This window comes from Diadema antillarum, unplaced genomic scaffold (genome assembly GCF_040938485.1).
Source record: "Diadema antillarum isolate AM-2024a unplaced genomic scaffold, OU_Dant_1.0 seq00001558_RagTag, whole genome shotgun sequence".
NCBI classification, from domain to species: domain Eukaryota; kingdom Metazoa; phylum Echinodermata; class Echinoidea; order Diadematoida; family Diadematidae; genus Diadema; species Diadema antillarum.
The window spans coordinates 977309-1045371 of NW_027272284.1; the positions used below are offsets into that span (position 1 = coordinate 977309).

Here is a 68063-nt window from a genome sequence, read left to right on the forward strand (position 1 = left end):
ATGAAGGTAAATTGGATTTAGCTTTTACCTTACCTGTTATACTTACAATTGTATTATGAAATAGGTCTATAGTGACAGTAAACTTAAAGCAGGTTATTTGCTGCGTGACATCATTTCACACCTTTTCTTCTTTGAATTATTTCCACTTTGTAATAAACAAGGAAGAGGAGAATGAAGAAAGAAAAATCCTTTTATTTGTTAAAATGACTGAAACCTGTGTTAAAGCTGACTTTAAAGTTTAATACATTTTGTTTTTGTATGTGTGTGAAAATTCTCCAAGCATAATACGCATAATATGAAGTTTTTTTTTCTTTTTCCCTTTTCATTTCCATTTTCTAGTCAAGACAAAGTAATACATACAGTACGCATTTATTCATAATATCTATTCCACAATGTATGTCCATGTTGACATCAAGTTCTTTATTTTTCGTGTGGAATGCTGATTCTCATGTATGACCTTCAGATCAAACCCAGTATTGAAAAAAAAAATAATCAGATGATAAGGAAGAAAGGGAATAGGAAAACGATCTACATAAACCCCATTTGTTTGTTTGTGTAATGGATAAAGTTGATTACAAATTAAGATATATATGTATTTGTTGTACGAGCCCCCCTTTTCCAGTACCAACCAGGTTTAAATACATGTTTGTATTTGTAATACATGTAGTTTCTCGGTAATCAGAATTATCATTTTATGTTTTGTTTTTGGTAACAGTTCCAGGGAAAGTTAACTCATATAATCATTTTTATATATGATTATACTTAACAAAGATAAAATGTTTGTTAGTATAATGTAATACGATAAGATTGATTTAAAGCTCTGCTACACGAAGCTGTCTCAGTAATTTGTCTTATGTTGTGTTTGTTACTTATATGCATCCGTTTAACACTAAAGAAGTAATGATTGACAAAATTTGTTACATTTCTGGAATGTTGTTATTATGAACTTTGCGGTAGCTGGAGGGGGGGGGGGGGAGGGACACGGATCACCTGTTTTGGGACACCGTCGCCCAGCAACCTTCGTTGCTGTACTACTTGGGCTTGTTTATAGGTGCTGTTTATACTCATGGATAGTTATGGCAATTTGTTGTATCATATCAGGTGATGTTGGCCCCTTGACTGCCGTTGGTCGTCTTAATGTATTAGTTATTTAAAATTCAAAGCCATAACATATTTAAAATAACTGGAGATTGGGAGGCGTTCTGTTGTCAGAACGTTATTTTTATGCAAGAGTGTAATGACGTAATAATTGTGCAAACATTTTTCCCAGGTGACAACACGCCTTTATTTTTTCATCTATTCTCGGCTTTGCTTTTGCCTTCTTATGCACACACACACACCTGTAGACACATGTATACCCACGAATGTTATAAGTTAATTGCATAGCCGTTTTGTTCAGTTCGTCAAGATTTGTTGTCTAGATTCTCTTTTCATTCCCCTCTCACTCACTTTTTTCTTTCTCTCTCTCTCTCTCTCTCTCCCTCCCTCCCTCGCTCTTTTATCTAGGGTACTCACTCAGTGAGACAGATTGGGCTATCTATTATTTTATGTATTTACACATTGTGTACTCGTATTTTGGGCAATTTTGTTTGTACACTGTATTTGCATATCAGTTTGATGAAAATTTTAACAACAATGGAATTGCATTTTTGTGTGTATGTGTTTTTGCATTACTTTGATATAATTGTTCGTACTGATTATAAATCCCAATGGTATAAGAATTAGTTATTTTGGATAGGCGATCCGACTACCAAAAAAACCCACAACAATAACTGGTTCCTTATTTTGTCATTAAGTGGTCGAGAAGTTTAATATGCTCGTGGACGCTGCCTAGTACTTTGCCTACTCTGCCTAGTCTTTGTTTGTTAAATAAGTTCATGTTAGGTATTGTATACGAGCCCATGGCCTTGTGTACCATCCGCAACGATGTTGATTCTGTGTCATCTGTGTTCATGTTCGTTTCCTTGTTTTGTCTGTGTTTCATGTTTCTCTGTACGCATTTCGGTTTCCTTTCGTCTTTTAGGTCTGCATACCCCCACGTAGCTGCTGAGTTAGGACCAGGCGGGAGGCCAGTTATTAATTCCCGAATGTTTTATATTCTAACCCATGGCTGACACAATAAACTTTGCTTTTAATTCTTTGAATAATGATGAATTCTATAACACAGTAAGGCACTCTGAATCTGATCATGCAAATATGATCTCCAGTTTATATGAAGATTACATATCCGATAAATACAATACCTCAGCACAAGAATTTGAATATAGATTTGACTCAAATGATCCAGTCCAGAGTCCATCGTGTGTTTATTTGACCGAAAATCAGTATAAAAATCGGATCACGAATACAGTTGATGAAACATTTTTGTTAGCTCACTTTAACATACGCAGTATCAATAAAAATTTTGATAAGTTGCGCTTACTCTTAGAAAACCCAGATCATAAATCTTGCTCCATCATAGGGCTAACAGAAACATGGTTGAACTCTAATATCAGTCATTTATTTTCTTTACCCGGATTCGAATTTGTATTTAGAAATAGAAATGAGAGAGTTGGTGGAGGAGTTGGTTTGTACATCTCGAAAAAATTTAAATATATTATACATGAGGAGATTAGTGTTATGAGCGATGTTCTCGAATCCCTTTTTATTGAATTGATAAATCCACATGGAAAAAACATTATGATTGGTGTAATTTACAGGCCCCCTCGGTCAAATTTGAATGATTTTTTGACAGTTTTGCAGGATTTAGTACAAAATCCCATGATATCTATTAAAGATACATTTCTGATGGGTGATTTTAATATCGATCTCATGAAATGTAACTCCCAAAACAGTTCAAAAGAATTTATAGAAACATTAATGTCTGCTTCGTTTTTACCATTAATTTCCAAGCCTACCCGTGTCACCAGCCAATCGGCTACCCTCATAGACAACATTTTTTGTAATGTTCTTCCACTTCCTGAGTCTGGTATCGTCCTCTCAGACATCACTGACCATTTTCCTATATTTGCTCAGGTTCCAATTAAACTGAATAAACAAAATAATTATTATAAGCGTCGTAAGATTACTGCAGATAATCTTACAAGTCTCCAAAACAGTTTAAAAGAACTCGATTGGTCTTCTGTATACAACACTACCGATGTCAATTTGTCTTATGATTATTTCATATCTACTCTTACCTCCGAAATCGATAACCATATTCCCCTGCGTAACATAAAAAATAGATATAAGCAAATTCCAAGACTCCCGTGGATAACCCAGTCTATATTACGATCTATAAATAGGAAAAATAATTTGTTTTATAAATATAGATGTAATCCCACTGAAAAAAATAAGAAAAAATATGTTTCATACAAAAACACACTCACCAAATTATTGCGTACGCAGAAGAAACTTTTTTATGTTAATCAGATAAGCAAATATAAAAATGACATTAAAAACACATGGAAAACATTAAAGAATGCTATGAATACACCTAACAATTCATCTAATATTTCTGAAGTTCGGTGGGGCAATGCCTCCAGCAACACTCCCGCTGGCATGGCTGAAATTTTTAATGACTTCTTTTCTTCAACTGGAAAAAATCTTTCTCAAAATATTCCTCTTTCTAGTAAATCTTTTAGTGATTTTTTAGATACACCTAACTCTAAAACTATATTTTTTGACCCAACATATAAAGAAGAAATAATAAAGATTGTTGCCAATTTGAAAGAAGGTAAAAGTCCTGGCCATGACGGAATTGACAACCATTTGATAAAAAACATAATTCCTCAAATAGTGGATCTCTTAGTACATATTATCAACTCATCGCTTGCAACTGGCCATGTGCCAAATAGCATGAAAATTGCGAAAGTAATTCCTATTTATAAGAAAGGGGAGAAGGATGATGTCAATAACTATAGACCCATATCTTTATTATCTTCTATTTCTAAGATTCTTGAAAGAATAGTCTACATCAGGACAGTACGTTTTCTTAAAACCTGCGACATATTTTCAAACTTTCAATTTGGATTCAGGGAAAATCACAGCACAACACACGCACTACTTGCCCTCATCGACAAAGTCACACACGCACTCGACACACTTTCACACACAATAGGTATCTTCTTGGACTTCTCCAAGGCCTTTGACACGATTAACCACGGAATACTTCTCGCCAAACTGTCTCATTATGGAATACGTGGAAAGGCCTTGGAGTGGTTCACGAGTTACCTATCAGAAAGATCCCAATTTGTACATGTCAACGGCTTTGACTCTCAAAGTAAAACAATTGCATGTGGTGTTCCACAAGGGAGTTTATTAGGCCCATTGTTATTCATTATTTATATTAATGATTTTCATAGATCCTCGGAGAAACTATCATTCATATTATTCGCGGATGACTCTAATCTTTTTTTTTCCCACCCTGACCCAAATATCTTAATAAGAACAGTCAATGAAGAATTGATAAAGGTTATACAATGGATATACGCAAACAAATTGTCATTAAATATTCAAAAAACAAAAGTTATGCTTTTTAGTAATTCTTTAGATAGCCTCCCAGGCAATATAACATTTGATACTACTCCCTTAGAAGAGGTTTCTTCTTTTAAATTTCTTGGTGTTTGCGTTGATAACAAGCTTTCATGGAGGAATCATATTGATAACATATGTAAAATTATTTCACGTAACATTGGCGTAATGAATAGATTGAAATATTATCTTCCTTCATCTGCATTATTAACTCTTTATTCTAGTTTGATACTCCCTTATTTAAACTACGGGATTCTTGCTTGGGGTAATACATATCAGATGTTACTTGATAAACTTCTTTTATTGCAAAAGAAAGCGCTTAGAATTGTTTTTAATTTACATACCCGAGAACATACAGATGCTTTGTTTTCTGACCATAAAATATTAAAAGTAAATGATTTGTATGTGTTTCAACTTGGTCAGTTTATGTTTAATTACAATAGTACCTTTTTACCTAAAATATTCCACGATTTATTTCATCGAAACAGTCATGTTCATAACTATCCCACGCGACGATCCGACGAATTCCATCTTCCGTTAATGAGAACCGCACATGCCCAAAATACATTTCTTTATACCGGACCCAGACTTTGGAATAATTTAGATAATAGTTTAAAAGATTCCCCCAAATTTGTCACATTTAAATATAAACTCAGAAAACATTTACTTTCTACTTATAATCTTAGATAATTTAAATTGCTATAATTTATGTTTGAGCTTTCACCTGTCCTGATGTCGCAGCACTTGGCGTGTTCTGTGTGCAGACCTCTCTTCTTTCTTCTCTCCTTTTCCTTTCCCGTCTATTGTTCTTCGTAGACTTGTATATTGTTACCGTCTTCTCTCCTCTCGGTACTGTCTCGCGTCCAACAGTGTATATGCGTGTGGGTAATTGAATGTGTGTACGAATGTATTGTCCTTGTCACATTTCCCCGGTACACGTGGTTCAATGAACAGTGTCCGGGCACTATAGCATTGGTATTCTATATTTTTTTCCCGACCTGTGTATCTCAAAATAACTACATGTATATTGTTATAGAATAGTATATCATTCACTCATTATTTATCTAGCGATCCACGTCCGACAAGCTTTGCTTTTTAGTGGATCACTATTTTCCATGATCGAATTTATTTTCCGCTCGCCCACGTAGTATTTGTGCAGTGTTCCTCTTTATTATTGTACATATATGTTGTTCTATAATTTGTCTCGTATATTACATGAATCTTTTGCAAGCGTTTGAACAATATCATTTAATGACATGTATACATTGTACTATGTTTTTGATTTTCGTTGATTGGAAATAAACTATGATTGAATTGAATTGAATTGAATTGAATTAGTAGGAAGTCCTGTCTCAAAATACCTTTCTGGCAACTACAGTGGAAACTCGATATAACGAGATGGTCGGGACCGAGTCATTTTCCTCGTTATAGCCGATATCTCGTTATATCAGTAGGCATAAAAGAGGGCATAACATAAAGACATTAATTTGCACATGTGGGACTACCCATCATATTTCAATCAATACTGTGATAACATGATATTGTGTGAGGGAATTACTCACCTTTATGGGTAAGAAGATGTTTTTCACCAAGGAAATCCAATATCAAGAATGTGTTTCTTATTAATGATTGTAGATGTTTGAATTTGTAAATTTATATAGCTTGCGATTGCATCAAGATCGTCTGTGGATTGGTATGTGGTTATCGTATGGGTGTGTGTTGTGTGGAAAGCTTGAATATGGTCTGCACAATGCTGTGTGTGTATATGACACATTCTGTATGCATTATGACTGCGTGTGTGTGAAGATGGGGAATTCCCTACGTAGAAGGCCAATCACAGCATCAGATTGCCTCACACCTGCTAAACGTCATGATGATGTCATGTATACATATGGCCGTCCCACCACATTTTCTGCATGTATCAGTGTGCGCGCACACACACACACACGTACAACATGCAGTGCTAGCTGGAGTGCACTGAAGAAAATGATTATGTGTATACAAGACAGTTTTTGGTGCATCAGGCTTTACAATCTCGGAAGATGATAGCACAGGCGAAGTAAAGCTTTACCGAAGGCATTTTGCTTTACCTCGCTATAGCAGGTTTGATTGACTATGTTTTTCTTTGTTTGGAAGTCACAAAATTTATCTCGTTATAGCAGTTATTTCGTTATAGCCGATCTCGCTATAAGAGTAGCATTTTACATAGACTTGTGTGGAAGGAAATTTGGGACCGGGAAAATTTCCTCGTTATAACCGATATCTCGTTATAGCAGTGTTCGTTATACCGAGTTTCCCCTGTATTTCATGTATGATTTCCCAAAAAATTTCACCTTTTCATTTGATTTGAAGATGTGGGATGAATTGAAAGCAACCCAAAAAGAACAGAAATTCACTAATAAGAAATGGCGAGATTATGTTGCTGATAAGATCATGGAAAGGAACAATATTTGTGTCATAAAATTCAAAGATCATTATGTTTTTAAGGGAAAGATAGGCTTCTCGTGTAGTGGAAAATGCACGTTTACAGATTGTTCATTTTCCTTTTCTGTTAAATGCTTCCAACTTTTGTATGTGTTGTAGAGTGTTGTGGAGAAATAACACATGATATACAGGAAAGAAAGGCAAGAAAAATAACAGGACAAAAGCGGGATCAAATCAGGGAAGAATTCACTTATAAGGAAAATAGCAAAGTTTTGAAGTATTGCCCTTGACCCCTGAGCTTTGACCACATGAACCCCAAATTCCCTAAAGCATGTAGATAACCACTGCCAGTCAGTACATGCATATACTTTGTTCCATGAAGATACCTTGAACAATTTCCAAGATACAGAGAAAAAAGTGCAATTTTAACATTTTACTTGACCTTTTGACCTCATGACCCCAAACTTTCACCAGAGAACCTTAATTGGGTAATACATGTATACAATAAGTTTCAAGAAAATATCTTCAGGCATTGCATAGATATGGTGAAAAAAGTGAAATTTTAAGTATTTGACCTTGACCTTTTGACCTTTGACCTTGTGCACCCAAAAGTTGATAGGCACAACTTCACCTCCTAATACACATACATGCCATGTTTCATTAGGATACCTCAAAAGGTTTTGATAGTTACCCTGTCCACAAAATTCATTACGGACGGACGGAAGGACGGACGGACGGACGGACGGACAACCCGAAAACATAATGCCTCCGGCACCACTTCGTGGCGGAGGCATAAAAACAATATTTAAATTTCATTCTCCCAGTAAACGTCAGTAATGAAATACCAATCAGGCCTTGCATTTTTTCTTGTATTTCTGGTCACCCTTATCCAAGCATCCCTCCATCTGGGATTAGAGCCCATCCACTTCTCAAGTTCTAAATAAATCCCTCTTGCAGGTGAATTAGCTATTTTCTGAACACTTACCCTACCTCTGTCTAACAAGTCATAAGCCCGAGCTTCATTCATGTGAATTTCCTTATAGTACGAAGATGCTAAATCTCTAAAAACTGAATCAACTCTGACTATTTGTCCCAATGCTGAATAATCCATATCTAACACATATTTAATGATTATATCACACATCTCTGGTGGGAGAACACATGTATATGTATCATCATGATCATCATCATTAGATGAACAGTCCTCATGATCACTTACATGTACACCAAAAGAGAGATTTTGACTGCATTCAATAACTTCTTCAATAGCTGCCACATTAAAATCTGAATAATTTGCAGTAAAATGATTACCATATATACTGAACTCTGCATGTTCCTGGTTTGAAATCATGCCTGACTGCTTATGTTGCAGCTGGCATGAGTTAAGCACAGATTTTTCAGAAGCCTGAATGCTGCAATAATCATGATCACACCTAACTGTCTCAATGTGAGCCAACCTAAAGTTATTATCATTGTTTACTGAGTGATCATCAGACCTGTGGTAAGAGCGGCCATATGGCCTAGAGCTGCTGTTGTTGTGGTCACTGGGTCTGTGGACAATCTCACTGTTTGTGTCATCAGGCCCGTGGTCAAAGTAGTCATCAGGGTCGTCACTGTGGTCATGTTGGTCCGAGAGGTTTGCATGAAAACCAAGAATAGATTTTGTTATTAATTCATAAGCCATGCACTTGCGGAAGTTCTGTAGGAAACCAAGTGTATTTGGAAATTTGAATTTGCACTGTAACAGAATGCATTTAGAGTACAGAGCAACAAAAACTCCACAATTGAAACCATCTTTCTGCCTAGGAAACTCAGCTTGAGAAGTTGGGGAGGAAATAGTCCAAAAGAAATCATGAAATGATTCAGATGTGTGTATTGCAGCCAGCTGGATTGACAAATAACCAACAGCTTTTTATGCCTCTGCAACGAAGTGGCCGGAGGCATTATGTTTTCGGGTCGTCCGTCCGTCCGTCCGTCCGTCCGTCCGTCCCGTTTTGTTTTTGTCGATATCTCAAGAACCGTGCAGTGGTTTTACATCAAACTTGGTATGAGGGTATATCCTTGGGGGATAATACTTTGTGTGGATTTTAGGGTCACAGGGTCAAAGGTCAAAGGTCACAGGATATTTTGTGGAAAAAAAAAATTGAAATTTCATGTTTTTCTCCATATCTCACAAATGGTTCAAGGTATCTTCATGGAACTTAGTATATATGCTTGTACCGATGGGCAGGGATTATCTAGGGAAATTGGGGGTCATGGGTCAAAGGTCAGGGGGGTCAAAGGTCAAGGTCAACTCCTCAAAATATCACTACTTTCCTTATATTTATGCAATGAATGAAGGTTTTTTTTTTAACTTGATGTATACATGTATTACCCAATATATATTCTGTAGGAAGTTTCTTGCCAAAAGGTCAAAGGTCAAAGGTCAAGTGAAAGTGCTGAATTGCACTTTTTCCTCCATATATCAAAAGTAACTCAAGGTATCATCATGAAACTTACATATCTATACATGTTCAACCTAACAGTGATTCTCTTTGGAGCTGTGAGGTCAAAGGTCAAAGGCCAGGTTTAGATAATGCTATTTTCCCATTTGATACTGAAATTATACTTTTTCTCAATACCTTGAAAAATAACTCAATGCTTAAACTTATAAAAGGGTCAAAAGTCAAGTAAAAATCATCAGTTCCCCAAATACCTGCACTCTGACATTTTAATCATTCATCCAATTGAACCTAGTTCTAGGAAAGTGAACATTCAGCACATTTGTGTCAAACCTGTCATTTTAATATTTTGCCAATTGTTTGAAACTGTCATCACACGTTGTCAAGACATTGTACTATAGACCTATTAGGAGAACCATGCATTATGGCGGAGGCATATCAGTCGCCGTAGCGATATATCTAGTTTTATTATGCCATCATACCTGTCAAGAGACTGGCCTAATGAATCAAAGAAAAGAATATGGTGGCCCTTAAGGAGAGCAACAAGAAGAACCCAGTGTTTCCCTTCAAAATCATTAATTGGCATGATCACTGTGTGGCTTTTTGATATCTGCTCCCTCTGTTTCTTCTTCCGTAAGGTTTCCCTAACTAGACTTTCAACTTCCTGGTCTACATTTCTTATTGTAAAGGAATTTAAGTATGTAAATCCTTTCTTGTCAAGGAACAGTAGTGTGATATATGAATTTATGACCTCATCATTTAACCATTCATCCTTAAGCAACCTCCCCAAAGACTCTGTTGATAGCTTTTCACTTCCAATCATTACATCACCTTTGTGACTTTCCAAAACGTCTATCATTGTCTGTGTAGTTTCATATGTATGTGTCAGAAAATCTTTATTTCCAGGGTATGCTTTGTCCACATTTTCTATTTCAAGATACTGCTTTTCTATTGTGCTGAGATACGTTGGATCTTCTATTCTATCATACAGACCAATTACATGTTGACATTTTTTACAAACTTCTTGTATGACTGAGAAAGCTTCTTCAGTCTCTGTTTTGCCTATCACTTTATCCCATGTACCACTGTTATTGCACCTATAGAACTGAACTGAATTTTCCCACTGTGCTATCAATGTATGTAACCTGTAGCTTACTTGTTTATATTTCCCAAGGATTTCATTTTGTTTCACTGATATTACTTCCTCTAGCTCTGGATTTCCACCATGTAAGATCATAGTTGGTGGAAACTGAACAGGGTAAGACGGGTCTGACTGTTTCAGAGAACATCTGCATCTCTCACATGTCCCTTCTGAATGTAACGCCAGAGACTGCGTCAAAGCAAGTGTTGTGAAATTAATTGCTTCACTTGTAATTTCACTAGAAATTTTCCATTGAGGTATCCCTGAACATTTACTACATTTAAAGAATGTAGCCAAACCTACGCTAAATAAGTGTCCCACACCAGATTTCACAATTTTTTCAACTACTTTTGCAATATCATAAGAAGGGTTTTCCAGAACTTGAATAAAATGCGTGTACGACACATCATCATCCCTCCATATGCTACTTGTTGATTGGTGGTATACTTTTCGGACATGACTTTCTTACCCCCTTCTGTTGGTTTGATCATTGACATTAATGTACAGAATTGTTCTCTGTTCAAAATAACATCAGCCTGTGTCAATCTGATATATGCAACAATGTATGATTCCCCACTAGTGTCCCCAATTAGACGTTTAATTATGTGTCTATCATCTGCAAAGATCATGCCACTCGATGTAAAGATTGTTGCTGTGTAGTGTCCCCTGTCAGTATCATGACCATGGTGGTGTACAATACCATGCAGGTTATATTTTACAGACTGAATGGTAATGGCCTGAGGTATGTCAATGGGAGTCATTATTTTCACGCTTTGCTGATTAATTTGGCTGCAGACTTCCAATATGGAGCAGTAAGAGTCTGGGAAATGAAACAATATCCCTGTGTTCTTCAATTGTTTTGTGTTCACTGTTATTGCAGACTTTCCTACAACACCCATCCTTTGTTTTTGGTTCCATATACTCCAAGATAAGTTCAGACAAGCTGACCTTACTTCCATTATGTGAGACTGTCAATGTAAGGAAATTGTGCTTTTCATTTTCTGGTTTTGATTCCAGACATTCTGTGCAAGTTTGTTTACACGCCAACGTGATTCGTAAATCTATCATGTTAGTGTAAAGGTACGTTTGTGCTACTTTTGTTAAATATTCATGTGCATCTACACACTGACCCGACGACACCCCCATAGCTTTCTGTGCTGCGGTGAGAGATGGAATGATATGTTGTCTTTCAAGATGAGTAATGGTCTTGTTTGAATGAATAAGTGAAAAAAGTTTGTGGATAGTGTCTACAAAGTTTCCATCTTCATCCCTATCAAAAATCACATACTGACTGGTACTGGTGTTTTTGCTAAAGATTGATTGTAGAGATGGGAGTGTAACAATCAGCTGGTTCACTGAATTAAACTAACAATTGTTATCAAAATTGTCCATTGGAAGAATTCTGGTATGATCTGATGAGAAGCTTTGCTCCAGTGATCTTTTCCCCCCAAAAGAGAATGGCTTCTTAGGAGCCTCTTGATAGGACAATTTTGTGTGCTTGGGTTTTCTTTTCTTGTCCCATTTCTCTGCTACAGGTTTGGTAGCTGTAAAAACATCCTTCTTGAAATAGTTCACAAATTGGCGTTCAATACCAGGTATGTCACTCATAAATGCATTAAAAAATTCATCTGTCCTCATTTTTTTCCGCCTATGAAGTTGGATATTTTTCAATACAAACATCCTATGTTCTGAAATGCCATTTGTTTTGTCTTGGTGTGAAATTATACTTAAAGATTGAACAGATGACTTGTGGCGTGTCAAATCTCCTAACATCAACATTGACCAAAGGGGAGTTGATGAAAGGTAGAGACTTTTGATTTTCTGCCAAAATTCAGGGCCATACAAGTCGTTTTCTTCAACTGATGAAGAGTTTTGTATTTCTTTCAGCACATCCATAATGAAAGGTTCAAAGAAGGTCATGAAAGAAGACTTTGTTTTAGCCAAATTCTCCTCTTCATTTAACATAGTAATTTCATCTTTTTCTTCTGTGGTCTCAGTTGAGGAGAATTCTGTTTCTTCAACATCAGCATATACCTCTTCCTTGTTTAGAGTGGTAATTTTCCGATCAAGATCTGCAATCGCTTTGTGAACAAGGTATGTTTTTTTCTCGGACATAGTGACAATGATAATATTTCTCAAAACTGATGTGAACTCAGCCCAGGACTGTGCATTCAAAAGCATGCTAAACATGAACATCCCTTTCTGTATTCTTCTTGTATAAAATTCTTTGCACAGCTTCTTGACATCTTTCATTATGTGTGCTGTGCAGTGATGTATTACTGTCTTATCAAGATCTCTTTGGCAGCCTCTCCCTGTTACAATTTTGTAGCATCTATCAAGATATTCTTTGTAGCTTTCCCTATTGAAAACAATGATGGCTGCTAGAACAAACACCCATGCCCTATCAGAATTGAATAGCTTAGGGACACACAGATTGTTATTTCCCCCGCATAATTTCCCTTCATGAAAGCGCAAGATATTGAGAAAGTTGATGATTGTTGGTAAACTGTGGTCACTTGAGATCATCATAGCTACTGGAAGAGGTGAACAGCCAGGAGTAGGGTTTCCTATTGTTAATTCATAATAAAGTATTCTTTTAGAAGTCAATGATGACTTCATGAATGCCCCAGATGCATCTATGTGCACTGTCTGTTTTGGACTCAGAGAATGGAAAGATTTGACCCCACCCACCGAAAATCCTATGGCATATAAAGGCTTCATGGAAAAATGTCTAATGAATTGGCTTCCAAAATCATCTTTGGGAGCCACACAGTATCCCTCCATCCCACACATTGCTGCCCAACTGTCTAATTCCTTAGCATGCCTACGTAAAGGATTATTTGCCTCACTAGATATTTTCTGGAGTACACTGCGTGTTGCTCCAATGCCTGACCTATTACCTGCCATAAAAGTTTCTGGGTCTTGGCTTCCTAACCCACTACAAAACTTCTTACTTGGTTTTATTCTAAATGCAATGCCAGCAGGATTATTTTTTTAAAAACTTGATGTACGAATGTGTAACCCACTAGAGATTCTCTGGGATTTTCTTTTTTTTTTGCCAATAAGGTCAAAGGTCAAAAGGTCAAAGATCAAGTGAAAGTGCTGAACTTACTTCTTTCTCCATATCTCGGAAGTGGCTCAAGTTATGTTTAAACTTAGTACATATTTATGTATGTTCTGCCTGACATTGATTCTCTTATAAATCAAAGGCCAGATGAAAATGATAACAATTTACTGTTCAATACAGAAATTGCACTTTTTCTCCATACAATTTATCCCTTGACAATTACTCAAGTGCATAAACTTATGAAAGTGTCAAAGTCGAAGTTAAAGTTCTTAAATCCCCAAACACATGCTCTCCTATTCATCCAAATTAAACATAGGTCAAGGAAGGTGAACATTCGATACATTTGTGACAAACATGTCATTTTTGTCAATTTTATGAAAATGTGATCACACATTGTCCACATGTACTATAGACCTATTAGGAGAATCATGCATTATGGCGGAGGCATACCAGTCGCCATAGCGACATTTCTAGTTTCTTAGATAATTTTCTTTTTTTTTCGCACCTGCGGCGTAGAGCCGTGAAATTGCAACTGCATACAAGTACTAGTGGTATACTACTACAGGTGGTGCTAAAATTACTACTGCTACTACTATTACTGCCACTACCACGACGACGACTACTACTACTACTGCTGCTACTACTACTACTACTGCTGCTACTATATACTACTACTATACTACTACTACTACACTACTACTACTATATTTTTTTTATACTACAACTACTACAGCTACTAACTACTACTAACTGTTACCGCTACTACTACTACTACTACTACTATATTTTCGGTTTACATCCCTTCAATAGTGAGTATTCAAATTTTTAATCAGAGAGAAAAGTAAATAGTGAAATTTTCAAATTTAGATATTTTTAATTTTCCATTGAATTTATGTAGAATTTTTGAGTTTTTAGCTCAGAACCCGAAGGCTCAAGTGACCCATTGCTGTCTGTTTCTGTCTGTCTTCCGTAAATTTCTAGATTTTCATCTTCTCCAAAATGTGTGATTTGGTTTCAACCCACCTGGCACGACTCCTCCAAATGTGTAGGGCATCAAAAGTTGTTCAAATGGTACTTGTGAACCCAATGGGGAGACAAGGGGGGGGGGGGGGGCCAAGTCCCGGGCAAAACAGTGTAAATTGCAAACATCTGTTTTTCCAGATCTAGAAGTAGAATGGTCAAGCTGCACTGTATGTAGATACCTTCATAAGTGAAGAATAAAAGTTGTTCATGATAGATCCTTCAATGGTCCCCTTGGGCCCCTGTGAGAGGTGACCAATTGGGGGTGGGGCACCCTTGTGAGGGTCCCAAATCGGCAAAACTCTAATTTCAAACACCTCATTCTCCAGATTCAGAAGTAGAACAGCCAAGATATATTGTATGCAGATAACTTGAATTTAAAGTTGAATATAAGTTGTTCATAACAGTAGGTTGGGATGGTCCCCTTGGGTTCCTGTGGGGGAGGAGATAACAATAGGGGCTGTGTAGAATTAGATCCAGTAGGATTTCACATTTCTCATCAAGGACTCAAGTTGTTTTAAAACTTAGAAAATCATAGAGACCTTGCAGTATGATGTTAAATTATCCTTCAGCTCAGGTGAGTGTTAAAGGTAGGGAATCCCATTTGTATGCCTTAAATGAAGAGTTTTATAAATACAGCGGTATGTTGAAGAGAGTATCATTTTAGAAACTCCCATAAAGTATTGAAAGTGGAAGGTAACATTTAGTACATTTTTATTGACCGTTAGATTTTGAATTGAATTTTTTTCGGGGCTCACCGTAAATTCCAGTACATTACTAGGCTACCTTTGCAGAGCCATGCACTGCATGTGTGTCCATCATGTATATTTTATGAAGAAAGTTCATCAAAACTCACAAACATTTCTATATACATTCTTGCCACACACTCTATATGTTATTACACCAGCTCTCATCAAAACTTACAAACATTTCTATATACATTCTTGCCACACACTCTATATGTTATTACATCAGCTCTTATACTTTTAGATTTTTGTTTATAGATAAAAAATACAGAAGACTGCAACAAAAAGGTTTAAGTGTGGCTGACACACAGAACTACTGAGTAGTTGAGTTTTGTGCATTATTCAAATTGGAGATAACTGTTGACTTCCAAATTTCTCAGCAGTGGCCTAAACAAGTCCCCTGAGGTTCATATTTAATGTTTTCCTGCATTTTGGGAGGTCTGTAAAAGGTATCCCCTACCTTTAAAGTGGAAAGAAACTCGGACATTGATGTGCTTTCAGTAAATAAAGCGGAACGAGAAAGACAAAACGGTGAACGTTTGGGCTGAATCGGATAAGCGGTTCAAAATTTACTATTTTTTGAAGTTAAAGTAACTCCTTATAATGTAGATCCTTGAGTTGGCAGCACAGAGAGCATCTGTGATGTCAGTGAAGAAAACTCTCCATTGGTTTTGTACACCGTCTTTTTAGGGTTAAGGTAAATGATAATAATTATTGAGATGTAGATGTGCAAGACATGTTTTTCGTGATTGTCGGACCATGCATTGCCATGTTAACCACAACTTTAACAAAACCTTGTTCAGCAAAGTACTTCCACAGTATTTAAGCAATTTGAAATTTGGTATCTATGATAATAGGTGAAGTTATGCAAGACACTATTTTTGTGTATTCCCCACAAAGCGTTGCCACGGTAACGGCATGTTTTCTTGAAAATCTTGTGGAGTGAATTCCACAATTTTGAAGCAATTGAAAGTAAACTTGGGAGGCATGGTAACCACAATTTTACCAAAATTCTATGGATCAAATAACTCCCACAGCATTTAAGCAATTAATTTATTTCAAGCATGTATACCTTGTTATAGATTTTACAAAAATGGAAATTCATTGTGCTTGCTGTACGTATTACTGTATCAATTTAAGGAATGGTTCAGTAGCGGTTCCAAAATGTAAATTTTCTCCAAACCTCATTTAACAGTATATTTTATGATAAATCGAACAAACATGACATTTCAAATTATTTGGTACCTTAATTTTTCCTTCTCAACGATGTATGGGCTAAAGTTGTAAAAAATAAGATTATAATCGATTACTTATAATCGATTCAATGACCATCTATTACAAGGTATATGAAAGATGTGCTGTTAATTGGCATAACATATTTTGAAACATAGTTGATATTGAAATCAGTTGAGAAAAATAAAATACGCAGAAATCTGGCTGATTTTCTTTACAATGGTTCTTTTGAATTTGATTAAAAAAACGCCTGCCGCAGAATTTTTAATTGGATTTATATTTATTGATATTTCAGCTATTTCTGAACGGATTTTTCTCAAACAAAGCTCAATTTTATTCATTTATTGTCATTTTGCATCAATAGTCATAGTTGTTTCCACGCCAACTGCTGAAATAATTTTCTATCTGAAGCGCCCTCTCACCCAATACTGCACTTAATTCCCCTTTAAGTCAAAGCAAATGTGAATACTTGACCACAACTGGAATCAAGGGTTCCAATGCCATTATTATGTAATTGCTCTGGTACTGGGCCTGATACACTATAACTAATGAGTAATCGCTGTTTTACTGGATTTTTTTTTTTTTTTACTGAACTTATCTACTGCCTTGGTAAAATATGACATGCATTAGATTGTAGACAGGGCTCGACACTAACGGTTGCCCGGTGGCCCGGGGCCACCACAAATGAAAGTCGGGCCACCAAATTTCAGAAAAGGGCAAATTTGGTGGCCCACCTCAGGCCACCAAAATTTTTTGAAAAGTGTGTCAATTAATTCGTAACTTTTTGCGCCGAAAATGCATAAATGCATGCAGTGAGTGTGCGACTTATTTTAAAAAAAAATGGACTTTTATCAATGTTTTTTTTTTTGGGCCACCAAAAATTTGAAATTGATGATTTTGGTGGCCCCATCAGGACACCGAAAAATAAAGTTAGTGTCGAGCCCTGTTGTAGAGATAAGCAATGGGATCATCCTGTCTTTAAAGGAAAAGGAAAATGGCCTTGTTGTATGCATGTTGGACATCTTTTTATACCCCCGCCAAACATAGTTTGAAAGGGGTATATAGGAATCAGCATTATGTTGGTTGGTCGGGTGGTCGGTCGGTCAGTTGCAAAATCTTGCGTCGCGAACTCCTTCTACAGTTTTGAAGTAATCTCAATGAAACTTAGGGTAAATGATGGCATTGATGAGGTGTAGATGTGGAAAACATGTTTTTTGTGTTTGTCAGACAAAGTGTTGCCATGGTAACCACAATTTTACAAAAATCTTGCAGATCAAATAACTTTCACAGCTTTTGAGCAATTAAGGTCAAATTTAGTATGCATGATGATTTGTAAGTGTAGTTATGCAAGACACCAATGTGTTAGTATAAGAAAAGGCATTAATTGCCATGGTAATCACTCATTTTTGTATCAAACTGAAGAATGTAAGCTATGAAGGTCAAATTTGGTGTGTATGATGGTTTATAGGTGTAGTTATACAAAATGTCCATTGTGTTTGTATCGCACAAGGCGTTGCCATGGTAACCACATGTTTTCTTAAAAGTCTTGTGGAGTGCACTGCTTCGATCCACAATTTTGAAGAAATTGAAATCAAATTTGGTAGGCATAATATAGCGTTGATATATAGATGTGGATAACACATTTCTATGCTTCTCAGATAAAGCATTGCCATGGTAACCACAATTTTATCAAAACCTTGTGGATCAAATAACTTTCACAGCATTCAAGCAATTTAGGTCAAATTTAGTACATATGATCTATAGACCTGTGTAGTTATGGAAGACACCAATGTGTTAGCATAAGAAAATAGCATTGCCATGGCAATTTTTATCTTCTCACAAACTCAGCTATGGTGCACACTTCATAATTGCACAGTTATAACAAGTGTGGTGCAATAAAGAGAATTAAGGGCTATTTAATGAAAGCAATTTCCTAAGGGAAATGTGATACGTCAAAGTTTGATTGCAGGACTTATTTTGAGGAGATATATACAGGGTTGCCCAAAAAGAACGGAACACCTAAGATCTTTAATTTTAGCTATATTGTTGGTAATATGTCACTATTTTGCATACTATTGGAAAGGCCATTCCTTTTTCCATGTAATGACACCAAGTTCTCTAATTTTGGTTAATGCATTATGATTTTAGAACCATGATTTTAGAACCATTTTTGTCAACCCTTGCAATTTTCAAAATGTGATCATTTTGCACTCTCAGAGATACCGAAACGAGCGATAGAATTCGGCTTGCCATAGAACCATTAGCGTGCACAATGTGCGAAATGTGGGGCGGACAGTGTTATTGTCGTCAGGTCGTCTCATTCACATTCTACACATTGTGAACGTAACTGGTTCTACGGCAAGCCGAATTCTCCCTGGTTTCGGTATCTCTGAGAGTGCAAAATGATCACCTTTTGAAAATTGCAAGAGTTGACAAAAACGGTCCTAAAATCGTAACGCATCCACCAAAATTAAAGAACTTGGTGTCATTGTATTGGAAAAAGAATGGCCTTTCCAGTAGCATGCAAAAGAATGACATATTTTCAAAAATATTGCTGAAATTAAAGATCTTAGGCGTTCCGTTCTTTCTGGGCCAACCTGTATAATATATAAGCAAAAGTGCTATGTCGAGTAAATAAATAAAAAAAAATTAAGGAAATGCAGTTAACTTTTAAATAAAATGGAGAATAGCTCTGTCCCATGCATCATTAAATGATACCCAAACTTGATGGGAATCTCACTTATATCATGGGATGCAAAGTTGTAGAAATTCAATTCAGTTCAACTTTATTCCATTTTTCAACTAAACACAAATGGTACCTGTGTTGCCTCCATGTGGGGGTACGGCTGGGGGCAAAATTTAAAAATTGTGAATTTAAAGTGCTCACCTTCTTCAAGATCCCAAAGTATGAAAGAATAGTTACATGAAATGTATTGTTCAAAGTATGGTGTAGGTATACACTAGTATCTTCACCTGTGAGGAATGAAAGCTTTACATGACAAGTCCAAGAGTTCTCCCTGTATTGTCTGTCCATGATCAGACATGCTTTTCATGTTTGATTCAGAAACTGATTTTATCATTCTCAATCTTTTGTGACACCATGGGCACTGACGAAGTGTGTGACTTTGGCCTTTCAAGTTGGTTTTGTTTAGAGCTATATATGCTCCCTTTTATCCTTTATTCACAATCTAACAGCATTTCCTAAATTTGTATGTCAAATGCTACATCTCTGCAGTACGGTCTTGTCCTTATAATGTATAAAAAAGTGTTCAATTGTTATCGTGTAGAGGTTGACAAACACCTCCAATCCCAGATTATGGGGAGAACTCCATACTTATTTACCCCAACAGTCAAGATGATATGTACATGTAATAAAATCACATCACCCCAAAACTTGAAGAGTGAAACTGCCTTCCAAAGAAACAATGTTGTTGAACTTGTGTAAAATGAAGTTGTATTAAATTAGACTGTGCATTGCAATAAATGAATAAATATTATATTCATAATTATATCAATATATCTCTGTGTGATATGTGTGTCTAAATTAAAGTTGGTATGGGTATTTCTTACTCAAAACTCTTATTCTGAATCAATTGCAATCTCGCCATTATGAAAAGAATAGCTTTGTGCACGTGCATGAGGATGCTGTGTGTAGTTGGAGCTGGTTACAAATTTTTACCAAATACAGTCAGTGTGTATGAGATTGATTTTTTTCATTCTTGTGATTTGTATGTATAATAAGTGGTTAAGGGGGTTGTACCTCGGTTTCTGCCTTAACTTGGAGTACATGTATTTACTCAGAAATATCAAGTTCACCAGGGTCATAAAGCAGCTAGGGTTGATTCAAGTAGGTGCAAAAATAAGATTAAAATCAGCTTCATGTCAATTAAAACATTTCAAATTGACCTAGAAGACTTGAAAGTTTAAAAAAAAAATTATAATAGATAGCAACATACAAAATTAGAATACATGGTGAGCAAAGCCCACCCAAATCGTTTGAACACTTTATTTCACGTGGAATTTCAGTGGTATGACATCAGATTATTTACGGTAGGTCTAGATGATGGCTGATACACTTACATGAATTTCATTACATATATCATGTTATCACTATACAAGGATCTCGCAAACAAGTTCATGTAACCAGTACAAGAAGTCACTGATTATACAGTGAACTCATTTTTTTTTTTCATTAAAATGTAAATGCTAATTAATGTAACTTTGTAAGTATTTTAACCCCAAAATTGACACTTGAATTAGAGCCTATAGAATTTAAATAAAAAGAATTACATTTTAAAAAACAGAAACATGTCTAAAAAATCAAATATAACAGTCAGATTTCTGCTAACAGTAGAAAATTGTGTGAATGTACTAATTTTGTAATGGAAAAAAAAATCAGTAGAAACCACTTAATTATCTTACTCCATCTTTACAGGCAATTATGCATTTAATTGGAAGAGAGTCTATCCAAAACTCTCACTAGTGGAGAGTTTTAATATCTCTCTAGTCTGAGCTATCTACAGTTCTGTAAGAGCTCTGCAATGGACGCCCTCTTATGACAGGTATTGCACATTAATCTAATTTACCTGTCCATCACTAATTCTTGTCAAATTGGCAACGCAGTAAATTGACTCCGTACACGCGTAGCTAATTTCATCACAATTTTTCGGCCCGGCTAGGATCAACGCAGTCAGGATTCATATTTGATTTTCGAACATCACTTTGACCGATGCCCAGAAATCTATATCTGGTAAGCAAGTATCGTTATATCGGTCTTTTTCAAGTTTTTGTTTATTTTAGAGATGAGTTCACATTGTGGCTTCAGGGAGGTGGTAACTGCGACAGCCGCCACACGCAGTGTGGCGGCTGCGCCGTGCTCCCATTTCAGATCTTCATGTTGAACAAACGGGTGCCTTTGCGGCGCTATATTTCCTTAAATTTTCAACAGAAACTACTAGGAATACTTACATGGGTCGATGAAACCTAAATGACTATCATCGGCGACTGTTTGAGGCATTCCATTGCTTGTGATGCACAAAATGATGTCTTATAAGAAGCTCACCGATGTTCACAGAATTCACAATCACTCGCACAAGCACACAGAATAGGGGAGCTCTCACAGCGAAACTGGGGGGAAGCCGCCAGGACCGCGCCTGGCGGCGCGGTCTCCGGGGCTAGGGAGGTGGAAGACAGTCCCCCACTTCATTTGGCATGCTTTGTTTGGGCGTGGTGTAGCCCCGGAGACCGCGCCGGAGACTGCGGAGACTGCGGAGACCCCGGAGACTGCGACAGCCGCCACACCTGCGTGTGGCGGCTGTCGCAGTTAGGCGTGGTGTTGACACTTGTTGTGTATTCTACTTTGATGACACTCGATGTTCATATATTTTGAGTATCATCTCAAACGCAAACAGACAAACCACGAGACAATATAGTAAATGCAGAGAAATGTCTCTCATGGGATCCTAGCGCATCTATTTGGGCTGTTTAAGGTGATTGTGACTTGAAGCAATTATTTGATTCAGAGATAAACTGTAGCAAAACTGAGAAAATTCCAATCCGGGCTATACAAATACGCAGTGTTATTAATATACATAAGGTTATATTGGATGCACATTGTTAGGTTTATTTATGGACTGCTTCGTTTTCTGCTTTGTTTCCCTGTAGAACCCAATCATTTTAAGTTTTCTATTCTTCTGAGCACTTAGGAATCAGACAGCGTTTCGAGGTTTCATGTTTTTATAACGTGGAATTTTCATGAATAGCTATATAATATAATAGCTATATAATTCAAAATACATTTATTTACGCCGGACCCAAATTTTGGAATAGCTTGGATAATGATTTAAAAGAATCTGTGAAGTTAATTACATTTAAGTATAAACTTTAAAAAAATATTTGTTTTGTAAATATACCAGTTAATTTTGTTTAATGAAAAAACCTGTCATGTTTCACTTGTCCTTGAGATTTTGTAGTGTGTCCAAAGACCTTTTCCATCCCTCTCCTTTCCCCTCTCCTTTTCCTTCTCTATTCTTCCCTGCTCCTCTTTCCTCGTTCTTCGTTGTCCAGTATCTGTCTGAGTGCATTTCCTCAAGTTCTGTTATTTCTCTGTTTTGTGTTGTTATTGTTGTTATTGTTGTCGTTATGTTTTTTTTTGTTGTTTTTTTTGTGGCCGATTGCATATCTTCCTTTCCGTTCAATTTTCCTGGCATACCTGGCCCCATAGTGTCTGTGCCACAAATGTGATATGTTTGCATTCTAATATTCTAGTAAGTATTGTTCATAGAATCAGCATCATATATCAATGAGTATATGTACAATAGTATATAGAAGAATTTAAAGTGAATATGTTTTATTGGTATAACACATTGGTGCTGTTGTTGTTTTGTCCCAGTGTTCCACGTCTTACAAGCTTGGCCTTTTTAGTGGAACACTGTTTTCCATCATTGTGATTATTTACTATTTTTGTTGCCATGGCAAAGTCCATTGTTTCTTTTTATGATATCATTCGAGCATATACTTTATATTGTATTTGAAAAAAAATCCTTTATCAGACGAGTGTAAGAAAAATGAAAAAATTGTATCACTTTGGATTATGTCAACTTTTTCTTTTCTTTTTGATGATGGAAATAAATACATTGTACACTATTGAATTGAATTGAAAAAAAAAAAAACATCTTATACTGGCCTCCATGTATCCACTAAATATCCACTCTGTAAAGCTCCCTGTTAAAAACAGTGTGGATATTTCATCTATAATAGGGGCTCTACTACTATGTGTGAGAGATAATTAATTGTGTGAATATAGGCCTAATTATTTTGTGTCTGCTGTACACCTGTCTGTTGTGCTTCTAACAGAAATACATGAAGTAACAAGGAAAAGAAAGGATCTGGTTTTGTTGTAGACCCAAAGTGAGAATATCATTTTTGAGAACATATACTGTATCAGGCCAACCTACCTTGTGGAGTTAATGTTCCAGTTATTTATTTTGTGCCTTTTAACATACCTGTTTCTGGACTTGTATAGAAATACTCTGGGTCTAAAAATATAAGTCTAAGTGCATCGAATTTAGAAAGCAGTAAAATGATTTTCCTAGGTGGAAGGCTCGTGAATGGCGTATTACAGGAGGGCTTGACCGAAGGTTTACACTGCTTGCAATTTTGGTGACTTTATAAAGTTTTTTTTTTGTTTAGTTCTGAGATGTGCAATATTGAAATCTTACTTTGATTAACTTTTAGATATATACGTGTTCGAAAATTTAACGCAGTATAAGCTGAATGTTAAATGCATGTCAAAATGGTTCTGTGATTTGTGATTTTTATTGTGTTTGTATGTATATATGCACTATGACATGTGAAGGGCTTAGAATAATATGAATATCCTGCCGGACAATACATAGATTAGAATTGAGATTGAAATTTGGCAGATACAGAGAGTTTGCAAGTGGCACCAGATAAGTGAGATTCCCATCCCAGTTGCATGTAATTAATCAATATCAAATATATATATTTTTTTGCAAGCTGCAAATGGTAAGCCATGTTCTGCTGTACATGTATGTGGCCCTTTCTTTGCATCCACGAATTCTTGTTCATGAGAAATATTCAAAGAAACCTTTTGATAGGGGAGTGTTGTTTACGATTGCCTCTTTATGCTACAGCCGACTAAAGGCTGCCGAGTGTTTAGACTTAAAATAAGCTGCAGGCTAAGGAATGAATACACAGTGTGAGACCATAGTATAAACAGTGAAATGAATCGCAAGCAGACAAGTGACAATACTTACATCACTCAATTATTTGTCATAATTATATATCATGTGACAGATTTTGAAAATTGACCTTGTGCACATGGAATAGGATGGATATTATTCGTGGCAGAACATGTTATCGTTTATTTATTTCTTGTATTTATTGCACAAGACACAACTGGCATTCATGTCGTGTCCAACTTCGCTTTCAAAATAAGCAAGATATTAAATTTTCTCCATATAAAGGATTTATTATCTACTATTTTCATTAAGTGTGTGAGGACATGCTCTTCGATATGCGGGGAGGTTTTGAGATTTAGAAAAAAGAAATAAATGTACTCGAATGTATACTTCTACCCTACAAATCATCAACAACTAAATAACAACTGAAATCAAATCAAATAGATGTTGAAGCGGTAAGAAATTGGTTGCTCAAGAAAAGTTGACATGGACACGAACAGTGTGAAAAGTTGTCGATCGCTGCTATCTATCTATTGAAATATCTTTAAGAATATATGGCAAATTTATGTTGAGTGGTATGAATAATGAAATTACGATTTTTTTTCATGAAACGTACCCTTAATCTCAAATATAATCAATAGACATCAATAAATAAAAAATATGAATATTTGTGTACAATGTATAGGTTCACATGTAATATTTATAGTAGTAATTCCATAAAACGCTTGACTGTTAATTACAACAAACCCAGGGATGCCAAGTTCAAAAAAAAATTATGAGTGAGATTTTCATGACTCGGCATCGTTCGGCATCTCGGCGCGCGAATGTGCGCGCAAGCGAGGGTGTACATAGGAGGGGTGTTTCCCCCCTGTGGCCTCCCACGGTAGGGAGCTTTTTCAATTTTTAGCCCTTAATGGTGCGATCAGGTGCATACTTAAGTGACCATTTTTTACTTATTTTGAAAGACGTAATAAAGGGAAATATACCTTCAACTGCAACTATCACTTAAATCTTTTGAGCTATGCTCCTTATTATAGGCTCAAGTTGCAGACTTCGCCCAATGCGTGAGAAAAATGGGTGCCATGCGTGAGATCGTGAGACAGACCCTAAATGCTTGAGTCTCACGCAGAATGAGTGAGACTTGGTAGCTCTGCAAACCCATTGTAAGGCCTGCCTTTGTATTTTCGCAGGTGTGATAGGAGAATATCAAACCTTTGATCATTTTCTTAACAGAATTTATTATATCCGTCTTAATTCTTTGATGAGCCTCTATTGATTATGAATATGAACAGAAACGAGCTAAAAACGATATAGGGCAAGTCCAAGATAAGGTCCCCTCAGAAGGCAAAATTTCATCTTTGCTCAATATTGACATGTTTGGTATCATTTTAAAGCTTATGAGTTGAAGTTTTGATTTCCATGGAGGAAAAAATTATATTACGTAAATTTATGCAAATTTCAAGGGCTTCATTTGCATAAATGTGAAACACAGCGTTACGTATGGGACATTTATAAAAATTCATATTAATTCAAAGGAAAGCAAATGATATTTGATTAATATGTGGACATAAGAAGTTCATCAAATAGTTTAACTTGATATGAAAATTTAGGGATTATGCAAATGATTATGCAAATTAGCTCGTGTCCTATCATGAGATGTCCCATACGTAACAAATTGAGGTCATTTTTTTAGGTTTTTTCTGAAATTGCTAAGGTTATATTAATGCCCTTTTGGAAAGTTCTAATTTATTGTTTAGAGAAATTAAATACCACAGAAAAAAGAAAAAACAGTAAAAGGAATATTTTTTATAAGGCATTGAAATAATGTTACGTATGGGACAAATGCGTTACGTATGGGACATCCTCATACATAATGCATGTGAATGCATGTAGCTAGCTGGGAACGTCTCTCAGTACACAAATGGTCAATCATCCTGAAGAAAGCATCCCAACATTGTCGCTACTTTTTGAGTTATAGACACTTTAAACAATACATGTACTTGACTGAACAATTTTCAGAAAGGGGGAGGGGAAAATGGCAAAATACACAATGAAAAAACAGCATTAAAGGGATGGTATAGTTTTTTTGTAGAAATGGGGATTCAGTTTTCAACATTTAATGAGATGATTGGAAATCAATTATATGAATTACTAAAGAGCATACAATCCTAAGACTAGAGGAATTCAAAGTTTAGTGATGGAGATCCAATTTGAAATGGTTGTGATATAAATATTTAAAAAGAATATAAAGTAAAATGATTTTTTTTTATTGCAAGTGATACACAAATTGTCCTTATTCAGGTTTCAATAATAGCCACGACAAAATTCATGGGTATACATACTGAGGTGTGACTCGAATCAATGACCTGACTTCTAGACAGACATCATATATCTACTCGATCACTGGGGTTCCACGCAGCAGGTATTGCTTATTTATAAAAATTAATATTTCTTGTGTCAATTTGTTTTTTATTGAAACGAAATGGCAAACTGCCCTTCATCAATGGAAGTAAACACTTTAAACTATTCAATTTTTCAGTAGTAACTATCCTGATAAAAATAGGGCATACCCCATACTCAGGTTGGTCATGAAAATATAGAATATGATTAAATGTGATTATGATGGTAAATATTTGGGGAATATTGTTCCCTTGTCAATCTGGATCAGTATTTGAGTAGTTTCAACTGATTCCATTTCAATAATTATGCAAAAATTTGTTTATGGGTATTTTACAAAATTATTTTGCAAAATACCCATAAATGTGTCTCTCCACACACTAAACGAATGGGGGACAAAGGGCATGCATACTCAGGTTGGTCATAAAAATATAAAAATATGATTGAATATGATTAGGATGGTGAATATTTCGGGAATATTGTTTCCTTGACAATCTGGATCAGTATTTGAGTAGTTTCAACTGATTTTACTTCAATAATTATGCAAAATACCCATAAACATGGTTCTTCACACACTAAATGAATGGGGGACAAACTGTCCCATACGTAACTGTCCCATACGTAACACGTCATGTCTGTCTTTAATTAGAACCTGTAATTAGAGCTTTTTACCTAATGACACGAAACTTACCTATGATAATCTTGAGTGTTGTGACTTTCATCACAGTGAGTTACAAGTTGTAGAATGAAATACTTTCAGAGAGTTTTGAGGTTGAAAAAAATGTTCAAAAAAACAAAATTTTTCTGGTCCCATACGTAACAGCGCATATTTTCTCTTCTAGAATATAATTGTGAAGGTCATTTTTCTCCATTTTTTGCATGATTATACTTCTCCTAGATATCAATCACCATGATAAAGTTTGATATGATCAAAAGCCATTAACACTATTTTTCAGGTCATAAAAGTCTCTGAATGTCCCATACGTAACGCGCGTGTTATCTTGGACTTGCCCTATAGATTAAATATAGCACACTTCCTAAGGCAATTGGAAAATTCCAGGGATCAGGCTAGGTTTGCATCTAAATTTATTGACCTCGAATACTTATCATTTCTAAGCCCTCATTCTCTCAAAGTCAAAGACTATTTTGTGCGTTTGTGTGCGAATATGCTGTATAGTCGACCGTGTGTTGCTTGTGTGTCTACTGCGGTGATAACTAGTGTCCCTGACAGGGACACTAGTGATAACTTATATACACAGCCACAGCGACTAGGCTGTGTATACCGGTAGTTATTATACTGCGGTGAAGGAAATAACATATCGCAATCATGCATGAGCATGAACTATGACAAAACAAGAAAGGAGCAGAGTCTGTTTTGATGGGGAATACCCACGACGAAAACAACATCCCTAATGCTAGAGATACAGTCTGATATGCACCGGTAATAACAATGAGGAAAACGCACCAATGCGAACAGTGGCGATGGTGATTTACTATCGTATCGTTGACTTGAAGTAATGAAAGAATAGAATAAATTCTTCATTTGATATTAAAATACCCAATCACTCTTTTTTTCTCAGAATGTTACCGAACAATTTCATATCGGGCAGCTGTAAGAGACCACTGCACGATTAGCAACATATATAGGCTTCATTAAAGAAAGACTAATCAAATCAGACGTCGTGCGACTAGCTGCGTAATCAACGTTTACGACGCCGTAGACTATAACATGCTTTGTTTGGACATAGCATTGGCATTGATAGCCTGACCAGACCGCTGTGCAGAGCACAGCGCTGTAGCTTCGCGACAGCGGCTGCGTGTAGTTATATTATGGCATTGACAGTGTACAAATGTATTGTACGGAAGTTCTTCGCTTCTCATTGCTGACGCGACGATCGATGTTCTTATTATGTTAGTATCAGCTCAAACTTACAAAAAGCATATAGGCCTACAGTACATATACCCGTATAGATCTAGTCGATGCAGAAAAATGTCTTTCATCAAGGAGCTTGCTTTCATAGAATTGTAAAGCGCACCTATTTGAAATGATTAGTGACATCAGGCGCAATACCAGGTTTTTTTTTAAAAACTGATTCAGAGGTAAATTTGATAGCAGCAAAGTTGGGAAAATATATGAATACGTAGATGTGAATCGTTATTTGGGCCATTCTATAAAATGTCTATAGGGAGTGCAAAAACAACAAAAATCAAAATAGGGCCTATAGTATATTCTCATTTTCTCGAATATAACAAAAAGACTATTGTAAGCATATTTACGGAAACATAGAAAACCCTTTTCCAATTACTTTTCTCATTTTCATTGCATACACTTTTATAGTCGGAAGAATATTGACGGTACTTACCTAAGATTTGATAATATAAATGAAAATTCAAAACAAAATTTAAAGGTATATCTGCTTTATCCATACTTCCATAATTTTTCTTGTTATGCTTCAAAATGTCACATTTTATACAGCATTTATTCACACATTTTTTTTTTAATTTTCAAAATCTGATACTGACAAATTGATTCAATGTGCTCACTTTAAAACTGAAAAAAAAAACCTTTTCCCTGAACTGTCTAATCACTATTTTTTCTCTGCTTCTAAAATTCTTTCCCTTATGTGACTCCCTGAAAACTCCTTAAACATTTTGTGAAATATCTCCTTTACCATTTTCTGCTGTAACTGTGGTATCGGAATTACATGGTTACGGAATTATACAACATCCAATATGAAAAAGAATGAGATAACATGCAGATGTGAATGCTATCTAGGTGTCATCCCCGAGGTGTCAGTGATTTGCACTAAAGAAGTGAAAGTTGAAATAAAATGTACCAACATGCTACATTGATGTCACCCAGCACAGCCGGATGCTTTGACAAGGAGTCCTGACATCAGAATGCATGCCATACAAGCTACTAGTATGTGTGCTTGAAGTAGTCCCAGCTTCACCTTTTTCTGATGTAACTACATGGAGCCTGACTGCTACTAATCAAGTATTTGATTATGGTTTGCTGAGATGCTCTTTACCAAAATTAAAAATCATTCGATGTTGTCAGATATCAATCTTTATATCCATGTTAAAAAGTATCATGTTTTAATACAGTTTGTGTGTGTGTGTTTGTGTGTGTGTGTGTGTGTGAGTAGTGCTGAGATACTATTGAATGGGTGAGATGCAGCATAGATTGAGCAAAGCTTAGGAATAAAAGGACATAAAATTTCTTCTTCTTTTTAGGGAAAAAAACACCGCTATTAACAGATTGGAAGACAAAAAAAAGTATTTTTGTGAGAAGGAGAGATCAAGGAATGGAGGAATACACAATGATATTGTGATGGACGTCATAAATTAGCATGCCAGCCCCCATTTTTGTACTTGCATATTACTGAATGTCATACGTGTGATCTTTCTATAAAACCTAGCCCTATAAGTCAAAAGTCGATATTTTTATTGAGCATATCATCTTTTCATTCTCAAGTCCTTTAATTTTAGTGGTAAGTGTATGACTATGATCTTCTTTGATTTGTTTCTTTGATCTTTCCTCCGTGTATAGGGACACTTGTTTTGTATTTTCATGTCCCTTTAATCCAAAGAGTCTGCTCTCATTCTTTTATTATTCCCCTTTTTAAGGAATTAAGAACAAAAAATATATATGATATACATTGAATACATGCAAGATTTTGGTTTTTGTACTGTATGGAAATGTACTATAATTTATTCATTTCCCATCCTTAGAAGATTTTATATAAATTCACTGCCCCTTTGCTTCCAACCTCACTCGTCCTGTTATCACTGTGCAATTCAGCGTGTGCCTCCTTATTTCATCATTTGCCACCAGGAAGTAAAAATGCCATTTACTGTGAAAAAGAGAATGCACACTTAAATGGCAAAACCGAAAAAAAAACAAAGTCAAGAAGAAAGACAGAGACAGGAAACTTGTCTAGGACTTGTGTAGGATGATAAAATAGATGTCTGCGCTGATGAGCATTATGATCCACTAATCGGGGGGGGGGGGGGGGGGGCTCTCAGGGCGCCCAGGAACCCCAAATGATAGAATTGCTCATAAATCTTCTATATAAGACAGACATGATTAGCTGATATTGAACTGAACTGATATAAAACTGAAGTCAGATGTCAGATTTCAAGTCAAATCGATGAGTGCCAAAAGTTACCTAAGGGGGATAAGGGAAAGAATGTTTATAAATGAGGACCAAATCCTAACTTAGGTTGTAAGATGTTATTAAACTCTATCGGCCCCCAAATCGGGAGTAGTCGGTGGTTAGTATACTATTAGCAAAAAACAAAATAAAACAAAACAAAACAAAACAAAACAAAACAAAAAACAAAAACATCAATAATGATAAAGAGAAGTACAACATTACTATTTTAATGCATTTTACAGGTTTTTTATATGTCGTCATTTATCTACATTAAACAATCTACCCTTTGGTAAACACGATGTTTAATAAAATATTCTTTTGGTATGTACATTTGTCTTTCTTTACTAAAAAGAAAGTACAGACAAATCAATAATGCAACTCTTCTCCAACTTCCTTCAGCAGACATAATGTTCATAAAATAATCATTTACTGAATGTCGAGAAAATTGATTGATATTGACGGGTAACCTGTGAGCCCTTGAAATTACATCGTCAGTGTCTCTTAAAATGAGGAAAGCCAAGTTTGTTTGTTTTTTAATCATCTTGTAATCGGAGTAAAGACGATTTGACCATGTTGCTGCATGCAAATCCTGTTCTTGGCTTAAAAAAATAACAACAATTGGTCCCAATTTCCTTCCTTTGTGATAAAAATACATTTCCATGATAACCAACTAGAGGCCTCATATAGGCGCGCTCAATATCCTCATACAAGTGCAATAAGTCTCCGACTTGGTAGTTTCGTTCTTTCTTTCTGTATAGGGCATCGTAGTGATAAACGTCAGTGCTTCAAGTCCATGAATGTATTGTTCGACGGAGTACCTGGCAGAAAGTATCCTCATAGGTTTCATATAAATGTCATTACCTGAATTACCTGAATTACCTACGATGACGCCCTGTAAGTTGAAAACTTGTAGAGGGCCATTCAAAGGATTTAATCCTGAGCCTGATGAGATCCATGTGTTGTACTTTATCCACGGAATAATCAGCTAATGCAATCTGGATGAAATTTGTTATGCTTCTGCTTCCAGTGATCATTGAGCTTGGACTTGAAGCTATTCAATTCAATTTCAATTCAATAGTGTATTTATTTCCATCATTAAAAAAAAAGAGAGAAAACGTTGACATAATCCAAAGTGATACAATTTTTTTCGATTTTTCTTACACTCGTCTGATAAAGGATTTTTTTTTTCAAATACAATATAAAGTATATGCACGAATCATGAAAAAGAAACAATGCACTTTGGCATGGCAACAAAAGTAGTTAATAAGCACAATGATGGAAAACAGTGTTCCACTAAGAAGCCAAGCTTGTAAGACGTGGAACACTGGAACAAAACAACAACAGCACCAATTTGTTATACCAATAAAACATATTCATTTTAAATTCTTCTATATACTATTGTGCCTTTACTCATTGATATATGATGCAGATATTATGAACTATACTTACTAAAATATTAGAATGCAAACATATCGGTTTTTATGGCACAGACACTATGGGGCCAGGTATGCCAGGAAAATTGAAAGGAAGATATGCAATCGGCCGCAAAAAAACATAACGACAACAACAACAACAATAACACAAAACACAGAAATAACAGAACTTGAGGAAATGCACTCAGACAGATACTGGACAACGAAGAACGAGGAAAGAGGAGCAGGGAAGAATAGAGAATGAAAAGGAAAGGGAAAGGGAGAGGGATGGAAAAGGTCTGTGGACACACTACAAAATCTCAAGGACAAGTGAAACATGACGGTTTTTTTTTCTTTAAACAAAATTAACTGGTATATTTAGAAAACAAATATCTTTTAAGTTTATACTTAAATGTAATTAACTTCACAGATTCTTTTAAATCATTATCCAAGCTATTCCAAAATCCGGGTCCCCTATAAACAAAATAATGTATTTTGAGTGTGTACAGTTCTCACTAAGGGAAGATGAAATTCTTTAGATTGTCTCGTGGGATAGTTTTGTATGTGCGGTGAAATAAAGAATAAAATATTTTGGGTAGATGGTTGCAGTTGTAATTAAACATGAATTGACCAAGTTGAAACAAATACAACTCTTTTATTTTCAGAATTTTGTGTTCAAGGAACAGCTTGTCAGTATGTGCTCGGATATGAAGGTTAAAAACCATTCTGAGCGCCATCTTTTGCAGAAGAGAAAGTTTATCTAACAATGTCGAATATGTATTCCCCCAAGCAAGAATTCCGTAATTCAAGTACGGCAATACCAAACTTGAATAAAGCGTAATCAAAGCCGAAGAAGGAAGAAAATATTTCAATCTATTCATTATGCCTATGTTACGTGCAATTACGTTACAAATATTGTTTATATGACACTTCCACGATAACTTATTATCAACACAAATACCTAAGAATTTAGTAGACGAAACCTCCTCTAGGGAAGTAGTGTCAAATACAACACTACCGTGGTAATCTATCTGAAGAATTACTGAAAAATTTGTACTTAGTCTTCTCAATATCCAGTGATAATTTATTTGCATATATCCATTGTGAGACATTTTTCAATTCATAATTCACTGTACTAATTAAAGTATTAGGGTCAGGGTGGGAATAAAAAAGATTGGAATCTTTAATAATAAACAAATAATATGTAAGAGAGTTTATCTGAAGATCTATAAAAATCATTAATGTAAACTATAAATAACAGTGGGCCTAACAAACTTCCTTGAGGAACGCCACATTCGATTTTCTTCGTAGAAGAATCAGAACTGTTTACATGTACATATTGAAATCTGTCAGATAAATAGCTCGTGAACCATTGTAAGGCTTTTCCCCGAATACCATAATGGGATAACTTCCAGAGAAGTATACCGTGATTAATCGTATCAAAGGCTTTGGAAAAGTCAAGGAAGATTCCTATTGTATGTGAAAATGTATCAAGTGCATGTGTAATCTTTTCCACAAAGGTAAGTAAAGCATGGGAGGTGTTATGATTTTCTCTGAATCCAAATTGAAAATTCGTAAATATATTACTCGTATTAAAAAATTTTACAGTTCGGGTATATACTATTTTTTCCAGAATTTTAGAAATTGAAGTTAATAACGATATTGGTCTGTAATTATTAACATCATTCTTCTCCCCTTTCCTATGTATAGGTATAACTTAGGCAGTCTTCATCTGATTTGGTACAAGCCCAGTAATAAGTGATAAACTAATAATATATACTAAAGGATCTATTATTTGAAGAATTATATTTATCAGCAAGTAATTATCGATTTCATCACAACCTAGGCTTTTCCCTTCTTTCAAATTATGGATAATATCAATAACTTCTTCATTATACGTAGGGTCCAAAAATATAGTTTTAGGATTATAGGTTTATCTAAAAAATCATAAAACACTTTATTAGATGAAGGGATACTTTGTGATAAATTTTTCCCAATCGATGCAAAAAAAAAAAAAAATCATTAAAAATTTCGGCCATGCCAGCAGGTAAATTGCTTGAGGTATTACCCCATCGTACTTCTGAAATATTAGATACATCATTAGATATATTTGTAACATCTTTTATTGTTTTAACAGATGTCGCCTCGACAGCATCTGTACAAAGGCTATTCCAAGTATTTACTACTCTCTGACTGAAAGACTTCAACATTTTACTTATTCGACACCTTCCTTTACAACTTCAACTTGTGACCGCGTGTAACTTGATCATTAAGGACAAAGAGAACAGCTGAATCAAAGTCTTCCATACCATGCAAAATTTTGAATACTTGAATCATATCTGAATGTTCACGACGATACTCTAGGGATGGAATCCCCAAATACTGGAGTCTCTCAGGATATGACAACAATTTAACCTCTGATATCAACTTTGTCGCTCTCTGAACAGACTCTAGCTTTTTTGCATCACTCTTTGAAAGTTCATCCCCCACACAAGAGCAATATTCCAAGAGTGGTCTAACAAGGGCCTTAAATACAGTAGGACAAACACTTCCCTAGTCAGATGAGTAAAAGTCCTTTTGATCAGACGAAGAACTTTATTCGCCTTTGCAGCTACTTCGTGTACATGAAGACTAAAATTGAGGTCAGGAGAAAAGTACACCCCGAGATCCTTTTCCTCTTTCACTGTCTCAATAACCTCAACATTATCGTAGTTATCATCTGAATGCATCTATTATTGACACCGAGGATTTCTACGACCATGGTGCAGAGCATGACATTTCCCGTGATTGAATTTGAGCTGCCATATCCGGGACCAGACCTCAAGTTTGTGGATGGTATCCTGCAGTAACTGTGTATCAACGGGGTCACTATAGTTGACTACCCGCATTTTGGCATCATCTGTAAACAATCTCATATTACAGTCGACATCTTCAGAAATATCATTGACAAAAATTAGGAATAGTACCGGGCCTAGAACACTTCCCTGTGGAACACCACTACGGACTGCCCTCCATGAAGAAGTCTCACCACGGACAATTAACCCTTTGTATCCTATCGCAGAGAAAACCCTCAATCCAGCTTAAAGGGATAGTACAGTATTGGTGGTGATGAGAATTGGGCTTTTAACTTTTTGCGAGATACCAAGAAAACACTTATGATATAGTACAGAGCATACCATTTTAAGAGGAATTCAAAGTTTATTTGATGAAAATCGGGTTTGGAATGAATGAAACATCCAAAAACAAAGTAAAACAAAGCAATCTTATTAAAGTGTGGGTCCCATACTTTATAGAATCGCTCTATTTTGGATATCTCAGCCATTTCAAAACCAATTTTCATCAAATAAACGTTGAATTCCTCATAGAATTACATGCTCTTTCATATTTCATAAGAGGTTTCTCATTATCTCACCAAAAATGTTAGAAACCTGAAATTATATCTCAACCAAAACTGTACGATCCCTTTAACTCATTCCCATCGATGCCGAGGTGTTTTAGCTTGAGGAGAAGCCTCCTATGGGGTACACGATCAAAAGCGTTAGAGAAGTCTAAATAAAGTACATAAAAACTGCCACCATTGTCAAGGACTCTTGACCACTGTTCCATACAATCCAAGAGTGGAAGAGAACATGAGCATCTGGAACGAAAATCATACTGTACACTACTCAATAGATCATTATTGTCAAGATGCTTCATAATATGATCTCGAACAATGGATTCCATAGATTTACAAACACATGATGTCAGACTGACTGGTCTTCCTAAGTGGACACAGGGTTTTAGGTAAAAAGCTATAGAGTCCGTACACTTCATAACTGAAGTTTTGGTATTCTTTTCACAACAGTTACAACACTAATATATTTTACAATAGTCTTTATACAACGATACGTGGAACATGAAGCATAGTGGTAAGCATTAGACCCATTTTGACACTTTTTTGTTTGTTTGTTTCTTTATTTTTGAGAGAGGCCACATTGTCTAATTGTCCATTGAAATCTTGAAGCAAAAGAAGGATTCCACAAAGTTATTTTCCCTCTATGAAAATAACACATTCCTTTGACTTATTACTGTTATAAGTAAAGGGCGATAATTTCTGACAGTTGTGAGTCAAGTGCAATTTTTACTTTTGTACTTTGGCGGACAAAACGAATGTGCCCACTCATGCTTGACGTTTCCCTTTCTCATCGAACTACTGCAGTACTAGGTTGATAGCCAATCAAAACGGATTTAATTTGATATATAATACAAGGGTTTTACATATACCAACATCTTCTATGAAAGAAAATGGACTAGAAACATTTTTCCCCCTGAGTGTGTGTTGATAATAAAGTAAACGCCGTCCTCTGCGTTCACGTAAATAATATTGTATTTGCACTACAATATATATCGCGGTTTTTTCATTGTAAGTGTTTTTGTTCGTAAAGGACCTTTATCTTATGACTGCTCTTTTTCGTTCTGTTACAGATTATTATTGATCGATGAAAATTACATACTCTCTAAAAAATTTCGAGTGAATAATTCACTCCTCGGAAGGAGTGAATAAAATTTCACTCAATTAAGAGTGACTTTCACTTGTTGTCGAGTGAATTTCACTCTTGTAACGAGTGAAATTTGTGTGAAACCCATTCGCCGAGTGAATTCCGAGTGAAAATTAAGCCGAGTGAATTCCGAGTGAATACATAATTAAACGCATTTGGCTAGGCCAATAGAAATTGAGAATTCCCCTGTCATGTGTTTACTCTAAGCCAATCACCAGCCGCAATTTCCCCTGGCTTGGGCGCGGCGCGAGCAGGTTTACCTGAACAGCGACGCGTCGCCTATGCGTGGACTGTGTGCAATTGCGTGGACTGTGTGCAATTGCGTGCTGTGTGCTAGCTGTGCGTGTACGTGTATTATGCATAGGATCACAAATTTACGTGCGTGTAAGTGCAATCGTGAGAATCTGAGCCTGGATGTCGTGATGGACGTGAGAAAATGTCTGTCTTCAAATTGAGTGGGGCGGAGATATTATGCACATTTTTGAAGGTAAGCAAACTATAGATCAATCTAATTATAACTTGTTGAATGTTTTTCAGCATTACGGGCTAGTCTAACGTTATACCTCTCCGTAAACGACCATAAGTAAGTTACCTTTAGGGTTCTATACGAATAACCCCGGGCCGCCCGTGGCACAGTTAGCTATATGGGGCTGGTCATACCATAGAACACCTTACGAACAGCTAGAATCCGAGGCCGAAACTCAACTGGTACACACTAGTGTTGGGATCTAATAATACGTTGAGTCTTTAGACTTTGGTTTAATTGTACACGTTGGGATCTAGGGCTTGAACTATTCAAAAAAAAAAAAAAAGAGTGATGAATGAAACGTTGGTCGTTAGCCATTGAATTGACATTCGTAAGCATAATATCATCACATAACTATACACAGCCCAGTCGCTGTACGTAGGTACGTCTTAATGTACAGCGACTGGGCTGTGTATAGTTAATAATAATAATAATAATAATTGCATTTATATGGCGCTTCATACTGACGTTTCTAAGCGCACTTTTCTACTCATACAAATAGATTAGAAAACACAATAACATTAACAAAATCAGCATTAACAGTCCAAAAGAAGAAGAAAGAAAAGAAAAGAAAAGAAAAATACATGTGATACAATGGTACAATAATTGATAACTGTGTGCGCCTCCAGGAGAAAAAAAAAAATTACAACTGATTAAACAGGTGAGTTTTAAGAAGAATTTTAAATGATTCGACAGATGAGGCATTCTGAATATACAGAGGGAGTTTATTCCAAAGAGTGGGAGCAATGGAAGAGAAGGCTCGGTCACCATAACGGGTTTTTGTACGTGGGCCATGAAGTAATTGGAGAGAGGAAGATGAACGGAGGGGTCTGGCAGAAGAGGAGGAGCGGAGAGAGACTAGGTTTTGAAGATATATGGGTGCAAGATTACGTGTGATTTTGTACGTCAGAAGTAGGATTTTGAAAGTAATACGGGAATGGACTGGAAGCCAATGTAGTGAGCGGAGAACAGGAGATATATGGTCATGTCTCCTACTAAGGGAGACTAATCTAGCGGCTGAATTTTGGATACGTTGGAGAGGGGATATGTGAGAAAGAGGGAGGCCGGCAAGGAGGGAGTTGCAGTAGTCCAGATAGGAGGAGACGAAGGCATGGACGAGCCGCTCAGCTGATGATTGATCAAGCAGACGCCTGATCTTCCCTATTTTGAAAATACCCCATGATGCAGACTTACAAATGTTTGTGATATGGTGTTTAAGAGTTAAGTGTTTGTCCAAAGTAAAGCCAAGGTCTCTAACACAGTCAGAGACCTTAATAATCCCATCCCGAGTAGTTAGATCTGGTAGAGGAACTGTGCTCCTAAACTGTGATGAGAAATGGATGAGTTCAGACTTGACTTCGTTCAGACGGAGTCTGTTGGCAGTGGACCAGGCTTTGATGTCGTTGAGACATTCTCTCAGTGAATTAACAGCAGCAATCCTATCGCCAGGTGACATAGTTATGTAAATTTGAGTGTCGTCAGCATACATAGCGTAGTTGACTCCATGATGACAATTGATGATTCTGGTGAGTGGACCTGTATAGAGGAGAAAAAGAAGGGGGCCGGCAACGGATCCTTGCGGAACTCCGCAGCTGATAGGACTAGGACGTGAACAGGTCCCATTGATTATCACCCTCTGTGTGCGATCTTGAAGATATGACTTGATCCATTGGATGGCAGTGCCTGTGATGGAGTAGTCATTACTAAGTCGTTGTAGTAGCAACGTGTGGTCGAGCGTGTCAAACGCAGCCGAATAGTCAAGAAGAAGAAGAGCAGCCTCATTGCCCTTGTCGACAGCAAGAAGGAGATCGTTGAGCACTTTCAACAAGGCAGTTTCTGTTGAGTGGAGGTTGCGGTATGCTGACTGGTTTGTAGGAAGCAGATGATTACTGTCAACCCAATCCTTTCAAGAAGCTTACTCACAAATGGCAGATTGGCAATTGGTCGGTAATTGCTCAGGACATCTGGATCTAGGTTCGGTTTCTTCAACAGAGGGGAAACAAGAGATGTCTTGAAAGGTATTGGAACTATACCCGATGACAATGATGTGTTAATGATGTTTTTAAGAACCGGAAGCAGCTCATCAAGGTACTCTTTGAGCAGCCAAGTTGGAAGAGGGTCCAGAGTGCAAGATTTTGGTGGAGATAGCATGATGAGACGTCGAAGCTGTTCATCAGTGACCGGATTAAACTCGCTCAGGTTGCAGTTCAAAGAGTTCTCAGGAGCCTGGACGGATAACTCCAAATGGTTCACGTCAGATACAAAGGAAGACACAATATCATCGATTTTCTTCATGAAGAACATACTGAACCTGTGCGCCAGTTCTGAATCAGATGAGTGTTCAGGATAAATAGAAGAGTCAGAAGGGGTGGACAGTTTCTTCACGAAGTTGAATAGTCGTTTAGAGTCAGCATTCGCGATCTCTTTTCTCAGGTACTGGGACTTTGCATCGGTAATCAGACTGTAGTACAGCTCACATTCTTGACGATACAGGTCCATGTCAGACTGCGTGCCGGACTTCAACATGCGACGTTCAGCACGACGCCGACGCCTCCTGGCCTCCCTAATCTCATCAGAGAACCAAGGGGCATTGGGTCTAATTGTCACAGTCACGGTTTTAACAGGGGCATGCTTGTCCAACAGATTACTCAGCATGTCATTATACATTGAAATTGCTTCTGTAGGACAAGATGTACACTGGGAAGTCAACAAAGCCTGTTTAATATCATGGCGGAAAGAGTTGGTGTCAATATTGCGAAGCTTCCTAAAGCTAACTTTCCTTCTAGGGTTTGGTGGGCTTTTAAGATTAATGGCGGAAAGAATGGCGGAGTGATCAGATGGCAAAGATGGCAATACAGTGATATGGGAAATAATATCTTCAGATTTCCTACTAAAGACTAAATCAAGTGTGTGGCCTGCTTGGTGAGTGGCACCCTTAACATGTTGATGAAACCCAAAGGCTTCAACGGCATTGAGAAAAGACTGAGCGAAACTATCAGCAGAATCATCTACATGTATATTAAAGTCACCAAGAAGAATGGTTGGATGAGCATCAACAGCAGCACCCTCGAGGAGAGTTAAAAACTCATCAAGAAAGACGTTGCTGGTAAAGGTGTGACGAGAGGAATGGGGTGGGCGATAAATGCAATAAACCCGAACAGTAGATGAAGAAGTGAGATGAATCGTGAGATCTAGCAGTTCAAAAGACAAAAATTTGTGTGTGTCATTGACAACACAACGCGCAGCAGACCTATACAGGACACAGATACCACCTCCTCTAGATGTCTTTCTGGGATGATTGATAATATTGAAATTTGGAAGGGATAATTTCAATTCAGCAAGGGTAGGCTCATCCCTCTGGTCACCTGAAAGCCATGACTCAGTGATGACTAACACATCAATATCATTATCTATAATCAGAGTTGACACTGCATCGACTTTATTCGTCAAGGATCTTGCATTCCATAGACCAAATTGAGACCCACTGGAAGCATCACAAAGGGACTGTGACCTTGGAATCCTCCGCCTGCGGCGTCCCCTGTGAGTACGCCGCTGCTGCGCAATTCCAAGATCACATACCCTTCTCCAAACAGTCAAAGGAAGTAGATGACTGGGCTTCCCATTAAACTGATGGAGGGCATGTACATCATATGTAATACGATTCGGTTGAAAACTACTGCAATACTCATTAGCATGTTGCATTACATCGACTTCAGTACATGGACCTGGGTTTGTTTGAATGTCACCGGACAGTAGGATGGCTAACTGAAAACATGCACATGTGTTGCTATAGTATGCAACAGGTTTACCACAGTGTCTGACAAGCCTGTGAACAGGAGAAAGTAGACTGTGATTACAGTTACAAGCATCAGTTGGCAGCATGAATACATGGTTCACGTTCAAGAGAGATACAATCAGAGGTATACAAAAGAATAGATTCCAGAGACGCCAGATCTTAATCCCCTCCATTGCTGTGGAGGTGATGCTATTGACATACACATGTGAACGGTGTGACAACAAAAGATGCTATTGAAAGTACAAAGCAAGTACACATACAAGATGCATGAAGCAAGTGTACAACACTGGGCTGGACACTGAAAATGGCAATACAGAGTAGGCAACAGTATCAAGATACAAAATTCATCTGCTTAAATATACAGCTAACTTACCAACAAATTGACTGGAAATGGTCTAGCAAGATCCTTGACACAAACAGAATACAATATAAACAACCATACTGCAAAAATGCAGCAAAAACCTGGTAAAAGAGACAATATAATCAGAGCCCTAAATGAGTGGGGCTACCTATGGAGGCGCACACCAAGGCATCACACAGAGATTACTGTGGTCGAGTATAGAGATCGAACTTTAACTGTTACTAAGCTGTGCTAATTAAAGCAATAGATTAGAAGCGCCTAGCGCCAGACACGTACTCTACATTGCTATTGTTGAGTTGACAGCCGAATCACTGACACTGGTCTGTGTTGCCAGATGAGATGGTGATCTCGATCAGTACGGTAATAAAGAATTGTGAAATTTGGTGATTTATGATTATTGTTCATTATATACACTGTATGTAGTAAAAAGGACTTTTATTTGCCGCTACATTCGAGCATCCAAACAGCTGGGAGAATACCACGTACACTAGCTCCCATATGTCATGTGTCGTGATCATCTACTACTGTATTAGGAAAGATTAAGAAGTATGATGCGTGTACTGTTCGTGTTAAGTGTTGGTCCACTGTGACATCACACTTCTAGCTGAAGATCAGCGTGCTCACACATCATGGAGATCGATCCCCCTTGTAGCAGACGATGACTGGTACTATTTTCAACATTGTTTTTTTTTAATGAAAGTTACAGGTGACCTTAGGTACCGGTATTGAAATTTGGCAGAGATCGTCTTTGGGTCTTTAATTCTAACATTAAATATGCTGATGTAGCTAAAAAAGTAATTAGGCCTACTAGCTTTTGTATTGGTGCTCACTTAGTATTTGTGTGGACAAAACAACTGCATAATTATTGCCTTGTGGAAATGAGTTCTAAATCCATTTCTGAACCTTGTGTTTTCATATTTTCCTCCAGATAAAGACGTAGACATGACAGCTCTTTGGGAGTGATGGTGATTTAAAGGAACTCGGTGTAGGGGTCATCATTTGGAGAACAAAGACAGATATTGATAGCTGTACAGTCTCTGTCACACGAAGAGGGTGCAGATCACCAGATTGCAAAGTATCAGATGTGGTCATACAACGACTAGCCATTGAATTCAGGGTTGACGAATGCTGGAAACACCGGGCCAACATCAGCGAAGGAGCCTCTGAGATATGGACTTCCATTGCATTAACCCTGCTGTAAGCTATTCTGTTGTTTTCCACTATGATTAATGAAGGGAGACTAGTTTGAAATTGATTTATATTTATTTTACATTCTGGAGTCTTAATAATTACATAAGAGGCTACATTAAGAGACTGAATGCTTGGTTGGTTTTATTTTGTTTGAAGAAAATTAATGATTTTCAAGATACTTCATGGAGCAGTTTTGGAGCTGTCCTTCCCTCTGAAAATGAATGTCTTGACAGGTTAGTACTTGTATTTAAGAAAAATGTGTACCCTGTAGGCCTACTTGCCGTATAAACAGAAGTGAAAACCATGTTTTGGTCAGTCTTGAGTTGTGTAAGTAGAGCTGTTGCTTATGTCAAATATGTATGTTAAATGATTTTGCTCTTCAAGTTTATAATGTTAACTGGAGGAACCTACTATCCTCATGCCATTTCTATTATTCATAAAACCATTAAATTTTACTTATTTGCCCAGGAATTCAACACACACATCACTTCAAGGGGGAAGAGATACTTCAAAAGCTGAGGGAAGGAGTTCTGACTGTTCCGAGGAGACATCTGCACACCCAGATCATTGCAGCATATTTGTTGTTGAAAATGGAAGCAGAAATCTGTACAGCGTAAGTTCAATTATTTAAAATATTATTATTATTCATATATTATATTATCATAATTATTGAAAATTGGTCTGGAATACCAGGTTTCCATTGTCATGTCTTGTACTACATTTCCATCCAATATATAACCATGTAATTTGCCTGTTCATTTTTTTTTTTTTTTTGGTCTTCTCAAGTATAGAGAAAAGCAGACTAAAATTTGCCCCCCCCCCAAAAAAAAAAAAAAAAAAAAAAAAGAAAGAAAGAAAGAAAGAAAGTAGAAGGGACCGGTAAGTATAACATTGTTAATGAAGTGATGGTTATAGATTTAAAAATAAAGACTGGTATACTTGTATGAGACATGTAAACAGAGTGTACATGTACGTACAAGACTCCACGCTGACTTATTTTCTTGGTAACCCCATCGGGCCACATGTATATTGATTTGATAATAGTCCTAATACTTATGATTTAATCATCACAATGATTAATAAAAAAGTGGGAGTTGATGTGCCATGAAGTTCAATGGATAATCACATCTTGTATAAATTTTTCTACTAACTGTGCACATTCACACTTAACCTATCTGCATGAAATTTTCAAGTAGCAATAAATGTACTTGAAACAGTGGTACTGAATAGCAATAGAAATTAATGCCAAGAAAAAAAACAGCATAAAAATAGTTCAGCCCCTTAAAAGATTAAAATGAGGGCCAAATTTTTGATGTTATATATTGCGTCCTAGAATATGATTAACATTCTTCTTGCTTTCTTTTCAAATTCAGATACCAAGTAGTGAGCAAAGGATGTTGTAGCCAAGGCTGTTGCAATGCAGTACCCCACTTTGAGAGACACCACACAAGGTGCAAAAGGACATGTAAGTTTATACTCGTAAGTTTATGTGATCTACAACTTTTTTTAGCCCTCTTTAGCAGAAAGCTTAAGTGACATACCTTGTAACATGGTATCTTATTCATCTAGCTTGCAAAAACTTCAACATTTTCAACTTTTCTCAAGAGCTAGTGGACAGAATTAAGCAACCAAACGAGGAGTTGATCATCCTTGTTTAGTTAGGGGGCAAGGACCCAAAGTTTTTCAAGTTATGGGCATGACCCCCCCCCCCAAAAAAAAAAAAAAAAAAATGGCCTTCACAGGGAAATTGCATCTATTTCTTAATTAACTCATTGTGCAAATATACAGGCAATGTGGGGAATTTTTATAATCTTTGATGTACCTTCTCATAGATGTCTAATAAAGTCGTGTGCAGATTGGCCTGATTCCATGACTTTGGTTCGATAAACGTTAACTTCAACGTAACGTAATGTAACTTAAGTTCCAACATGACAGTTGCGCCGTTCATTTATAATAAATCTATTCTCGTTTTCTTCCATAAGAATGCCACTACATGTATTTCTACTGCTATCAGATCTTCATCAGTTATAGTCAACTCTGTGCCAAAGTCAAATTTGTTGAGACTCAAGAAAAAGCTTTGACTTACAATGCATTCTTATATTTCAGGAGTATACCTGTATGGCAAGGATCATGGATTCATTGAGTATCGTTTGAAGACCTTGAGGAGCTATGGCACCACTCATCACCTCAGGCAGAGAGAGAGAGTAGTTGCAGCTCCCACCAAGCCCCTGACCGAGCACCATTCCATCGTTAGATTAGAAGCCCAATGAGAAGAGACAGCTACCATCGGTGTATAGGTCTAAATACCCTTGCTTTTTCCTCTTTTGAGATACAGTATATGCTCCTCTGATGTTGGAACTTACATTCTTGTTGAAGAGTCAGCCTCATCAGGCTCAGTGGTAGTTTAGCATGAAGCTGTTACCAGGATGTACTGCAGCACTTCAACATTAAAAGTAGAACAGGGCTCGCCGGTGAAAAGAGTTTGTTGCATAGAATGTGTGATTGTTAATGCTTTAAATTGTTGATTGTTGTATATACTAGTAACTGAAAATAGTTTTGACTTATAAAGTCAAGAAAAAATCTCCTCTTCATGGCCACATGTTAATCAATACATTCATCTGTAAGGTGTTCCAAGCATATGAAAGAATGTTTGGCCGCACACAGCTTGGCATTCCGCATGATACGAATCTGGTTGCGCTCATGATTAAGCACCCCCTTCTCCCCAGGCAATTCTGACTGGCTTTAATAAAACCTTTTTATAGTCTAATATTCAAGAGAGAAAACTGTTGACAGACACTCGTATGTATTTTTTTTCTTTCCCTCATTTTTTTTTTTTTTTTGGGGGGGGGGAATGCTTCAAATAGCAGCTAAATAGTAGAATCTTCCAATGGTCATCCATGCTCTTGGGATGAAGATCATGTCTCCATGTTGTGATTAAGTTACCACATACATTTGTCACCCCTTTGATTAACAGTGATGCAGTACAATATGCATGTGCTCAAATTTATTGCATCCATCTTCTTTGGAGTAGAGGGAAAAATCTTTAAAAAAAAATAAAACAAAATTGATGGGAATCATTGATCCCTAGGGTTACGGGACCCAGAGTTATTTTGTACATTTTCACCTTTATGTAATTGATGTACCGGTACTGTACTTTGAAAAACTTGTGGGTAGAAGCTCAATTGGTTCAACTTCTTTTTCCATGAAACATCTGCAGCCCATCATTGATAAATCCACGGCATTAGAGTAGATGGAGCCAAATAGATTAGTTCACTAATGTGCCAAGTCAAACTTATGGATAATTCTTCCCTTGACCTCATAACAAATTATTAAGATAACCTGCAACTGACAATCATATTTTGTTATAGAGTGTTAGCAGTGATGTCACAATTGCCCACCATAAGGCTGCGTTTACATAGAAGTATACTATTTGGGTATTCGGGGGTCGTTTTCGAGGGCACGCGAATAGCTTGAATCGAATGATAGGATTTCCTAACACCGGTTCACATAAGAGGGCACTATTTGAATGTACCGAATAGCATAGAATAGTGTAGCAAAGTGGGAATCGAGCTTGTTCGATTTTCCTGCAGCGTATACCGTCTCACGTTTATGAAATAATGACAATTTTGGTCTGGATTTGCCCTTTAGCAAAAATAAGCATGTAGACTGACATTCTGATGCAGTTTAGAAATTGTTAATAAGATTTGCTGGGATGTAGGAGGAAGAAATCCTCACTGCATGGGATGGCAAGTTGACGGTGAGGGTGATGGTGTACTGGGTGCCCGAATAGCGAATAGCGAATACCGTATACCGTATACTTCTATGTGAACGCAGCCTAATGAAGTCAATTGCCTAAACTGACTAGAAATCAAGACTGCATACAAAAGCTGCAGCAATGTTTACTTCAGGGAAACCTAAGACAAAAGAACACCTTTGTTAGAGAGGCATGCATGAATGAATATTGATCGCCTTTGCTATGGCAGCCACCATTATGGTGGCCAACATGACGTCACATGAAATCACTCTATAAGAAATTCAGTTTGCATGCATTAGTTGTTGCTACATCTGGCAAAACTCGGAAGGATTACAAGTGTTCAATATTGTACAATGATGCCTTATTTAGGTGAAGAAGATCAATGATATGATACATGTTGTGTCAACTGTATTGATTGCAATTCTTTTTCCATAAATAGTAGGCCCGGTTGAGGGGGGGGGGCCTACGAGCCCTCCTCCCCTTTGACATTCCATGCCAAATTTCATGAAGGCATGATTATTTGGGGGGGTTATTGATTGTAATCAATAACATAAATATTTTCATGCTGGACGTGTCGCTGACAAATTTCATTGAAAAGGCAATGAAAAACAAATAGTAAGAAACAAAGAAATACATGAGTAAATAGAAAAAAATAGATACTTCAGAATTTTTTGATGGCACAGTTTTTTTCTCTGTAGCAAAGTGGGAATCGAGCTTGTTCGATTTTCCTGCAGCGTATACCGTCTCACGTTTATGAAATAATGACAATTTTGGTCTGGATTTGCCCTTTAGCAAAAATAAGCATGTAGACTGACATTCTGATGCAGTTTAGAAATTGTTAATAAGATTTGCTGGGATGTAGGAGGAAGAAATCCTCACTGCATGGGATGGCAAGTTGACGGTGAGGGTGATGGTGTACTGGGTGCCCGAATAGCGAATAGCGAATACCGTATACCATATACTTCTATGTGAACGCAGCCTAATGAAGTCAATTGCCTAAACTGACTAGAAATCAAGACTGCATACAAAAGCTGCAGCAATGTTTACTTCAGGGAAACCTAAGACAAAAGAACACCTTTGTTAGAGAGGCATGCATGAATGAATATTGATCGCCTTTGCTATGGCAGCCACCATTATGGTGGCCAACATGACGTCACATGAAATCACTCTATAAGAAATTCAGTTTGCATGCATTAGTTGTTGCTACATCTGGCAAAACTCGGAAGGATTACAAGTGTTCAATATTGTACAATGATGCCTTATTTAGGTGAAGAAGATCAATGATATGATACATGTTGTGTCAACTGTATTGATTGCAATTCTTTTTCCATAAATAGTAGGCCCGGTTGAGGGGGGGGGGGGGGCCTACGAGCCCTCCTCCCCTTTGACATTCCATGCCAAATTTCATGAAGGCATGATTATTTTGGGGGGTTATTGATTGTAATCAATAACATAAATATTTTCATGCTGGACGTGTCGCTGACAAATTTCATTGAAAAGGCAATGAAAAACAAATAGTAAGAAACAAAGAAATACATGAGTAAATAGAAAAAAATAGATACTTCAGAATTTTTTGATGGCACAGTTTTTTTCTCTTTCATTTGCTATGGACGCTAGAAAGAATATTTACACAAAAAACAAAAAATGTGCCTTTTTGGAACTTTAGTTATGGCAAATGGTCTGATTTCATGCTCAAATTAGCATAATTTAGCCAAGTGACTTTTTTTGTAGTTGAAAATCAACATTACAGTTTTGTAAATTATGTCACAGGCAATTTGTGTGTGGATTTTGTAATGATCGCACGGTTGATGGCCGAGGTCTGGGGGGTTTCAGGGAGGCCCCCCTCTGGCTCTATCATCTACATAAATACCCCACCTAAAGCCTACTTAAAGTCAAGACCATGCTTCTCTGATCGAGTATGTTTAGGTATTTGTGCAATGTACTTGTAGAGCATCACTGTGTTACATGACAGAGGATCCAAACTTGATTAACCATGCAGTATTGAAAATTTCTGTATTTTTGTCAATTTTTCAAAGCAATCACAATTCCTGGTACATGTGTAATTGTTTTTGTATTATAATATAGATAATGGTGACTATACTTTGCAAGTCTTTTGTAGCTTATCATTGAACATGCAATAATTATATTCACTTGTAGTCGAAAATTAAACATGTTCAGGAAGGGTACTTGTCAAATTTTTCACTTTTGCACAAACTTTATGAATTTGGCATATTTTCGGGGAAATGTGTGATGCTAATATTTGAAGAGTTTGTTCGCAAAAACCGATATGTCCATTTTTGAAGATTTTGAAGTACGGTCTCTGTCATAAAGTACAAAATAATACCTTTTGAATTATACACATGTATATTGGTCACTACATATAAACGTACATTTTTGAAGTTATGATCAAAAGAAGCAAACATTTTCTTATTATTCTCTGTATTTTTCTTGACCTTTAATCGCATATATCTCCATTTGGCACATATGGACTTATCAGTTTTTGCAAACAAACTCTTCATTTGTAGAGCTTTGGGAATGACAGCTAGAATAGCATATTTACAAGGACCTTGTGATGATTATGGTGACAGTTGTTCTTAAATGATAAAAATATGTATAATTATTATTGGCCAAATAATTAATGGAAACCAGATACTCAGTCACATGAAGACTGTTTGTAATGGTGTACTGCTCTGTAGTTGAAGTTTTTAAAGAGGTATATTCCTTTTTTTGTCCCCGCCGAACGAGTTCGAGCAGGGGACTATGAAACGGGCTCCGTACGTGTGTGTGTCCGTCCGTCCGTCCGTCCGTCCGTGTGTCCGTGTGTGCGTCCGTGTGTGATCAAAATCTTCAATTTGCTACTTCTCTGTCATTTATGAGCCAATTTTGATTCTGTTTGCTTTATATGATAGCACTACATGGGAGCTTTGAAACTTCTACACAGAATTTCAGTCGTGACCTTTGACCTTGACCTTTGACCTATATTGTACATTTTGCTACAAAATGCTACTCCTTCGCCATTTCTAACCCGATTTCGATTCCGTTTGCTTTATGTGATGGCACTAGGTGAGGGCTTCAAAACTTCTACACAGAATTTTGACCTTTGCCTTCTTTGACCTTTGACCTTGATTTTTGACCTATATTGTACATTGGCTACAAAATGCTACTCCTTCGCCATTTCTAACCCGATTTCGATTCCGTTTGCTTTATGTGATGGCACTAGGTGAGGGCTTCAAAACTTTTACGCAGAATTTTGACCTTTGACTTCTTTGACCTTTGACCTTGATTTTTTACCTATATTGCACATTTTGCTACAAAATGCTACTTCCGGCGGGGACATATATTACGCACCGCGTAATTTCTACTTTTCCTTGTTTTATTTCAGGTGATCCAGTGGACATCACACATTCATTTAATATAGAGAATCAGCTCATAAAAAAAAAACAAACATATCATGCGTAGCATTTAGTACATTGTCTTCTTATATCCCCCTCAATGCTACTTAAAGAAATAATAAATTAATAAGAAAGAATGAAACAACAGCCAATTGGATTACTAGCTTATATTTATTCAGTTTCATGTATTGATCCAGCTCGGGTAGGAATGACTTTCAAAACTGGAACACAAAGTTGGCAATGCACTGGGCTACCAGTGGTGGATCGTTGGCTTCAAAATACATGCATTAATATTAACAAATATCTATATTATGAACGTTGCTTGCTGCTTTTGTTTGTATTAGTTTCATTGGTATTCATTATTCCAGAAATGGCTCCAGACCACCTAGATTATTCCCAAATTCATCACCATTGTCACTTTTTCTTCCAGAGTTGAATAACTAGTGCACTGAGTGCTGTGATAGAGATGTGTGCTCATGTAGCGTGTAATTCCGTTTGGGATTGAAAAAAGATTGAAAAAGGATTGAAAAAAGATTGAAAAAGGAGTGAAAAACCTCCGGAGTTTAAGAAGAGTGAAATGAATAGGAGTGAATTGAGAGTGAGAAAGGAGTGAAAAACGACTGACAAAAGAGTGAAATACGTCAGGAGTGAATTTAGAGTGAGAAAGGAGTGAACATCCCACCAAAAACATTTCCGTCTTTTTTCACTCTCTTTTGGAGGGAAATTTCTGTTCACTCGAAATTCACTCCACTTCTAGTGATCCTTGACGTCACTACCAAGGGGAGTGAAAATCGAGTGAAAATTCACTCTTTCTTTTTTAGAGAGTATTAATCGATAACTGCGATGTGTATTTAATTGACACAACTTTGCTATCGCTGAGATGTGAAAGAAAAAAAGCAAGATAGTATGGAGTGAGCAATCTCTAGATATATTGTACTTTTAATATCAAGTTATCATTATCAGAGATCTTGTCCCACATATGGCACTGTCTTTATTTTGTATACCTTATAGGATTTCATGTTTCATTTGTGTTGTCCTACATACACAAGTACCCTACTCCGATACGTTGCTTGTGTTATATTACTGTAATAGATTCGTGGACATAGTTTCTACGTTTATGGATTTTAGGGGATTACTACATAAATGAAATGACACTGAACAGACAGATAATATGTACTAGTACTTATCCCTGAAAAAAAAAATAAGTAGAACTCCTGAAGAGTATCTGAATAAACAGTGCTGATTTCTTCACGTCAAATGGGAGGTATATAGGAGTAACATAATGCTCCTTAAATACATGGATATATATATTTTGTAGTTGGAACAGAAATGCTTCATGCAATTATACGTAACAAGTACTGTCAGATATACTAACACAGATATTTTTTCTCTATTCTGCAGGATACGCAACGAAAGTATGGCCTATAATCAGCATATTTTCATCACAGTTCTTCTGCATGGTAAGATTTAAAAGGCTCTCTGAAACTTCTTTCACTTCTCTTCGATTAATTGTCTATTCGTGTTTGTTTAATTCGTGTCCGCATCATTAAGAACGATGTAAAGATCATCATTGTTTACGTTATTAGCGCTCTCTATTTTTGTCGTATTTTTTTCATTCAACGATATTCTTTCCTATGGAGGATTCAATGTACGTAAAAATAAAATCTTAAATCAATGAAAACATCGCATTACAGCTTCATGCTCAGTATTTCCATTCTTCATAGTAAGTGCATTTTACCTCATATTTCTTCCATCATCCTTTCTGTTATTTTCTTCTCCCTGTCTTTTTTTTCTAGCAGTAACATTTACGACATCGGAGCATCTGCTGGAGTCTGCGGTGGGTCAAAATGTGACACTGCAGTGCCCCTTAGGAATTGATGACAATGTGGCTGTGCGTTATTGGGATTACTCACACACAACAGAGCCATTGTCCGAGTGCAAGAACAAGACTTTAAATGAGCTTGTTGCCGTATATCCATTGAATGATGCAATTATTACTCACGTGACACAAGACTTGAAACCCAGACTAACCCTACTGGCCAACTATGATCTGTCAATTTTGAATGTCTCTCACCGCGATGCCGGATGCTACAAATGTAGCCAGAACTCATATAATGACCATACAGTCATCGAGGAGTTGTTCATTCTTACCGTAAAGAAAAGGAACGATTCAGGTAAGCACACTTTTTTGTAATGTTGTTTTAGTTGAATTCGTACTGATGTATTAATTTTTTGTTCGTATCATATTATTATGTGTAAGTAAATGTGTGTATAATTAGTTTTATTGTATGGAGTTTCGACTATTGTGATTTTTCATGTGAAGTTGGACCCCTCGGAAGAACATCACGGCCATGGACGCCGAGCTGAGCAGGGCAATCCATCAGTTTTCCTTTAGTTATATATTCCAGTTGTATTGTATCATTTTTGTTTTTGTGATTTTACGGTGAATAAAAAGACTAACAAACAAACTAACACTTAAATACCTTTTTATACATGTAACGTATCAATGCTCCTACGTTTGTGTACCTGTGTGTTTGCAAATTTGTCTTTGTTAGACATAAATTCAAGTGGATGAATAAGTTCCTTTCTCATGACACGAATACGTTTATGACTGTATCCGTAGGCCCTGTACTCCTCTGTCGTTTGTGTTTGCTGTTCATAGCGCACGTTAATCGCATAAAAGTACAGTCCGTGTATCATTTGCGACAATAACGAATGACTGTCTTGACACTTTGGCAGACTTTTTGTAGTTTATCTCTCTCCTATGGAAAATGTATCTTATCTTCTGGAATCATCATATTCTCAGATCTCATTTTCTGGAATATATATGTATATATATATATATATATATATATATATGTATGTATGTATATATATATATATATATATATGTATGTATATAATGTGTATTGGTCTTTATTTTTTTCTGATTCGTTTAAGTGTCAATCAGTTTGCGTTGTCTGAATCATTCCTTGGCCTATTTTTTCTCTTTTTTTTTTGTTTTTGGAATTGTCAGAAGAGTGTTTGACATTTCTTGTTCATGTTATATTTGTTTTTTTCGTATTCCCAAATCTCAATCACTAGCATTGGATGCGGCTTCTGATGTTTCAGTTCAATCTGAATCGGGTCAAGATGTAACACTTCAGTGTTCACTGGAAAATGCTGACAACGTGATGGTGCAGTACTGGAAGTACATACACTCGGCAGAGCTCACGTGCAGGAATCAGAGCTACAACGATCTTGTGACTGCTTATCCAGCAAATGGTACATTTGCATATGGCGAACACGTGACGCATCAATTCAAATCCCGACTTATCGTGAAGTACGACTTTTCTCTGTTACTTTCAAATATCACCCTATATGATTCGGGTTGTTATCTCTGCAGCCAGATTTTGAAAACCGGGCAACAAATTTTTGATATCACGAAGATACTTAACGTGACGAAAAATGGTGATTCAGATAACAACGGTAAGTGTCATTTTCTCTATTTATTTATTCTCTACATTTTGTCTGTTAAGTGCGTGACTGTGTATATAACTTTCCATATCTACACATGTGTGTGTGTGTGTGTGTGTGTGTGTGTGTGTGTGTGTGTGTGTGTGTGTGTGAGCTTTCACTGACCTACTGCAATGCATTATTCTTTGTGGTGGCTTGTCACATCTAAATTTTCGGCGAAAAGTAATGATTTCAGTTCATGTCACCTCGTCCTGGAAATTGTGTATCAAACAACGATATTTTCAACTGTCCGTGCTGTTTGTCATTGATCTGGTAAATGCATATCGCCTCCCTATGTTTTTTTTTTTCATTTTTATGCCTCCGCCACGAAGTGGTGCCGGAGGCATTATGTTTTCGGGTTGTCCGTCCGTCCGTCCTTCCGTCCGTCCGTAATGAATTCTGTGGACAAGGTAACTATCAAAACCTGTTGAGGTATCCTAATGAAACTTGGCATGTATGTGTATTAGGGGGTGAAGTTGTGCCTATCAACTTTTGGGTGCACATGGTCAAGGTCAAAGGTCAAAAGGTCAAGGTCAAATACATAAAATTTCACTATTTCCACCATATCTATTGAATGCCTGAAGATATTTTCTTGAAACTTAGTGTATACATGTATTACCCAATTAAAATTCTCTGGTGAAAGTTTGGGTCATGAGGTCAAAGGCCAAAGGTCAAAAGGTCAGGGTCAAATACATAAAATTTCACTATTTCCACCATATCTCTTGAATGCCTGAAGATATTTTCTTGAAACTTAGTGTATACATGTATTACCCAACTAAGATTCTCTGGTGTAAGTTTGGGTCATGAGGTCAAAGGTCAAAGGTCAAAAGGTCAAGTAAAAATATTAAAACTTCTTTTTTTTTCTCCGTACCTTGGAAAATTGTTCAAGGTATCTTCATGGAACATAGTATATACATGTACTGACTGGAAGTGATTATCTAGAGAATGTAGGGTTCATGGGGTCAAATGTTAGGGGTCAAAGGTCAAGTGCAACACTTCAAAATTTTACTATTTCCCTCATATTTATGCAATGCCAGCAGGGTTATTTTTTTTTTACACTTGGTGTATGCATGTGTAACCTAATAGAAATTCTCTGGAAAGTTTTTTTTTTAACTTCTTTTATTGCCTCAAAGGTCAAAAGGTCAAAGATCAAGTGAAAGTGCTGAACTAACTTTTTCCTGCATATCTCGGAATTGGCTCAAGTTATCTTGAAACTTAGTACATGTTATGCATGTTCTACCTGAAAGTGATTATCTTATGAATTTTAGGGTCAAGGGCCAGATGAAAATGGTAACAATTTACTATTCAATTCAGAAATTGCACTTTTTCTCCACACCTGTACCTTGAAAATTACTCAATGCCTAAATGTATGAATGAGTCAAAGTCAAGTTAAAGCCCTTAAACCCCTAGATACATGCTCTCCTAGTCATCCAATTAAACCTAAGTCAAGGAAGGTGAACATTCAACACATTTGTGACAAACTTGTCATTTCAGTATTTTGTCAATTTTGTGAAAATGTAATCACACATTGTCCACATGTACTATGTAGACCTATTGGGAAAATCATGCATTATGGCGGAGGCATACCAGTCGCCAAAGCGACATTTCTAGTTTTGTTTTTGAAAAAGTAATGAAATAATAAGAGATCAATACAATTATACCAAAACAAATCAACACTCCCCTCCCCCCCCCCCCCCCCCCCCCCACACACACACATTTTCGCACAAAATTCATGACGGGGCTATGTATTTCAAAAGCTACTACTAAAATCATACTTGAAAAAAAAAGTTCAATTATACCAAAACAAATTAACACACCCACATCCAAACCCATCCCCCCCCCCCCCGCAAATACGCAAATTCACACAAAAATTACGCTTATGACGGGGGTTTTTGTATCCGGAAAGCTACTCGGTACTCACTTGTTGATTAGGATTGTCAAATCATGAAAACTAAATCAAAAATTTTACCAATGTTTACAGACCGACCGAAAACAAACTTTATATTTCGCAAAGAAGAAATAATTAAAAAAAAACAAATACACAAACAAACAAAGAGGGCAGAGCCGAACTTCAGAAAGAGGAACATGATTTCATCAATACTTATAGAAACCGCGTAAACTTTGATCGACACCTAAAGTCTGTTAATAACATCTACAAAAAATACTTTGTAGAAAAATCATATTGTGGCGTTATTAACATGATTATTTCTCTCTTGCATAATATCAGTATTACCTGAATCAGCGTCAGTGGGACCTTTCATTTGGATTGGCATCCTTGCAACCGCATTTATAGTGAGCACGGTGATTTTGCTGATCGTCTTCATCATGCCCAAAGTGAAAGGTAAGCGCTTGTTACACATGTTTGGAAAACTTTAGAGACCCTGAATGATTTTATAGGGGCATCATTAGGTCATCCAATTGCATGAAAATTTGTTATTATACACACACACACACACACACACACACAAACACACACACACTTACGATCATCTTCCCATATATATCTCTTATACAATCCATTACTTTATGTTTCAGGAAAATGAAATGGCGCATCATTACATTTTGCACTGAAATTGACCTGAAGCGTTTTCTTATAGTGTTTTTGCTTAAAAACACGTTATTTGATTACTCACATAGTAAACTACATCTTTATGTGAGAGAAAAAAAGAAACCCAAGAGTCCCTCATTATTGAATAAGAAAGTATTTGTATCATCTTAACGTTTTTGATTACACGCATTCTTTATAAATGCCATTCTATCCACTTTGTCTAAGGAAAGCAAAATGTTCTGGAAGTGTTGCGTGTCAAATGCAAAAAATATCGATTTCACAAAGTCGTACAAAGGGACAATTTCTAAACTGTCATTCAGTTATAAAATTTTCCTTTTTGCGTTGTTTAATGATATTTAGTGTAAGCGATAATACAAGAAGTTTATTTATGAGACCATCTTATGGGCATATTGTTCAATAATAATTTACATCAAAATATACTGCATACCTTAAACAAGTGGGACTGAACACGCAAAAAATGACTCAAATTGCACCATTTACTACATCAAAATGCAAAAAGTTCTCAAAGTGGAGGGGGACAAATGTAAACTAAGAAAGAATTTGCATTTCATTTGAATGTCTTGAAAGAACGACAAATAAAGCCCTTACCTTGTTTACCTTGTTCCTCTTCTGAAAGACTTACACTGGCTTCCGATTCGTAAACGAATATTGTTTAAGATCTTAAGATTTTGTTGATTGTATATAAGTCACTCATCGGTCAAGCCTCCAGGTACATATCCGAATTATTAGTATTTAAATCTCATAGACACACTTACAATTTGCGCAGTTCTAAGGACACTCTTCTCTTACCAAAAAACAAAAACAAAACAAAAACAAAAGCAACACTGGGAGAAAGAGCATTTGCCTGTGCAGTTCCCAAACTCCGGAATGATCTACCATTAGAAGTCCGGAAATCCCAAACCGTAGCAGTCTTTAAATCACGGCTCAAAACATATCTTTTCATTTAACTGTTCATTATTATCATGCACATCATAAGCTTTTGTCTATAGGTTTTGCACTTTTATATATATATATATATATATATATATATATATATATATATAAGAAAGAGTCTCTTTCTTCTAATAATTACAACATTCGAAGTCCAACACGTGGAAAATTCTAAGATATATATATATATATATATATATGTATATATATATATATATATATATATACGGAAGTCTTGTTTCATTCAGGTTATACCCATTTACGAGGTCCTTAATTCATATCCGACATAATCTGTTCACTTGTGATTCTTGTATACAATGATTATCATCCATAAGTTACAATGTGCATTTACAAAAATGAAACTTGTGAGTGGTGTGGCATAGTGGATGAGACTCTTACACGCTGTAAGTCCCTCTCAACCGAGGTGTATAAATGGGTACCTGGCAACGCTAGTAATGGCAGGGCCCTCTGGTAGAGCAGTAGCAACACTGAACAGGCTACACTGAATAAAAAAGACGTTATTATTATTATTATTATTATTATCATTATTATTATCATCATCATCATCATCATCATCAGTATTAGCAAGTTACTGCATGGCCTGAAGACAAAAGAATAGAAGAATTGTAGCGTGATATCAGTAAATTTATCAATTCCACCTTTCTCAAAGGAAGGTAAATATGATATGGATCAAAAGTCGATCTTCACGCCACCAGATATATGTCTTACTGTTTTTATCACGTGATGAAACGAACAGCTATACTTGCTATATAAAGATATGCATGAAGATAATCTCATAAAGATGTTCATCCATCTATGATTTCCGTTCTGTTAAATACACGTCAAGCTGACATTTCTGCTTTGGCAAATTTTACTTTTTCACTTTGATATCAATTTTTAATTGTTCAGGCAAGATTCATCGCTCTAAATGGAACAAACGCACCACCTTTGGAAGAAGAAGGAACGCGAATGCCACTGAGATGAGGATCAATATGTGTAACATTTGTCAACGTAATTAGATATCAATGGAAAGCGGAAGAGTTCTTCTTTCCTTACAATCAACATTGAGCTCTCCACAGCTGACAATGACGACATAGTTGCCCTCCAAAATTGAATTACCTTTTTTATACACACTAAATAATTATATAAAATTAATGGTAGATTCTGAAAGAGCAAACTCTAAGCTTTCAAAATGATGAATAACTCGGTACAAATGAACTTTCCAAACCTAGATAAATAATGGATAGAAATTAAACACTCGAGAGAAGAGTTTATTGAAAAAAAAAGAGAGGCTCTGAAGTTTAGGGTCGAAGTGAATAATCTTGCACCACTCTGTGCTGTGTGCAGTGAATGGGTAAAAAAAAATGGGGAAGTAAAACTCCATAACAGCAACAATGAGGAGTTTATTAGATTAAACTCGAATTAAGGGGTGCACGTCACGAGACCGACACCCACGAGTCATACAGCCCACAAGTTATACAGCTCACAAGTCATACAGCCCACGAGTCATACAGCTCACAAGTCATGCAGCCCACCAGTTATACAGCCCACGAGTTCGACACTGAGTAAATAAAGCCCACGAGTTCGACATCAAGTAAAATAAGCCCAGGAGTTATATTGCTCACGAGACCGACACTACACACAAAAGGCTCATGAGACCGACAGTAAGCAAACAAAGCCCACGAGACCGACACTACACTTAAAAGGTCCACGAGACCGACGCTACGCATACCCAAGGTTCACGAGACCGACATTACGCAAAAGAGGTTCACGAGACCGACACCAAGCAAAGAAGGTCCACGAGACCGACAGGATGAACAGCGCCACCTATAGACCAATTAATTGTATAGGGTGTCCTGATAATAGCATAGGAAGATATGAGAGATGGAAAAGAAGAGTTGCCATCTCCGGCAGGGTGTTACCCCATCAGTTCCCCCCCCCCCCCCCCCCCCCCCGACATGATCAGGATCTTTAATAATTGTGTTTGCATGGATGTGTGTTTGTGAAAAAAAAATGAACAAAGTACAGTAAAAGTGTGTAACAGATCTTTCTACAATAGACCTGCGAGGGTGTTGATTTAATATCAATTAGAAAAAAAATAACGTAATCGTCTATTAAGGCAGCGTTAGGGATTCGGAAAAAACCAGATGCATCCATGAAAACAGCTATTGTATTTCACGATAAAATGTACTGTTCGGAGAAGAATAACACAAGCCGCAAAACTGAGGTGAATCCCTGCGACATAAAACGTTTTAATCAGTAAAATTACATCGTGTAATATACAGAGAAAATTACAAATAGATCTTGCTGTAAAACGTCAAAGCAGGAGGGTAGAATATCTAAAATAGAATAAGTAACTAGTGAATCGGGAAAGAGAAGAGGTAAAATCTATATCTTGTCCATTTTCTAGCTAAAAACTGGGAAAGCCTATTAAGAATAACACGATGGCATTATCAATGCTCTAAAATTAATCCATACATCGTTATTGTCCTCTTTTAAATTCATTTGTGTTTTTCGTCTCTTTTTTTTGGGGGGGGGGGGATGAAGAATACTAATTCTTCTATTTCTTTTTTTTTTGGGGGGGGGGGGGGGAGCGGGGGCATGAAGAATACAATTTAATTTTTCTACTTGATAACAATGTCGCTCCCTGACACACTTGCCCCCCCCCCCCCCCTCCCCAGAAGTATGTAGAAATACTTGATGACGTTCATAATTATGTAGATGGTCACCATCTTTCAATTGATAGCGTTACGAAATTACACCCGCCAGTATGTTACTTTTCCGTTCATGGAACACCCTGTACAGGTGATTGACATGAAGATGGCGCTGTTTATCCTGTCGGTTTCGTGGGCCTTCTTTGCCTACTGTCGGTCTCGTGGGCTTTCTTTGCTTAGTGTCGGTCTCGTGAGCCTTTTTAGCTTATTGTCGGTCTCGTGGGCCTTTTTTGCCTACTGTCGGTCTCGTGGACTTTCTTTGCTTAGTGTCGGTCTCATGAGCCTTTATTTCTTAGTGTCGGTCTCGTGGGTCATGTTTGCTTAGTGTCGGTCTCATGAGCCTTTTGTGCTTAGTGTCGAACTCATGTCCTGTATGACTCCTGAGCCGTATTACTCGTGGGCTGTATGACTAATAGACCTATTGTTGATGTCGGTCTCGTGGACCGTATGACTTGTGGGTGTCGGTCTCGTGGGATGCCCCCGAATTAAGCACATTCTATTAGCACATTTCATTTGTGATTAACACAAGCTTTCAATCCAATAGAAACATCGTGTCAAAAGTTACTAGAGTTGAAAGTGAAGAGTATTCCCAGGTTTGTTCATTTGTTTTTTAATGAAAAGGGGCCTATTGCACTGTAGGACTTATCACAATATTCTACCAAAAAAAAAAAGGTGTTATGCATTAAAAAAGTGCAAAAAGAAATATCAATTTCATATTCATTTTATAATCCGAACTTGAGAATAATGTAGAAGAATTGTTCTTTTTATAGAAAATACAAAAACTTGAAATTGACTTGGTTGACCTAGTTCACCTATTTGGGGTTCTCGCGTAAAATTGGGGTGTACGCCTTCTTGTAGGTTTTGTGATGCACACAATGAAATGTGCGGCTCCAATAGTGATTATGATTACAATTATACAGTGAGAATCTGTAAATATGTCACAGTAAAAAAAAAAAGCAGAATAGAGTTGCATTTGTTATAATGTATGTTATGATCATAGTGTATTGTTATCACAGACACTGTAAACTGAGATGAATATGATTGTATATAATGTTCGTTCGTTCGTTGGCATTTAATCAAATCGAAATAAAATTACATGGTTGTGGAAATGTTAAACAAAACATAGCAAATGACAAAGAAGCAGTACGAAAGTGCAGTCTATAGGCCTGACAGTACTGTAACATCATCATTTTAAAACATTTATGGTAGCAGGGGCGGATCCGGGAATTCTGTGAAGGGAGAGCCTTTGCAAAATGAAAGGGGGAGGCACGCCCCTTTTTTATTTCTTTTTTTTTAAAACAAAAATTAAAGGTGCATGGTCCCCGTGTTTTAGTCAAATGCGTACGCGGGCGCACGGCGCAAGTTTCCTATAGAGACCTACGCTATCGACTTCTTTTTGCGCTTACGCTTTGGCCCACTTTCCCGAGTCAAACATTTCGAGGTTTTGTAAGGTAATAATGTCCTCTTTTAGATAGTTACTGCACTTTATTATTTCGTTTGATTTAGTTTATTTTATATACCCTTTGCATGATTATTTGCATCAGGCAGTGCCTGCATCGTTCGTAATTCATGTGATAGATTTACATTTGTATAGTATATTTTTTATAACATACTTTTATGCAAATTATATTTGAAAAGTATGTTGATATCTTGTATATATTTGTATTATACATGTATATATGTTAATTCTTATTTGAATTTTTCTATTTTGTGTATTTTCAATTGACATTGTACTCCCATACCCCATGAGGGTCATTGAGTAATAAATCAAACTTCAAACTTCAAACTTCAAACTTCCGAGTCCGAAGAAGTCCGATTCACTGTAGTCAGTGGTCCGATCACAGTTCGGCTCATGATTCGGCTGAGGGGGATCACAGCTTTCACAAACTTCTTTTGTGACGTCATAATATCAAGCACATATGCACGCACCCTGGCATTACTACAGACTGCGCGATGCGCAGAGAAGACAACAAAGGCAACGTTACTTAGCAACACCTACGCACTTTACTCTTGATGACAGCTCTACTTCGGTAATCTTCGGCAGTATCATCAACAGCGCCATCTACACTACCGGGACTATGCCCCTTTAAAGGGGGTGCGCCCATGGATCCGCCGCTGGGTTGCATAATATGAATAGAAAAGGTAGTACACCTGATTCAACCATCACAATACAGTTATGCTATAATGGTATAACTGATAATTTTTCATATTGTTAAGAATCAATATGCATTATCTATAGATAATGCATACCATATTCGAGAACTGAATCGCATCGCCATTCGTTCTTCCCAAGAACTGTAAGGAACTGGAATTCCCTGTCGTCAGAAATTGTTTCAGCGCCATCTGTGGGATCATTTCGAAACCGTCTAACGGTTGATCACAGTGGCTAGTATTTTCGTCAAATTTTCTATGTGCTTGTAAATATCTGTAAATAAATTGTATTATAATGTAAATAGCACCAGTCTGCAAGAATCTTCAGTCTATTGAAGGAGGCAGACTTAATCAGAAGAAGAAGAAGAAGAAGATAATGGTGATAACGGAATCAATTAAACAATATGAATCTATAATATATGGGATTTATAAGGCGCAAAATCCATCAAATAATTAAATGGTCAAGGTGCAACCATGTTCAAGGTACGTGGTTGCGGTATTCTCTTTCTTTTCTCTCTTTTTCCTTTTCTCTCTCTTTTCTTTTACTTCTTCTGCCCTTTGTACCTTGCAATATAGCTTTCATATAATATCGTCATTGATTTCGTCATTGTGTCCTTCGTCATTGTGTCATTGTGTCCTTTTGCGGTTTCTTCATATTGTCACATGCTGTAGAGAATTGTCTTTTATGTACATATGCTGACACACTTTCTTGTCATGATCAACTTTATATTATATTTTGTATCTTGCTAATTACTTGTCTGTATTTTTCTTTTTTGTTTAGTACATGTACAGATGTGAAGTGAAATCTGACAAAATGATCATCCGAGATACTTTGATATTTGTGTAATTTGTAAGTGTACAACATGACTATGTGAATGTTTTCGTGTGTATATTATGTATGTATGTTTGAAGACATAATGTAATTGTGGTTTGAATTGAATGCGCTGCTTTTTACACTAGTCCGGTTATGCTATAACGTAGTAAGGTGGGTAGAAATATAAACATCTATGTGCATTTATAATGCACGTTATTTCTGTATCATTTATTTCAAAGCCGAGGCGACCGAAAGCCTGGAGAATGTTAAAGTGCGGTATAAAGAAACGTCTGTTTATGGATCGACCATCATTTTCGTTCACGCATATATGAATGTATTTAGGATATATATATATATATATATATATATATATATATATATATATATATCCCACATCACACATCCCACATCACAACAGTTCATGAAGGAAGTGAGGAAAGAATGGCCTACTCTCAAACAAGTCCAATCGGTAGCTCCCGAGTTAACAGCACGTCCCTTACATGCACAACGACAGCCACGCAACCTGAAGAGTTTACTTACACGATCTCGAGTCAACAGAACAATCAATCCTACTGGAAATCATAAATGTGGAAACAAACGATGTCAAATATGCGCTCACCTAATCACAGATACAGATATCACACTTGGCTCCGGCCACACCCTCCATCCGACGTCAGGGGACTGCAACAGCAAGAATGTAGTATACAGCCTTACATGCAAGCAATGTCCCCTGGCTGTCTACATCGGAGAAACAACAAATTTTAGACAACGTTTCAACAATCACAAAAGCACAATCATTAGAAGTCAAACACAACATCCAGTCGCACAACACTTCAACAAAACAAATCACACACTAACAGATCTGCAATGTTGCATTTTATACAAGGACATGGAAGCATTTGAAGAAAGACACGTGAAAGAACTAAAAACAATCATCCGCACACGAAGCTTCCAGGGACAGGGCATGAACATAGATCTATCATGGCTCACGAACTACACTTTTTACAAGTAGGTGCGCCGCTTATTGTTGTATGTTCTCCCATTTACCCCGCTGCAATAGATCTTATCATTATATTGCTTGAGTGATATAATGCTGACGCTCCTTTTAACCATTTCTTGGAACCAGTTTTTTTTTTCCACTCCGAGACGTATTGTGACGTATCTATTTAATCAAAGAAGAAAAATATGATTTTTCACGTATTTCATATTCATGCTATAGTCTCAGATTATTTAAAGACTATCTACTCACCAGAATTTGGAAGTTAATGTATGTGTATGCTGAAGTTTGAAAGGAATGGTAAACTGCTTGCACATATTTTGCATAACCATCAGTGTGACGATTCAGTTTGATTTTAAAAAATCGAATGTTTATATTGATCATGATAATTTCAGATTATGTAAAAATTATCTATACACTAGAATTAAAGTTAATTTATGTGTATGTTGAATTTTGAAAGAAATAATGCACTGCTTTTACATTACCACCGCAGCTGCGTATTCAGAGGAATTACTTCTGTATCAGTCGTGCCAAGTTTTTTCATGTATGCTTTATACTCATTGTAATTTCATTATGACGTAACATTGTACTGTTGCCAGGATGCGCGCTGGGTGTTAGGATGCCTAGCATGGATGCGTTAAAGCGCGCATCCTTGGTAACACGGTTGCAATATATTGTTATGGCTTAATTTTGTTATTGTTCTCTCAGTATCAACACTTGAGAAAGGGCGGCGAGACGCCCGAAAATTTGTGTGAAGAAATAAACCGTTGGTGAATACAGCATGAACTTTGTTGCAGCTTTGTTACTTATCTTTTTATCTTGCCAACACGTGGACTACCTTATCAATATATATATATATATATATACATACACACATATATATATATATACTGTGTATGCATATATATATATATATATATATATATATATATATATATATATATAGCATATATACTGTGTATGCACACACATAATGATTGTAAGCATGGTGTTGACCAAGAAAATGCACTAAACTATGAGGTATTTAAGTGCGTTAACAACATCGCGCCTCCATATCTGTCACAACGCTTTGCAAAGCCCTCACACACAGTGGGTACTAGGTCAAAGACAAATGCATCTCTATCTGAAGGTGGTTGTCAAATTTTGAATAATAGTGGCAAACGCACTTTCCAGTACGTGGGTACCAAAGAATGGAACAGCCTCACACCTGAGCAAAGGCAACTAAATACAATCAGTGCACTACGAGTATCAATGAGAGGACACACGCGGCCCATCCCTTAATATTGTAAAAACAGTGTAATCCGATTTATGTGCTTTGTTTCTTGATTGTAGCAGATTTTGTTGGTATTGACGTTTGTTTGTAAGCCGTTCACATTTACTTTATCATGCCTTCGGAGTGCCTTCCCTTCTTACCCCCTCCTTTAGTTATCTCTTTCTTTTCTTCTACTGCCTTTTCCTTCATCTTTCTTCTTCCTCTGCAAATCTTCTTCTTCTTTTCTTCTTCGTACTCCGCCCGTTTTACTGTTAAGATATCTGTGTAATGACTGGAGTGATTCTGGGAATAAGAAATGAGATTAAATACTTTATCCGTTTATGCATTGTGCAATTGTTTTTAAGGAACATTTCATTTTATCATACTCATGGAAATTAATATATGATAATTTAGATATGTGTGTGTAATATAACGTATATTTCTAATGATGTATTAATGATTATGTTTAAAGACATTCTAAGTTTGTTGTTATCAAATGTGTAATTATTTTTTGAATTTATGTTTTGTCAGTTGCAGTTTTATCTGTAAACCTTTGTTTTCAAATGTCATGTGTTGTATTTGTATGTTTTTACCCATTTGCAGGGCCCTCATTGAAAGCAGTTTTATAACTGACGAGGCTACCCTGGTTAAATAAAACTGGAAATAAATAAATAAAATAAAATAAAAAAACCCTCACAAACCCACAAAAATCGGAAATTTCTGTTTCAGACTTTCCTCTTCTTGCACATAGAGTCGATTATTTCAATGCCCCCACCCATTTAACATTCTTTTCTTTAACCATTCCACGTAAAATCCTGAATGACATCGTCAACTTATTTCATTTCGAAGGGATGGTATAGTTTTGGTTGAGATGGCTTCAGGTTTCAAACTTTTTTTTTTGTGAGATGAGAAACCTCTTATGAAATATGAAAGAGCATGCAATTCCACGAGGAAATCAAAGTTTGTTGATGAAAATCGATTTTGAAATGGCAGATATATTTAAAAAACAGAGTAAAATAAAGTTGTACTAATGAAACGTGGGACCCACCTTTCATTAGGACCACTTTGTTTTTAGATATCTTGGTCATTTCAAAACGAATTTTCATCAAAACGTTTAATGTCTCTTAGAATTGTACGCTCTTATTTCATATTAAGTGATTTCTAATCATTTCGCAAAAAATTAAAACCTGAATCCCCATCTCAACCAAAGCTATACCATCCCTTTAGTACTCAATGTAGCTACTTCCAATATCACTGATGGAGAAATACGTTATAAAAATTTTAAATAATGTATCTTTCATATCTTGCATTTGATCTTCATGAAACTACTAGTGCTCTGTTTGATACGATTTTATTACGTCAACTCCATATGGACTTTCATCAACTTTTTAACGAGGGACACAAGCACCCCAAGACTTAGACCTTTCTTTGTTTACATTTGTTTATCTATTTGTTTTGCAAACAGACGCTAGAGAATACCATATATTTAAAGGTGATATAATAAATATAATAGCTTGTAATACTGATACGAAAAAAAAAATGCCTGTAGTTGTCCAAGTTTTGCACATGTTCCTGCACTCACGTGAAAAAAAACCCCAATAATAAAAGGGAATGAAACCCAAGTACACATGTGAATTGAATGAATGTAAGAATATTAGCAAGACCCATGTGATGTTTGATTGATAATTGTTCATTGAAAAACGGCTAAATTATAATGCATTATATGCAAAGTTTTCACAATAACAATTAACAATAATATAAACATGACAAATACACAGTTTCTTATTAAAACGCAAATAGAATGGCTGTTGTTCAAAATATATTACTTTAAATTGATAACAATAGTTATTAATGGATACACATATGTAAAACACACAAACACATGCACATCACACACATGTACGGATACACCCATACACTGTGGAAAATCTGACACATTCAAAAGTTAAGTTTGTTTGTTTGTTTTTTTAACTTGTGGTACAATCATTGCGGGATAAAAAGTCGACCGAATTTGTGATGTCACCCACGGATGAAATACGTAACGAAATATCAAGAAAATTCAACATACAGTGTATTTCATCTTTTTCTACTATGATGAAAAAGCACTTGGCTTGTACTTCTTTCAGAAGGCAGAGGGAATAGTATTACCATCAACATATTTATGTCAGTAACAAAGTCAAAGGAATGTGCACTTTTCACAAGATAAGAAATTTTGTCTTTCTTTAGATTTTCTTTACACAGCTTTCTCGTTGTTTGTATGTGACATCATGATTTATTGTATTCTCCTTATCCAGCGAGTGCTGACTCTATTCAAATTCATAACTTTTGAATGGATTGTCCGATTTTTCTCAAACCAACACTTCTGCATTCACTCAATCCATATACATAATATTCATTTTCCTTCCATTGCGGGAAGCACTATCCACACACACACACACACATGCACATATACATATGCATACCAACACAAGTATACTCCAAAACATATAGCATTACAAAATCTGATATGACAACACAATTGCAGGTTCACATTTCCAATGATGTTTTTTTTTTTTTTTTCGTGTCTAAAATATTCATTGGCAAAAATTCACTGAGATGTGATACAAACACTCTTGAAGTTGCAGGTAGTTGAATGAGTTATGAAGGCCAGCACATGTACAAACCTAGATCAATTTATCACTTTATCTGGTATAAATGCATGGCCCATCATCTACACGCTGATGAAATCCGTTGATGTTGACCACCAACTGATGAGAATTGTACCTTTTATCCTATATGTGCAAAGGGAATAAACACTTTCTGACATGTTTCTATCCACTACACGAAATAATAACAATTACCAGAAAACTAGTCAAGTTTTTGCCGAAAATAGCACTTTAGGTTATACAGGTTTTGGTTACTTTGACCTATGACTGGTCACTTCAGGCAATTCTATCTCTCTTACCAAAACAATATTACTGCTTGACATTTCTCCAGACAACAGGTTGAAATGACATTTTAGAAAAGACGCTTGGTACATACTTTTGACTTTGACCTTTGATATTTTACGAAGTTCATAGTCTACTTTTCTACCTTTTCTACCAAAATCATGACCACTGAACATTCCAAGCCCAAGTTACGGCTAAAAAGGTAAATGCAAAGTGATATGTCTAGCCTGCATATCACAATATGTATTTATGGTTTGGTAACTTGGTACAGCTTCTGAGCAGGGCAATGTCATGAAGTTCATTGACCTTTTGTCCTTTGACCTAGGTGGACCTCACCAGCATTTGACCTTGACTGGCATGTGTGGTGTGAGTTTTGTGGTCATAGCTCAAATCTGTAGAA

At 36.5% G+C, this 68063-nt stretch overlaps 1 protein-coding gene and 1 long non-coding RNA gene across 2 annotated transcripts; both read left to right on the forward strand.

The window, feature by feature from the left end:
• Positions 1–21296: 21296 nt before the first annotated feature.
• Positions 21297–58486, forward strand: LOC139710729 (uncharacterized). The gene is made up of 6 exons (XM_071622646.1): positions 21297–21334; positions 51216–51274; positions 51614–51988; positions 52899–53282; positions 55537–55650; positions 57718–58486. Exons 2-6 carry the CDS (start codon positions 51232–51234, stop codon positions 57825–57827), a joined length of 1026 nt encoding a protein of 341 aa, XP_071478747.1. The 5' UTR covers positions 21297–21334; positions 51216–51231; the 3' UTR covers positions 57828–58486.
• Positions 42375–45018, forward strand: LOC139710730 (uncharacterized). Its single transcript, XR_011709475.1, has 4 exons — positions 42375–42674; positions 43137–43281; positions 44042–44133; positions 44775–45018. It is a non-coding gene; the product is annotated as an uncharacterized lncRNA (long non-coding RNA).
• Positions 58487–68063: the final 9577 nt, after the last annotated feature.

Excerpts from the sequence above, each read along its gene's own strand:
- LOC139710729 (XM_071622646.1), top strand. The coding sequence starts at position 51,232 with ATGGCCTATAATCAGCATATTTTCATCACAGTTCTTCTGCATG. Across the intron at positions 51,989-52,898 it reads AAAGAAAAGGAACGATTCAG|CATTGGATGCGGCTTCTGAT; the intron begins GTAAGCACACTT and ends CTCAATCACTAG. Across the intron at positions 53,283-55,536 it reads TGGTGATTCAGATAACAACG|TATTACCTGAATCAGCGTCA; the intron begins GTAAGTGTCATT and ends GCATAATATCAG.